The sequence below is a fragment of the Cynoglossus semilaevis genome, chromosome 2 (genome assembly GCF_000523025.1).
Source record: "Cynoglossus semilaevis isolate Cse_v1.0 chromosome 2, Cse_v1.0, whole genome shotgun sequence".
In the NCBI taxonomy this organism is placed as follows: Eukaryota; Metazoa; Chordata; class Actinopteri; order Pleuronectiformes; family Cynoglossidae; genus Cynoglossus; species Cynoglossus semilaevis.
In genome coordinates, this window is record NC_024308.1 from 11,332,452 (window position 1) to 11,385,404 (window position 52,953).

Sequence of the window (52,953 nt, forward strand, 5' to 3'; positions counted from 1 at the left end):
CACTGCAGCCGTAAACGGCAGCACCGTGCCAATCTGCACTGTGTGTGTGTGTGTGTGTGTGTGTGTGTGTAGAGAATCCTCAAGGTGTAAAAATGCCACATGGTGAGTTTGGTCACTGTGACGAGACTGTACAGCACCACTTCTAGAGCTGCAGTGATTCTGCGATTCTTCAGATTGACTTCCTGTCAACATCAGATTGACTTCCTGTGTCACTGCATTATATCAGAATATTGGTAAACCACAGTTGATCTTCCACCGATCGACACTTTATGCACAGAGATCCAGACTCAGAGCGTGCAGCAGTCTGCTTCAGCAGTAGAGGAGTTTCAGGTGATACTGTTGGATACTGCTAACAGTTTTTCTGCTTCAGCTGAGCTTGTTCTGGAATCTTCTACACATTCCCTAAATGCACTGGAGCAGATTTTGTTTTTACCTGTGTGCAAAACTAGGATGAATTTGCATAAATAAAATACCATGGAGTTTGTACTGAACATCAGCCCTCGGCTACTTCACTGATTTTGCAGCCCTTCAATCAAAGACCTTTCTTCACCCGTTGCTCAAACATAAGCTGTGACTTCACAGTGCGTCTAAACTTTGAGGTTTCCTCACTCACTGCTGCTCATTCACAGCCTGCGTCAGGCTGCGTCCACTCTGATCCTAATGAATTCTAACTCTCAGTGTGTGTGAGTGCAGCCGTGGCCTGCAGGCATCGTCGTCCTGCAGCTGAGTAAAAACCTCTGAATGTCAAACAGACGACGGAGCGCTGATTACGTTTCTAACGACAGATGCAGCTTCGTGCTGAGGTCAAACGTGAGCGGACAGGATTAAAACCTCAGCCTCCGACTGTTAGCTACAGCGTTGTTACACAGACGTGTCCACTGTCGTCTGCAGCAGAGGTGAAGGAACAAACACAGTCAGGAGGTTTTTAGGTCATATTCAAATGACTCTGAGTCTGACGACCAGGAAATGCATGTAAATAAGATTATAATTAAAGGACGTCGCTGGATGACAAATAGAGCAGGAGGTTTTTGTTCACGTCCCAGTGTTCTGTACATGTCGACTGTTGTTTACGGACTGTGTAGAACCTCTGTCCTCATTAGGACATGGAGGAGGACAGAGGTCTGCTGGACAAGGTAGCAGTCTTCACGAAGTTTATCTGAGAAAGAATGAAAGTTTAAACGTTTAAACGTTCAAAATAAAAGTTTTTTTTTCATTTTGGGTTCACTTATTTAAATGTAATTATATCTGTGCTTTTTCGACCATGTCAGAAAATCATTCTGCTGCATTTTAACCTCAGTAAAAACCACAAAAGCTCCAATGTATTTATTTTCTACCTTTTACACAGTGGTTTGATTTGATTGGTTGTTTGATTCTCTCTACATCTGTTTAAGTTTTTAAAGTCTGTGAACTCTGTGCTACAGTCTGTCCGTTTACATATGTGAACGTCTCCAGCAGCAGAAGGAAGTAAAAAAAAAAGAAAAAAACTTTGATGTGTACACATGCAAATTAGTCTAGAAATGTCAAATTAGCATAGATTTGGGTCGACCCGAGCGCCGGCCTCCCTCGCAGCTACATGCAGCCGTGATGTCTGACAGCTCGGCCCTGGTCCAGACGGCCTGCTTTACATATTAGAGCAGTCTCCCATCACTGTGGGTTACCACCATCGTCCTGTGGCCGTGGAGACTGATGGTGGGTGACAGGGCGGACAGAATGACTGATGGACTGATGGACGGACTGATGTTGGAGGGGTGGGGAGTAGGGGGCTTAGCTCTGGGGCTATCTGGTTCACAGAGCAGACTATAAAAACACTTGATTATGTTAATGAGCTCCTTCATTTCATCAATTACAGCCTGAGCGTTCTTCAAAAAACACTGCGGCTCCGTGACCTGGAGCTGAGCAGGAAGCAGCCTCGTCCTCCAGCCTGACCACAGGCTCGTTGTTTAACCTTTTTTACAACATCGTTTACACTGAACTCCTTCACTCTGTCCTCACATTGTCCAAACGTTTTGATTGAAAACACCCCCGCATGAACACTTAGTTACAACACAGGGATTTCTCCAGCCTCTCTCTTAGTTGTTAAATAATAACAATAATACAATTATAATTAAAATCTGTTTGACTTCACATTTACACTTGTTGTTGCGTAAACCTTTAATTATGATTTCATTAATTTTTCTATATTTATTTTTTGGGGAATATTTTCTTCATTTTCCCCCACACTCAGTTCATAACTCTTGATTTTCTTCAGGCAGTAAATAAAAAAAAAAAAAAAAAAATTCTAATTCTACTCCATCCATCAGTAATTTAGTTTAGATTTATTCCCAGAATAAAAACAAATATTAAAGTTACGCTGGAAAAACTTGCAAAAACAAATACGTTCTCAGAACGTTTTCAGTGACGTTTAGATTCTCAGTTATTCTGTATTATGTTATTATTTAAATATTTTTTCTTTAGCTTGTGGAAACTTCTGACTGGATACGTCATGATTACTCTATATCTCAATTACTTGCGATATTAAGCACTCGAGTTAATGTACCGTAACGTTTCCTGAATACCGTCAGGAATTAATATGCCGGAACTGTAGATAAGCGGAACTCAAACGGAACGAAAACAAAGTTACACAACATTCGCAAGTTGCCGCGTTTGTTTCCGAGTTTTCGGTCCGTGCAAGTTGCAGCAGAGAGCCGTGGCCAAGAGGAGAAAAAGGCAGAAGAAGAGTTATTCCCTGTGGAATTATTTTGACGACAGAAAGAACGACCAGGTGTCGTCGTGGATAACGACTTGACAGCGTTTGAAGCATAAAAACTGCAGTGAAAGGAGGAAATACGACATTTTATATCAACTGCGGACAACCAACCGACTTTGTTCGCCAAAGTAAAGGTAACTACACCGGAACTGGATTAAATTACATCAACGTTTTCTTAACCTAACATTGAATTGATAGGAAATGAAATGTTAGCATGTCATTCAAAATGAATTGTGTACGAGAACGATAGTTAAAGATACAAATACAAATATCGGGTCACATGATTAGTAGTGTAAATATAATTCGCGTCATTGACTTTACAGAAAGATCGAGTCCTGTAGCCTTCACATTTTTGTTTTTTGTTTTTTGTTTAAGTACAATATGGATTATGGAAATGTTAATTTTTCTTGGTTACTTGACTTTGTTTATAGACATATATATAAAAAATATATAGTTATATGTAGTTATATATAGAGTTGTATATATTTGTATATAGTTATGTTGCATCAACAGATGGAAAATAAAGGTTTGTTTGTGTGATTCTACACATTCATAGTGTTGTAAAATAAATTAAGGTATAATAATCATGATAATCCTAATATTTCGTGATGTTCCTAGTCCTGACCTATAGTTCCACCACCTCTGTGTGACCTCTGCTGGATGAGAATGTCAGTGACAGAAATTCATGTTTCCCTGCAAGGAATGACTCAAAGATAAACATAATTAGTAAAACAGAGGTAATTTATGTAATGAACTAAGAAGAACCAACAGTGACTCCAGAGTCAGAGTCAAAACTGTGAAAGAAACAATGAGTTTCCTGTCAGTCAGTCCGACAGGTGTTTACTGCTGCTGATTAGATCTTCGATGAAGGACAGTGACCTCTGGACTCACCTCAGTTCATGCAAGCTGATGGAAACACGGTCATATTTATTCAGTTATGTTGACGGACCATTTTAATAAACGTTCACAAACTGAAGGTGGAATTAGAAACGAATATGGAGTGAACCTCCAGGAGAGATGACATCATAGACTGTAGGGAGTGGTGGAGTGGTTAAAGTGGAGAAGTTTGCAGTTGTTGTTCATTTTGATGTTGCCCACTTTTAAAACATCTTAATCAAACTTATCAAAACACTTGGTGTTTCTTTTTGTACATGTTCTCCAACACCTTGGAGACAAGCCAGACCAGATAAAGTTCTTCAAACTATAGCTCCTGAGGTCCCAGATCCTGGGGCAGTGAAGTGAGCATAGATGACTCTTCTCACCTGAGGCCACTCCACGCAGCTACTGTTCAGGGCCAGCACATCTATTATACATAGATGAGGCCTAGGTGGGTGTGTGGGTGTGGGTTAGGGACCAGATGTTGCCAGAGAGTCTGGTGGCTGTTGTCACTTGAATGGACAACTGAAGCTTAAACGGCCCAGAAACACCTCTCATTTATTCATTCAACATTTTTAATTGATCTGAGGCAGAGGTGGATCGCATGCAAACACTGGCACACACACACAGACACACACCAATAAATGATGCACACATGCAGATCTAAAACCTGTGAACACATTCAAAGCTTCTGAACAGACTCATGCAACGTTAGAGTCTAATTTTGAACTAAACAAATTCTTGATATTTAAACTTTGAGTGAAGCTTTTAAATCCACCCATTCCCTTAACCTATTGCAATTTAGATAGATATATTACTTACTATATGTATACATAGTATATTTAAAGCCCACCAGCTCACACACCAACCCAAACTGTCAAACTTGAACATGTTGTTGAGCCACGCTACCTGCTGCCAACTGTCAGCAGCACACGGCTGCCAACCAGCTAGCTGGAATCTATTCTGGTGTGTGTCTGAGTGTGTGACAGTCCCGCACCAGTGACTGAGGGTCATCCATCTTCCCACCATCCTTTATTCTTCAGAACCTGCTGGAGAACATCAGCTGTCCTCAGTAAAAGACTGTGTTATGTGCTTTGGTCTCAGTGTCACTATCCTCTCATAATGGACACATCAGTCAGACGAAGTTGGACACCAGGGCTGTGACCTGCCGTCTGGAGCTGAACACACACACACACACACACCAGGAGACAGAAGACGCCCCTCTTCACACAATGATGTTGTTTAATGTGAATCACAAACCTGCAGGGGTGCTGATGTGTGGACAGTTTCATCCTTAAGTCTCTTTGTTCCTTAATTTGCAAGAAAAAGACTTCCAGACACAAAGTGTCGTCTTCAGGTCAGTGATTAGCTGAATATAATAGACAATTGTAGAACCGTAGACTTCACACAGACCAACAAAAATTGAGTCAGAATGTGTTCACGGGATGACTGGGCCATAACTGGTATTTATCTCCTCATTAAAAACCAGTTCACTGCTGTCTTTATTTTTTATTTCAGCAGGTTGTTTTGTTACATATTCCTCTTAATATTATGCTTTTATCAATGTATTAATGAAGTGCTGTTGCCTAACAGCAAGATGACGATCACCAGTTCATCCCCAGTAGAGCGTCCAAGGGTCTTGCACAATATTTGGTCTATTTATTCGTTTTTTTTAAAATATTTTTTTAGTCACGAGAAACACCCATGGCGCACCACCAAACAAAATTGTCACAGAAATATACGTAATTTAATATAACGATGCTCTAGTTTGAATTTACTCACAGTTTAGTCAGTGTAAAACCTGGGCCTGTTTAGTTGAATGCAACACTGATGAACTCACAGTAAATGATGAAAGACATGAGAATCAACAGTCCTGTAGCAATAACATGCAGTAAATAAATAACTGTTTTCAGACCAAAAGTGCTTATCATTATATCCAGGGGTGTTTGTGGCTCTTCTGTCATTATCTTCTTGTGTGGTTTGTCCGTTCATATTCACACCAGGACATCAAAGATGCTGCTGATCATCTCAAGGGGCCCCCTGTGGCCCCCTGCTGTGGGCAACTTGGACTAGGACAGCTCATTTGGTCACGGATCCAAATGTTCCCATTAATGGCAGGGAAAGATACATGTTGGGCTGCGTTCCCAAAAGAGGATCCTGGTCCCTGAACATCGGCCAAAACTCAATCAGGCTTGGACCGGTGGTGAGGGTGGTGGGTTCTGTTGGCAGGAGACAGTCTCACGTTGTGAAAATGATTGGACCATGGCAGTGTGAGTGTGAATTATTGAAGAATTAGTCATGATGAGAGTGATGACGCTGGCCAAGTGTTTCCCCGTCTGGCAGTGAAGAGACAGAGCAGATGCTTGTGTCCAGCCTGGACCCTTTGTCTGAGTGTGATGGTCCTGGACTTCAATATGGACCATGAAGGTGATGGTGCTGTCTCATCAGTGTCAAGCTGACAAAATGGCATAGTGTTTTGAAAATTAAGTAAATAAGGTGGAGATTTCGTGGCTGTTGGCTGAGTGGAGATAGTGGAGATATTGTCCAAAGGATTGGTAAAATAGATCATAAAGTAGGCCTGGACTGGTCAAGTAATGGACAATTCTGGTCTGGGTGGAATTTAGTGGACCCAGCTAGAATCTTCGCCTTAGGTACTGCAACACCAGGTTTCAGATTGATGCAGTTTCTCACCAGAGCCGTGTGGTCTGCTCTGAACAAACTCCAGTTCCTTTTCTCTATTGGTCTGCTTTGTTTTGGTCGGTGTGAAGTCATGGTGCGGACACCTGCTCTGTTTCATAACAACTTCTATGGCCTTTAAGAGTTAAGACTGTGAGTGTGTGACCTGAACTACACAATAATGAAGTTCCTCCTCTGGATCTTTTTAGGAAGAATAGAGGAAAATAGTTTGAACTGAAACCAGAGTTGAAGATTGTAGAGACCTTGACCTGAGACACAAGCTTTTTGAAAGTTCTAGAGTGTCTCAGTAAACCCAACAAACCTCTGTATCTGAACACGTCTCACATCTACTCCCGTCCTTTTCCTGCTGCTCCGACCTATGTCTGTCTCAGTGATGGAAACAAACAAACTGTTTAGACCAGAACACACTCAGGCTAATGACTGTAATTAAAGCACTCATTAATGGCTGAGTGTTTTCTGGTGACACGGAGGAAAAGTCCCTGATGTTATTAACTGTACTATTAATCTACACTAATCAGTGCTGTCGCCTGACAGAACCCCCTTCCTCACCCTGCCTTTCCCAGCTTCTCCTCCTCCTCCCTGAACGGCCCCTCTGTCACAGCACTTAGCGCCGGGTGCTAATCACGGACTGCCTTCTTACTGTCGTCCCCAGCGAGCAGGTGGTGCTAGTCACAGGCGATGACGGATGACTCTCACATGCACATCCAACCCTGCGGGTGGGATTTGGCCCAGCTCCTCTGCATTAAAGTGTTCAAATATGTTCAGTCTACATTCAGTTTTACATGTGAGGAAAGTATCTGACCTGGAGCTGGAATAAAGTGGTGTGTGGCACAGACCTGCGGGGCACGCACTGATTTGACAACAAGCCCCGGTGGCTGGGTTCCAGACTGAATTTAAATATTTTAAAGCAGGTCTGAGCCACTGCCTGCAGACTAGAATTGTTTAACATTAATGCACGACATTTTTCTGCTGCGTTTCAGTCATGTGTGAAGCTCAGGTTTAATCAGTCGTTTTTTAACAATTACAGTGATGACTGTAAATACAAACATCAGTAATTTGGATCATGAAAACAGAAATCCTGCTGTGAGACAGACTTATCTCTACAGGGTCAGTTTTGACTGTTCATTGACAGGGTTCTTCATTAAACCTCCGTCTGTACCTCCATCTGCCTTCATTCTTCTTCCATTTTCTGTCTCCACCCTCCTCAACTCCTCATCTGGTTGTAGTTGAATTTATTGGCACTAAAATCCCTTCATTACAGAAGTGAACATTATTCATTCTCTTCCTTAAGTGCCACCACAGATCACACTTTTCTCTTGATTTAAAATATTTTGTTTCTGAACACGTCATGTTTTTACAGCCTAAAATAAAAAGTAAATAAAACTACACTAAGTTCTGTCACCAAATCAACCTATCATTCACTTTCAGCACCCTGGACAGTTCTTTTGTCATTTGCTCTTCGACTGGTAATTTATTCCACAATAGAAAAGTAAAGTCGTTACCACAGTGCTGAAAACCATTGATTTTTAGATCTGCTGCTTCCCCTACTGTATGCCCTTTTATTTAGCGCCCCCTCTTACCCCCACCACTTTTATTCTTTAGCTTTTGAATGTTGTCATTGGTTGCTACTGCTCTGGTTTTATGTTTTTTATGTTTGAATGATATTATTGATTTGTCTATATTTTTAGTTGTTGTGCGAATCTTTGGTCAGACTGACAGTTTTCAGTGCTTTATCCATAGAGATGACATGGTCTGTCGGTAGGATTTATTTTTTTGAGTGATAAAGTGTGAACTATAGCCTTCCAGAAAATCATCCAGAGTCCACCTCCTCACAGCCAGCTCCTGGTCGGCCTCCATCAGTACCACTCTGTCCACTGACCTCAGGAAACAGGAATCTAAGGACGGAGCCAAGCTTTGTTTTCAGTCTGCTGAAGCTCTACCTCACTGTGAGCCGCAGCCACTGCCTTAGTGTCTCTGCTGCTGGGAGAAGGTTGGTCTGTGTTGGATGATGAACTGTGGAGCAGTGTCAGACTAATGATGTGTCTGCACTAACAAGGTTGTAGGTTGTTCATGTGCAGGTTAAAGATCAGTGATGGAAATAATCATCCTCAGTGCTGATGTGCTCTTCCTCCAGATGTTTGTTTGGTTTTGTTGGAGATGTTGTGGTGTCCAGCTCTGTAGATTAGCAGGATAATTCTCCTTCTCAGGAGAACCCAGTAGAATGGCTGCCAGACTGTTCTGCTCATCTGCTCATCTGTCCTCACTGGGAGTGGAGGACACTGAGGGACGTGGTGTGACATCAGGCTGCAGATGGATAGGCAGTGCACCGCTGTAGTGTACTGCATTGACATCACACGATTGGCCCAATAATCGTTTTATTTAGATTGTCTTGTTTTCATTCACTGAAATGGAATCTGATCACTTCTGCTTCTTTCCGAGAACAATCATGGGTGGCTTATCATTTTCAATCATTTCTTGCGTCAGTGCTAATCAACATGTCATGTGTTTTGACAAGGACATCAAGTTGACATGAAATGCTTAAACAGATTCTTCTCTATGTCATTTTATCCAAGGTTTTTACAAAAATATCTCACCAGTGACTATAACGTCCAGCCCTGGACAAAACCCTGGGGTTCTCCAAATTTGGTTAGTTTAGCAGCAGCAGTACAGCAGGTTGTAGCCTGGAGTCAAACATCTGGTGGGGGACTGGGGATGTGGGGGTGGTCCACATATGTTTGCACTGTGCTGTCTTTACAGAAAAGCAACATTCTGATGTATCTCTAGCAGAATATAAGGTGGAGCCTTCAGAAAATTCAATAATTCCCTGGATGTTTGAGGAAATTCATTTATTGTTGTCTACATATGAAAGACAAACAGATTCACATGCTGTGTTCAACAGAATACAAAAAGGATCCAGTTTAAAGGTAAAAAGTCAATAAAACATAGTGGACCTTGTGTATAGTGTCCATTTGAATGGCCCAGTTGTTGATTACATGTAATGTCCACTTTCACCAGATGCATCTGGTCTTACCTTGTCTTTTCTGAAGATGTTATGAGCATAAAGGAGGAGTTAATTGTGAATCAAAAACAAAAATCAATTTCTGCTCACTTTAGCTGCGTAAATAAGTGAATTTTTGGCAAACATCACGGAGAATTCTTCTCTGCAGTTTGAACATTTCTGTTGTTCTGTCCTTGTCTTCTTCTTGCTGTTCCTTCTATGGACACGTGACCTATACTGCTCAACACTGTCCCTATGATATCCTTTGGTACTGCTCAGTTTCTTATGTTGCTGTAGACTGCGGTGTAAGGTAATATTGATACATTGAAATAGCAGGGAGTTTTGTTATACGATACTATATCAATATCCTCCATCAGTGTATGCATTTTTTATTCCCAGTCAAATATTCCTGGTGTTGGTTCATTTTATTTGTCTTTTCTTTCTTCTCTAGTGATTTCAAATGTAGATCCCTCTGTTCCAATGTTAGTAACCTGATGTTCAGATAAGTTACTATGATGACACTTTAACTTTACATTGTTGAAAAAAAAAACCCTCAATATATCGTTGTGCCTTTAGTATTGCAATAAATCATAATATGTTGTATCGTTGCCCCGTATCATCATATATACAGTAGCTCCAGTTTCTTGACACAGTCCTACTGTAGACATGCACACGCTCTCTATAAATGTAACAAGTTTTGCACAGAAACTGCCATTGAGTGGGAACAGCAGTCTGAAGTAAGTGGACTCGTGTCATTGCCCAGCCCCGAGGATGATGTGGACTCATCCACAGAACACCAGAGGAAGAGGAGATTTGTCCATCCAGCTGTTTACACCCGTTAACCAGATGATGTGATTCCTGGTGGCAGGAGAGGTTCAGACAAACGAAGCCTCTCTGTGGGACAATCACATTCATTATGTTAAACAGCATTTAAAGCCGGGGGGTGGGGTGTGCAGTTCTAACTCCAGAAGAGATTATGTGGACGGAGCTGCTGGTGTTCAGAGATCACAGCCTGCAGTCACGCGTGGCGTTGACACGATATGGTCAGAATTCACGATAAACTCAAGGGTGGAGCTAAAACAGCAGCATCTGGGCGAAGGACAGTGTTGTGACATGTTCCAGCTGTGGGGAAATTAACATACTGGTGGAATTGCAACATGAGATAAAGAAGATAAAGAAAATCAAACGGAAAGAAGTGAAAACATATGAAGAGATCAAGGTGCCGCCCCCCAGGCCAAAACTGTGGAAACCTTTTTTGTAGTTAATAAATAAATGAATCAAGTTTCCTGGATTTTCTCAGGTCCATACAGTCAACCAGCACAACGTTTCCATGATCACAGTTAACAGACATAACCAGAGATCACCTTCGATCTGTCCTCTCTGCCCCTGTCCCCCTCCTTCCTTCCTCACTCCCTGTCTCCTACAGTCTTGTCTCCATTTTTCCTCCCAGCGTCTCATTTTTCTTTCACCTCTTTATCTGACTGGCACAGCTCCGAGCCTCATGTTGGGAACTCCTATTGTGACCATTTTCAATTAATGTCTTCATTCATCAGCAGGGACCAGATGAATTTTGGAAGGACCGGCAACCTCAGAGAAGGAGCAGGGACCAGATGAATTTTGGAAGGATCGGCAACCTCAGAGAAGGAGGAGGAGAGTCTATTCTGCCTTAAAAAAAAAAAAAAAAACCTTTTAAATCTGCTTCCTCAAATATTCCAAACAATTATATGATCATTTTTTTCAATACCAAGAAAACAAAATTTAAAAATGTTGTTTTCTTTATAGATTGTGTTTTCCTGGATGGATAATAGATGAAGACTTCAGATCTTTGGCACACAGATCATGATTTGGAACAGAACAGTGTCTCACTGTCTCTGTTCTGGAAATATTGCCCCAAAGTAGGGGACAGAACCCTTCTAGGGTGTGCAAAGCTATTGTTCTGAAGTTTTTTTTTTTGTTGAGTGCGAACAGCAGTATTGTAGGAGCAAAAGTGTTGACGTTGGGGGAGGGTGTATCTACAAAAGGGGGGAGGGGGGCGCTACAGAAACATTTGAGAACCATGATATGACACTGTAATGCATTGTGATCAGTGTAACTCTGAAGAGGTAATGAATGAAGAGGCAGCAAAATGTATAGGATGAACCAAAATGTTTATGTTCTATAAGTTCAATAATATCAAACATGTGGAAGGTCTGAGAGTAAATATGCTAATGCTAGAACTAACGTACTGTTGTACAGGAACAGTTTCCATGTCGACAATTGGGATCAGGTTTCAAAGAAGGTCGTCGTGGAGCTGGACGACCTACTTCAGCTGTGGACAACAGGCTGCCAGCTTCAGCCGTATCAGCAGATAAAAGCCTTCCAGGCCTGGAGCAGCCGCCGCCGCTGCCTCCACAGGAGCATTTCAAAGAAAGGAGGAAGAAAAGTGAGCTTTCAGGTGGTTCACTCAGGGGAGAGCAGGTATTTAGTGAACTTCATCTCCACTCTCTAATCTGTTGGACCAACAAAGGAGGCATTATATCAGGAGGGGGGAAACATTAGATCCAGCTTTCACTGAATTCCCCTGCTCTTAGCTGTATCTACACACGCACACGCAGACTAAAGCTACCATGTCAGATTACCTACGGAAGAACCTTTCTTTTTGTATCAAATATGGCTTTTGTTAAAAAAGTGTCATTAAGGGATGCTTCGTGACAATTTTAATGGTTGGAATAAAAAATAAATCTTGCATCAAGGTGTAAGGATTAGGCTGCGTTACCTCAAAAAGTCACTGGTCATACCATGACACTACCCATTTGATTACAGTAAGTGGCAGTATGCGCCAAAAAATGTTGCTTGTGACTCTCTATTAAACCAATACGACCACGACGAAGTGACATTCAGGGTCAGAGTTCTTATAAACAGAGGATCATGGTATTGATCTTAATTTCTCTGGAGCTCAAAAAAAAATTAAACTGCAGATCGTATCATGAGTTGAGTGTAGTTACAATAACCCACCACTACATTGTACATACAGCAAACACACAGAAATATTTGAAACTTTTGAAAATTTGCATCTGTTAAACAGGAGCAGTGTGACGAGTACTAAACAGTACTTATATTCCAGGGAACGCAGAAAACCAGATATCCTCGAGCACCCAGGTAGAAAAAAAGTCAGTAACATGTTCTTCTAAAAACATAACTAATGTTTAATGATGGTGGTGAGGACTTTCAACCCTGCAGAGGTTCAGGAGGTGAGGAGCTCCAACCTTCTGAGTGTCAGCCAGAGAGGCTACAGCCTCAGAGATGAGACACTTTAGAAGGTCTTGATCAATATTGACCAACGGGAGCAGTCTGTGATGTTTCAGTACTGTAGCTTTTAAGTAAAAAAAGAAAAAAAGAGAGAGCTTTTGAAGTACCTGGTGGAGATGGCTCAGATTTCGGGGATGAAGGTCTGAACTGGTGCTTTTGAAATTACTTCACTGTGGAGTCAGGAGTTTGATGGTTTTTTTAAGGAGCTGTCAGTGAGGCTGGTGCTTCCAGAGGTGATCTGAGTGTGCTGGTAGAAGGATGGAGATTAGAGTTAGGATTATATATCGATATGCTTCTAATCACAAAATAGCATTATATTAATATATATTTTCTGTGTTAAAATAGTTTAACTGGGTCAGAAGGTCATAGCTATTTCTTCTCTTCCTTTCTTTTATTTCATATATTGGACAATATTTTTTGTTCAATTTGTTTTATACAGTTACACTTTTTTATAAATATATGCTTAAACGTATAATTGATAGTTTGTTTGATTTTTTTTAAGGGGAAAATGCAGGTAATATAAAATATAAATAAAATAAAAATGAAAAAAATATTACTTTTGATCCATATTGCTCTGCCCTAATTCAGATGTAGATGAAGCTGATGGACGGGGATCAGAGCTGAAATGAGTGGAGCTGCTGGGGGGAGGGCTCCTGGCTATCACAGGACGTGAGAATGACGGGCTTGGCCGCCGCGCACTGCTCCTTCTTGTGATGGGTTGTGATGTGCCAGGACAGACATCAGCCCAGCCTGTGTGTCTCCGTCTGTCCACTCGCACGTCGACACAAATCGTCCAATATCTTGATTCAGGTGAAGCGCAGTGGCACCGCTGGCAGCGGCATGGTTTGGCTGCAGCTCCAGTGTCTTCAGGCTTCGTTCAGAGGGAACTGTGACACTGCCGTGCCTAGTTCTAGGTTCTGCAGCAGGAAAACCAACAAACAAATCACTTCCAAACTTCAGAGTTCTGTGCCAACGTGACCGTCAGCCCTCAGCCAGCACAACTGATGAGTGCTTTCTGATAATCCATTAAGACACGGCTAAAGGTCACAGGGTATAAATAGCCTTCAAGGACTCTGCGTGGAGTGCTGTGAGGGAAACAAAACTGATGAGGACACATGCACACGTGGAGCTCCTCATTAATCTGCACACAAAGGTGTTTGTCTGCTGTTTAACATCTTTGTCAGGTGACAGTTCCTGCCCCCGTGTCAAGACAAACAGACACAAACTTCTGCTCGAGTCTCTAACCTCAGTTTAACAAACTTTATTTCCACTAATTAAGTTATTGATCTGATATTTTTAAAAAGTGAAACAAAAACTCTGTTCTCTCCTCTGTAATCAGTGGCAGCTCTCACTGTAAACATGTCTGCCCCCCCCTAGTGGCAACACTACAGTATATGAAGGCAAATCAAAATAGTGTGTACATTAAAACGCATGTTAACAGTCAATGACACAGCCACAGTACTTCATTCTCAAGTTATGTTAATAAGTCTCACAAAAATATTATGAATGCATCTGATTGGACCCTTTTGGACTGAACCTTCCTTGGACAGTGTGGCATACTGGATAACAGAGAGAGATCTGATTTCTAACCAGAAGATGAAGGATTCAAGGTGCTCTGTGTTTGCTTCATTGACACAGTCAGGAACTTAGTGGTTAAAGGTTGGATTGCTGGTTTGAATCCCTGTTGTGTCAGACGCCCCAACTGCCCCAGTCAAATGCAGCCAACTGCTGCTGTTTCACAGACCAAATCATTCTGCTTCCACTTCTAATCATCTGATAGTTAATGGATAGTGACTGACAGATAATGACAACAACATGTCGACTGTTCCACATGCCACTAACGGGACAAAATCTGGAGGTGGATCTTGATGAAAAAAAAAATAAGAAAAACGATGGACAAATATGTGGGACTGTGATCTGAAAAGGATCAAGCAGCTTGTGCTTCTGTTGTCAAATTTCACTGTGTTTGTGACGAACAGAAAACAAAACCCAACAAGGTTGGAACACAGTGATGGAGCAGAGGAAATGAGCTGAGCTTCAAAACCAGACCCAAGCTCTTTGTCGTCCTGGCCAAACGTCTTGGCTCTGAATGAGACAGATGGTCCAAATGGCTAATGTACAAAACTCCAGACGCACACACACACACATCAGTGTCGACACTGTCACTGTACAAGCAGCTGCTCCACTACAACCTACATACACTTCTTGCGTGTGTGTGTGTGTAGACTGAGAATATCCTGACCTCAGTGGTTATTCCACTGAGCTTCAGCAGTGACTGACTTCAGCCACAGAGCATCGAATAAGAGAAGCTCATCCATCATTTATCCAAAAATTCACTCCCTTTGGTCAGACCTGTTACCTGCTGTAAAGTACAGGGTGGAAGAGCATTCAATACACTTGTCTTACCTTATACTTTTTGTCTCTTTGTGTTGGAAATCTGCCACTTATTCTTGATGTCTCTTCCCTTCATGTTGTCCCAGACCTTTGTAATGGGTACAGATCTGGACCACAGGCAGGGATTTGATCTTGTCCTGCGGGAGGACGTAGCTTTAGCACGATAATATAATATCACTCTGTTTTTTTGTTTTTGTTTTATCTCTGACATGTGGAGTAAGGATAAACCAAACTGACCACAGATCATGTTTTTGTCTTTCAATCACTGTCAGATGAGCCTGGACCAGACAAGTGGGAGACCAACACAGCAGCAGCAGCAGTAACAGTTTTCCTGCTGGAAAACAATGAAGTCATTATTGCACTGATTTGTTTCCTTTGCTCATTAAACTCCTGGGTGCTGGGAGGTTCTGCGGTGTGTTTCTAATAACCAGAGCACGTGTCCAGCAGGCTGCAGCCAGGTCTCCGTTGAAACCAACATCAGTTCTGACTTTTAGCTCCCTGCAAGATCCTTCTGACGAAGTGAAACTGAAAAAAATATTTGTCAGCTTTTTTGCAGACTTGAATAGGTCAAAGTAGTTTATGACTAGAGAGAGTCTTTGGTGGCTCACATTCTGGCTACCAGTTACCAGATGTAGGCCACAGAAGGCTAGCGTGATCTTATTTAATCTAACTAATATATAGTATTTCAAGAATGTGTTAATGGTGGAAGATTCTTCTTCATTCGTTTATTTTGTTCAAGTGTGGCCAAGATGTGGGTCACATTGAGTGTGACTGTGTGGACTGGAGCAGTGGTTCTGCTCTAATCTGGTTCACTTTCAGAGTCAGATGGTCCTGATTCATCCTGAGCTCTTGAGAATAATCAGTTCCTCTTGTGGATTCCAAACACACTTGGCCTATTTACACTTTTCACTAAGAGCCATATATACGTTGACAGCAGCAGAGAAACGGAGAGGATGGTTTTTATTTCTCTGTGTGCTTCTCCTCTGCAGGATCAACCACCTGGAACACAAAGGCATCTGACTGCAATCAGGCTGAGGACAAAACAGAAAAGAGCTCTTGTTTGGAACGCAGGCTTCCTGGTTTTCGTCAGATGCTCCATTTAAGAGATTCTCTCATGTTCTTCAAGTCCACATGCCGCAACTGCAGAACATTAAGAACTGAAAATACCAGCGGAGGGGAACATGCGCTGCTGCTGATGGAACGGTGTGCATGAAACAAAAGAACAACACAGTCCTGGTACCGTTCACCACGGAAGGAAAGGAGCATATCAGTTGAGTTTTGAATATTTTAATTTCCGAATTCAACAATATGTCAGGAGAGTAGGAATTATCAGTTACTACTGTCTCCCAGTGAGTGGTGATAAAAACTAGGTCACATCAAATAATGCTTGGAAGAAATTACATGATAGTCCACATTAGAGGGCACACATCTGTCTAGTATTTAAATGTCTAGTCTGTCTAATATTAAAACTTTTTAAAAACTATTATGAAATATGTTTGGCCACAGAAACTGTTCTGGGGAATAAAATTAGGCATTTTAATTTTTATGACCCACATTTGAAGGATTTTTCTCTACAATATGTAGCTCATGGGTGAAGTGGCTGNNNGTAGCTCATGGGTGAAGTGGCTGATGTGGCAACTGTGGACAGCTGGTAATGCCCCTTCATCGGGTCACTCTGGCTTCACTGAGCTCAGGTAGGAAGACCCAGCTGGTGGCAGCATGGATGGATGGTGGGTGGGTGAACGCAGCTTTGGGTGGCAACGTGCAGCTTCAATGGCCCAGGGCCACCATCGAGCTCCTTAAAGAGAAAGAAAAGGAAAACCAGATGTCCACAATCAGATCTCCTCTCCCTCCACGTCTCTCTCTCTCTTTCTTTGGTCAGTGAAAGGAAGGAAGTCAAATGCACATATTTAGGTGATTTATTAGATTTAGAAAATAAATCAGAGAAATATGTCGTGGTTTGTTCTGCGGTGTCCTGCAGCAGGTTAACCTGGAAGAAGAACAAGGCATGATTCTGTCAACAGGAGTTTGGGTCACGACTTTATTAAATAATAATAACAATGTTGTTGTTTAAACTTTTATCCCTGAATATTACAAAGTAAATATAAAATAGTCAAATGTTTTTAAAGTAAGTTTTTTTATTATTATTTTACTTAATTGTTAGTATAAATGCTTTTTTTTTTTTTTTTAAAAAAGTCACTGGCTCTTTTTCTAATCATAAAGAGCAAGTATCACCGAAGTCTGTTTTATTGAATACCCATAGAAGAAAACACTACACTGCCGCCTACTGGGAGCTGACTCCCAGCACCTGCAGCAGAGTCGACTGTTTGTAATCTCAGTATAGCACAAAAAGTTGGCCCAGTCTGTGACACAATACGCAACCTATTTGGATCAGAACATTAATAAATTACAACCCTATTGGCTCATGTCTGTTACCCAGAAAGTGGGCCACATGTGAGTGGAGCTTGGCCTATATCAGCTGTATGTCCATACAGTTTGAGACGAGATTTGTGGCCTAGATTCTGGGACCCACTGTGTGGGATGCCAAAAGCCTGTCATATAGTACACTGCTTTATGAGGACCTACTGAAATACACTGCGGCGTTAAATGACGCATTTACAGAGCAGGTCATTTAAAGACAAAACAATAATAATATAAATAAATAATGAAAGAAACGTCAGTGACTTTCTCCGTAGGCTCCTCATCACTGTCACTTGTTCACTTCCTGCGGTGGCCTGACAAAATGCACCGTACCAACCGCCCTAACCGGGATTCGAACTTGCCCAAGAGGTGAACCCTGGGGTTCCACACCAATGACAGAGACATTGCCTCTGGGCCAAAGCGCCACACGGTCAAACGTGAGCAGTTGAAATAATTTCTCCTGGATTTTTAATCTTTTTTTTTTTTTAAATAAATGGAAATGACGTGAAATGGAGGTTTCACACTGAACACAGTTTGCAGCTGAAGCACAGAGAGACGCCGTCGACGGAGGACATTTTGGTAAAATTCTGAAACACGTCATAGTATTGTGAAATGTAGAGATAAAACGTTTGACACACTTTTGTTGACAGTGTTAGTAAATTAATGTAAAAACAAGATAAACGTTATAACCGCCGTCGCAAACAACTGTCAGTAATAACATTGAAAAACGACATTAAACGAGTGGCACCATTTAATACAGAACTAATTTAAAATGACCAAAGATTAACATTTCTTACTCGTAAAGTGATATATTTTTTAATACTAACTAACTGTTAATATTGAGTTTCACTGAGCAGAGCTGATATTGAATTAAATAAACATGTTTATTAATAGTTGTCCAAAATGGTGGGCGTTTGTGGCGTTTTTTTCAATCATTCGTCTGAAAAGAACATTCGAAAAGTAGTCCGAAAAGTAACAGCAAATGTCACTGCCATTTCATTTATGTTAATGTAGGTTGTTAGATTTTTTTTAAAAAAAGATTAGTTAATTTAGATGTTAATTCTATTTGCAAAAGTTCCTTAAGGAAAGTCGCGTTTTAGAAAACATTCGCTGATTTAAAATGTGTAGAAATACAAAATATAGCATTTTATTTATATAATATCAACAACAATTTACATGTTTTCATTCGGCGTCAGTTGTTTTTATAGTTGTGTGTCTGTTACAGCGTCCATGACGGTGGCACCATGTTCTGTTGTAGTTTATCAGTGGTCCATGGCAGTTCATCAGCGATAACTTCGTTCTTTGGTTCTTGGTAATATTAAAGGTTTACTAGTTTACTACTAAATCAGTTTACTAGCAATATCTATTTTTATTCATTTCAAAACTAAACCAGAAACTGAGGACTGAACTGAACTTTGTTCGCTCCGAGTTGCCATCGTTCAAACTGCTCGGTTGGCCATTAGGGTTAAATAACGTTTTTTTAAAATTATAAATCTATTTTAAACGTTAATTTAGACCAGTGATTCCCAACCAGTGTGCCGTGAGAGATCATCAGGTGTACCATGGATCTAGCCAGATTCACTCAATTAGTCTGACAACCATTATTTAATGTGCTTACAGAAAGAAAAGTTTTCATTTGTAGATGTACCGTGATAGAGCAATTAAATACTATTCCACAAGGTGGCAGAAGAAGACTCTTTAAACAAAGACTGATTATAGAAGAATGGAGAAGCGCTCCATTCGTCTTTCTTCAATTCCTGCAAATACCTCAATGTTGTGTCCATCTAAACAGGCCCTGTTTCACACTGAGTAAAATAATTGTTAGTAAATAAAAAAGATCATTATATGTTATGACATGTTTTTCTATCAATCATATTTAGGAACAGTTGTCACAAACTAATCACAATTTCTAGTTTTTCAGTAATACACTCCTCCCCTTTTTTTCTCTTTACCTTTCCTCACCTCTTGACCGGCTGTACTGCACCCTCCTCTGCCCCCCACTCCCGTCAGACAACCTGAACATCCCCTCTCTATCTCCGGCTCGATCACATTCCTACGTTTGGCCTCCACAATGGCAGAACTGTTTGATGGTGGTTCTGCCCTGGTTCAGGTATTCCCCTCTCTGATTAGGAACCTGAGCCTCACAGACCTCCCCTCTCCCCTAACCCCCAGCACCTCCCCCTGAACCCATCATCACCCTGTTAAAAATGCCCTCAGGCTGTCTCTGCACCCTTACCTCCAGGGCAAACACAGTGAAATGATCTTACAAGGTTAAAGCACATGTTTATTGACGTGAGAACATGGTGAGATCACTCTGCCGCTGTTGACACTGCCGCTGTTGACACTGCCGCTGTTGCCACTGCTGTTGCCGCTGCCGCTGTTGCCGCTGCTGCTTAGGAGGAGCTTCCCTGCTCTTTTAATTTTACTCTGACCTAAAGAAACAGAAAAGATGTGGAAGAATTCCTGAAGTCAGGTTTTGATAAAAAATTGTTTTTCTTATTCTTATCATCAAAAGTAAAAAAAATAAAATCCAGGCTTCGGTCTGCAGTCACAGTTCCTTGTAGAAAACTACAGAAACCACACATTTCATTTAGCTTTGCCGTAAATGCCGACTTATTTGTAATAGTGTTATTATTATAAGTAGTCATTATAACTTGCTGTAAAATAAGTTACACTGTAGCATTGATAAAATATTTACATTCTGTTTAATAAAGGTAGAAGTGAATACTGCACAGTAAAGTAAGCAACTCTTTTTAAATATTTTGTAAGTAAATTATTATCGTTATTGTAGCTAGGTTTTATTATTAACATATTTTTGAAAAAATAATATATGCTTTATCATTCATTTACTGTTCATTTGTAAATATATTAGCCTACAGTGCTTTTAATAGGAATAATGTTGTTATTCGTCTCCTTGAAACCATTGGCTGTCTTTAGCTAATCTGTTAGGGGACTTTATGAACCACTTCCTTCCTAATCTAAAATATGTATTTAATTATTTGTTAGTTAAATATTACCAAACATATTTGATCACTTTTCATTCACTTATTAATTCATTTTGGACACTTTTATAACCTTTGTCAAGTTTATTACTTTTTTACTCTTAGTAGATAGTCGAGTGTTTTCTCTGCTCTTCTTGTTACACAGTTGTTTTGTTAAAATCTGTCCCAAACTGTAACTTACTTTACATCACACTTCCACACTGAGATAAATGTGTAAATATATGGTGCATTTTTATAAATGTAGTTTATATGTAGTTCTGTAGTTGGACAGAAGAATAAATAAACCTGTGAGCCACTTTCAAAATGTTATTTTCAAATAATAAAAAAATTCCTGGATGATTTATAAGATTCTTTTCCGACACATCTTCAACAGGATGTGGAAATCCACTGTTGCTGCAAAGAAGAGTGCTGGAAACTCACCGATGGAACAGCGTGACATTCTTCAGGCGTCCAGTGGTGTCCGGCTGGCGTCTGGTCTTCAAGGAGTATGAACGACGACGGCGGCGGCAACACGGCTCTGCTCTCTACCCTCCCTGCATCTCGCACGGCTTCCTTTAAGATGCTTCAGTCTTGAGGTATTTATGTCAACACACACAGGGATTCAGGCTCTTCTGCAGAGAGGTGGAGGAGAATCAGAATGGAGGAGTTAAGGAGGGAGAATGAATGAATGAATGGATGGATGGAAAACCAAAACAAAACATGGCATGATAGGCTGTAAGCAGTTCCATGTGTCCAGAGAACTGACCGCCCTGCACTGCTCCACTCCTCTGCCCCCCAAACACTCCCTTTCTCTCTCTCACTCTCACTCACTCTCTCTCACTCTCCTGTTACCCCGTCTACCTGCCTCCGTTCTATTAAGTGACCATAAAAGTTGTTTGGAGTTTGTTGAGTTCATATGCTGCTGCTGCTGCTGACGATGGAGAAAATGGGCCATGATTTAACCAGTAGAGAGCTGTATGAGCGTGTGTATGTGTTTTTTTGGGGGGGAGACCAACCCGAGGTGCGCAGTGAAGCAGAAAAAGGCTCATCATTTTTGCTTGGTCGTGTGTGTGCAAGGAAGGGAGGGAGGGAGTGTGTGTGAGTGAGTAAGTGAGGGGGTGTGTTTTTTTCTCCCTTTGAGCAGATGACTGCCTCTCACCTTGCCACGGGGTCTGCATGAGATTGGTTCACTGTCGACTGTTTTTTTTTTTTTTTTTTTTACCCATGATTCCATATGGTACAGAGCGGGCTACATGTTGCCCAACATGCCAGTGCAAGTGTTTCCTCAATTAGACGTCATCTTATCTGCTGTGAGCGCGTCCTCATCAGATGAAGCTTGCTGACAGCAGCGTCATGGCAGTGAAGACCTCAGAGAGCTCCATCAAATGGCAGCTGTGCTACAACATCACCAACCGGACCTGGTGGATGGTGAGTTGGACAGAAACATTTGATTTCTCTTTCTTTTTAAAAACCCCCAAAATGTTCTCTGTTTGACGACCCCATCGTTTTCTCTCTGCTGCTCATGGTCTTAATATCGCGACCCTCTCCCCTCGAAAAAATAAGCTTTTGGAGTTTTAATCCACTTTTAATCCACTTTGAATTTGTGTCTTCCTGCCGCACCCGTCTTTTCTCCGTGGTCCATTTAGTGGACGGATCCCAGCTCAGTTCTGAGACTCCTCTTCTCTTCCACTTGTTCTCCTCTTTTTTTTCTTCTATCAGAGAACTTGTGTAACGGGACAGTTTTCTGACTTTCTGAGTTCTAACACATCAGAAACAGTCGCCGGCGCTGTTGCGACAATTACATCGCACCAGGATACGACCCCCCCTTTGCCCCTCTCGTCCTCCTTTTTAACTTTCCTCCGTCTCTCACACATCTCAACAGCAGTAGCGATGCTGTCCCGGGACGAGCTGCAGTGCCAGGCAGCTTAGCGAAGTGTGTTGCGGTCAGCGGGGCTGCTCGACCTTTGGTCACCTCCCAACCCCCCACCCCACCCCACACTGGTGTTTGTATGTTTGTGTGGTGGCTGTGAAAATGAAGAGAAGGGGTGGGGGGGTGATTTGAAGACCAAAGTGACTAACGGGGGAGTGTATGGTGATGGGTGTTCAGAGATGAAGGGGAGGTCGAGTTAGGGTCTTTGTGTTGTGTGTGAGTTGGTGGCTCTCAATAGTCTTTTGTGACCAGGGCTGGTCCAAATGAGCCCAGAGATGAAAAGGCTTCCACGTAGTGGAGTTCATTAGAGGACAGGCTGACCGCGGTCAGCAGCGGCAGCAGCAGCAGAGTCAGGGTGGACTTTTGTGGGACGCAGGTTCATTCCGTCTCCTTCAGTCTGATTTAGAATTGAGAAAAAAATAAGGAGCAGAGACAATGACTGCTTTATCCTCACCGTAACAGGACCGTGAACTTGGTGAATTCCACCCAATCACCTACCCCCCGCCCCCGCTCACTTAAGACACACACACTTCACTGTCCAGCTCACCAGCAGCAGTGGAAAGCCCGGTGTGTATTAGTGTGTGTGAGTGCCGTGACTTTGATCTTTTAAATTTTAATTCTGTTAATGTCAGTGATGTAGTCTTTTTTTAACCTCACTTCACATTTGTCTTTGTGTATTTCCATATTCCTTACTTTTATCATTTCCTTTTATTTAAAATAAGTTAAATGTTAAAGTTTTATTTTTATTTTCCAGTTTTGATATTTGTAAACATCAAGGCTACTAAGAACCTTTGATTATATTTTTCTCTCTTCTGTTTAAGTGTGGGCTCTTTATTTTAAAGTCTCTCTCTCTCTCACACACACACACACACATATTAATGTTGTATTTTTTTCTAAAAGTAAAATGGCCAAAATAAAAAACTAAACAAAAAACACCTTAAAAAAAAGAAGGGGAAAAAATCTTAATTTTGATACATTTTTTTTAGTGACATCTTTAATTTGTTTTGGATGTTAAATAAAAGTAACAAATACATTTTCTGGAGGCCATATGAAAACAAAATAATAAAATAAAAAAAAAAAATTTTATTTTCATTAGGATATTTGGTATCAAACATGTGTTTTTATATTGTTTCCTTTTTTTCAGTTTTTCTATTTTCTGCTAAATAGTTCATAATCCTGTGTTTAATTGGCGTGAGCGTCACTTTCACAGTCACAGACGCAGAGAAGGTTAAAGCACCCGACAGCAGAAAGAGGATTATCAGATTAAAATTTACTAAAGCAGCTTTAATCTGTACTGATTCTGTAACAGTAACCCATAATTAATTTACTTTAATATTAGGTTTGAATGTTTTTTAAATCCTGGGGAGAGAAGATTCTCACGATGTTTTTGATTGAGTTCTCATTTTTATTACAATAGAATGGATAAAATCTGTAACAGCTTTGATGGGATTTTTATATAAAAATTATAATTTTAAGATATAGTTCAAATAATATAACATTTAAAATTGAATAAATATTTTGGCCTTAAAAAAGTAACAATTTATTTTATTCCTTTTGGAAATAGAACTTTTTTTTCCTCTATCTAAAAAAAGTTCCAAAATAGGAACTGTGAAATTAAAATTATTATGGAAAAAATAATCTATAATACAGACAACAACATATTTTTTTCAAAAATATTGTTCACCATTTTTGAAAACCCAACCATTTTTACAGCAGAATTTTCTGGAGGACATTATTAAAATACCATCAGGTATACAATACAATAACGTCAATTTTCATTTAAGTAAATATTGTAAGATATATTGTAAATTAATAATATAAATGATGTTATAAATAAATATTGTAAATATAAACTGTAAGTTCACTAAAAACATATATATATATAAAATATTTCTGTCATTTTTATGAATTAGTTCATGAATGAATTAGTTAAATTGTCTTTAAATCTTTATACTCGTTTTCTCCGGACGGGGAGTGATTAAAAAACCTTGTTTATAAAGAAATCATTTTACATTTAAAGATTCTGGTCAGAGCTCAGGGATTAGTTTGTGTTAACAGTGAATGAATGAATGGAAGAGGCTGCGGAGGCCTGACATGAACAGCTGTGTGAATTAAATTAGAGTGTGTGTGTCCGTGTGTGTGTGTGTTGACGTAGTTGGTATTCATCCGCTGCAGGAGTTGACAGGACTGCTGTGAGACGACAAGTGACGGCCCCATAATCCATTATCAGTACACAAACTACTATTTTACCCCCGTAGAACAAATACTCCCCCATTCCCCGCTCCCCCTCTCCCCCCCACACACACACACACACACACACACACACAGACAAAGTAAATGGGACGCTTGCTGTAAGTTTACTTTCCAAACCTGCAGACTTTCTTTGGTCCTGCAGCAGAATATTTACGACACTACATTTTCACAGGACATTTTTGGGCAAATAGAATAAAAAAGAAAAGTTTTCTCTTTTTTTTAAATTTATTTTTCTTTTCAAAAATCTGCACAAAAATCGTGTAGATATTTTTTTATTCCAATATTATCTTGACTAATTAATTATTAATTTTGTCATTTTTTTAACCAAATTCATGTTTTTCATCATGTCTTTACAACATGTGTAAATAAGAGAAGGCAACAAAAACATTTATTTTTTTTGGTGAAAATGTTGATTTGAGCCAAAAATACAGAGTATTTAACAAAATAACTAAAAATCAGTCGTAGTTGTGAAAGTGAGTGTGAATAAGAGTGTGAATGAGTGTAGGTGATCCTGCTGTGAATGGACTGGAGGACTGTCCTGGGTGTCAGTCCTGTTTCCTGGACAAATCCATTTGACACGTTTGTCTTCACGTCTGTTTGAACCCAGCGTTTGTTCTAGTTTGTTCCTGTGTCTGATCTCCACCATCTTTTCCTCTTAGAGACGCGTTTGAAGTTGACTCTCGGTTGTTAGAGTGAATAATCCATTCTTCAGTCATAGAACTTTGGAGGAAGAAAAATTGAAAATGATCTACAAACGTACAAAAGATAAAAGAGCAAAAGCTGTCGTTAAAATGATATTCTATGAAGAAAAATTAAAGTGATGCAGATTCTCTTCACTCGTTCCTTCATCTGATTCTGCCCTTCATGGAGCTCCACACAATTTCAATAGGAGACATACGTGGACTGCAGGCAGGTCGGTCACCATCCCTTTACCCCCCGCCCCCCCCCATCCCCCCCTCTCCTTGTGTCTTCACAGTCTTTGTTTGAATCAGTATTTCAGATTCAAACAAAGAATTTGATGAAATGAGCAGTGATTCAGTCAGAGGATGGAAGTGAGTCATATTATCACACCACAGGGGTGTGTGTCTGTGTGTGTGTGTCATTTTGTGCTGAAGATGTTTCCAATTTGGAAACAACCGTGAGCAGAGTAGAGATGATTAGAAAGGAGGAAATTGGGGGATTAGAACTGTCTGCTTGAACTTCCTGAACAAGGCTCGCTCTCCCACCTCTCCCCATCTCTCTCTCTCTCCCTCCCTCCTGTCCTCTCCGTGGTCCCCCTGTGGTGAAGTAAGTGTGAGGACAGGTCGACTCCTCCAGCTCCTGGTGGTTGTCAGGCTGTTACCAGCAAACGAACATGATTCACTCACCCCTTCACCATCTTCCTCCCCCTCCCGTGTCCCCTTCCTTCTTACTTTTCTTATATTTTAGTGAAAAATATTGTATTTCACCATCCATCTGTATTTTATATATTAGATTTTTATTTTATATATTAGATAAGATATTTTTGTATTTGACTTTTAATAATTTATGTTTTTATTCATATCTTATTTATATTTTTTCCACCTTGTCTTTCAAAAGACTTTTTTTAGATTTTTGCTCATCACAGCTTTGTCTTTGTTCTTTCACTTCTTTTTAATATTTAATTTAATAAAAGTCATTAAGAAAATATTTATGAGTACAACATATGTGTACTGTGTGTGTATGCAGCAGGTTGACCTGATCACGGGCTGTGAACTGTTGGTTTCATTTAGTTTTTCTCTTCCATTCCAAACATGTCTTCACCTCTTGTAGCTTCTTTATTTGTTCCTCTCCTCCAATGAGGGAGCGTCAGCTCCAGGCTGTAATATCCGCTGTTGTGCTGGTAAAGACTTACTGAGAAGAGAAGAGTGGGGGGGGCTGAGGCAGGGAAACTGGACTGACCTCAGAGAGGACACAGAGCTTTGACTCTTTTACTTCATTCACTTCTTATATTTTAAAATCAATCAACATCTGTGTGTGGACATGTGGACACATGGACATCAGTGATGTCATTGCTCAGTCAGCCTCCACTCGGTCGTTTCGAGTCCTTCTTCAGCTAAGTGTTTTCTAGCGTTCAACACTGATGCTGCTGATAAACCACTGACTACATTGTCCACGGTCTAAAGTCCTCGGAATTCAGGCTGCTGTGGCATCTGCAGTGGGAGTATTGTTCCGGAGTGAACCTGGGACAATAGGGGTTTGAGAAAATATCCATACACGTTTTCACCGTTCTCAGACAGAGAAAATGTTTTTGTCCCGTCCACTACATGTGTCAATCTTTCTTTTTCATTTTTATTTACTCAGTCATGTTACCATTGTCTCGCTTTAGAATGACTGTTTAGCCTACGTGCTAACAGCACGTAGGCTAAACACTCCCTCTGCTGGAGGACCAGATATATCAACGTTGTCTGCTCAGTTAAACCTCTGTTAAAATGTGACATCATTAATAAGTGCTCAACCAGAGAGTGAACATCTCGTTTGTCGACTGAATAGAACAAGTATCTAACCATTATATCCATGCTCCGTGTGAAGGAGCTCCAGGCGGAGGAGCAGCTCCTCATTCTTTTCCTTCCTCCTCTTGTTTTTATTTTTAATCTTCTTTTTGTCTTTTTTTCTTCTTCGTCTCTTGCACCTGTCCTCCTTTTTCTATTCTCCTCACCCAACTCCACTTGTTTGTCCCTGTCCTTTTCACCCCCCATCATCATCATCATCCAGTCTTTGTCCCCCTTTTTTCTGCTCCTCCTCCTCCTCGTGCTCCATGTCTGTTCCTCCCTGGAGAAACATGGCTACCTGCCAAGACAGCTGCTGCGTCTTTGGGCCTTTTGGTGGTTGTTTGGTTGTGTAGTGGACGTCCTGCCGGGAGGAGAAACAATAGGACAATGATGAAGACGATGAAGATAATGATGGGGGTGATGATACCCTGATGGATCTCCTCCAGCTCCTAAATACTTCTACTTAAAGGCTTGTCTTTCGCATCATTGACGTTAAATTAATGTCATGGAAAATAAGCTCCGCCTCCTGGGGAAACTATGACAGGGTGAAGTTCAGTTGGTGAAAACTTCACCTCCACTCACAAGGTCATTCAGCCTTTCATCTTTTCTTCTCATCTGACCTTTGGCCTCAGTCCTGATGCGGTCGTTTTACGTGAACTGTTTCACAGCGACTGTTTGCAAAGAGCTGAAACACAGCAGCTTCTTGTTGTTTTGGTAAAAGCAGTGTGCTGACATTGTGTTCTGGAGGAGAACTCATGTAGAACCCATGTATTGGTACCATTAATAAGGGAGGCAGTAGAGCGCCAACTACTGGATTATAACGTTACTATATCAAACATTTCCTTGGACTTTATGGTATAAATGTTTACATTTCTAGCTCAGTTTGTATTTGTGAAATACATTGTGTTTCTCTGGTCAGTGTGTGTACAGGTGTATGGAGTGAATTACAGTAGAGAAAAAACTGAACCTACAGGATCTGTTTGGAACAAAGTCGTCTTTGTTTCTCTGCTGCTGCTGCTGCAGCTCAGGATCAAACCATGTTGGATTTCACTTGTATTTGTTTCCAGGTTTTATCTCAGTCTCTGGACCTGATGAAATGCCCTGATGTCAAAATTGCTTGCTCCAGATAGGGCTATAACAAAATATCAATACACTGAAATATTGTGATATTTCCCTGATACCGTATTAATATCCTTCATCAGTGTATTGATTTTTTTATCACCAATTCCCAGTCAAATATTCCTGGCATTTTACGAACATTTTACAAACATTTATAGACATCAGTCAGTGGTTGTTCGTATCTACGAATATTTGTAAGTCGGATGTTCGTATCTCGGGGGAACTGTTATACATCAATGAAACTTTGTAGTGGATAAGATACAAATATTCCACATGAAGTAGTACAGAACCAGATACAGTCCAACTTGAAGGATACTCATTAAACAGCTTTCATTAGCACTGTTGAAAAAATAAAGCAGAATGATCAGACCAGCGGACAGGAAGTCATAACAGGCCCTACAAACTAGTCCAAGTGGACACCAGTTCTTCAGAATAAGTTTGATTAGCTGACGTTTAATTTGTGAATATAACACTTAAACTTTCACTTAAATGTGTGATAGGATGTAGTTAAAGGTGTGAGTTCGTCTGCAGCGTTACAGAATCTCATTGTTGTAAAAAATAAAAAACATGGAAACAGAATCCTGAAACACCATCTGGTATTCATGAGGTTTCTGGGTGTGTGTGTGTGTGTGTGCCACAGTTCTTGGTCTGCAGCCATTCGGTGTTTGGCTGCCAGCAGAGGTGTCAGTCTTCAGTTAAAGCGAGGTGGGGAGTGTTGGCTGTTTGCTCGATTGGCAGAAATGGATTGTTGCCTTTTTTTTTCTTCCCATTTGCCGTGAACATCACCTGTTCTGTCAAACCGCCATCGTCTGGCTGGGAAACAGCGCCAGAGTTTCAGCAAACATCCTTCACAAAAATCTCAGAAAGATCTCCACGTCTGCCATCAGCTGCTGACTTCAGTCAGTCAGATTTTAAAACTACTAGAAGATATTGATAAGAACGAGGCTGGGAGTCCAGGTTTTGTTTAGTAAACAAATATACAACTGATTTGGACAATCTTTCTTTACTGCTGTCTTTTTGTGCCTTGTGGCAAAATTGGACAAATTCTGCTTAATTTTGTCATTCCTGTGGAATTAAAATTGGACTCAAAGTTCAGATTATTCCTGTAGGACTGGGATCGACAACATCTCCAACTCATATCATACATTAAACCCTGAACAGATAAGCTCATGTCCAAAGGCATTTATGTGTGAATATCAGAAATAGTTCCAACGAAGTCGTTTTTTGTACTTTTTAAGCACAATTAATATAATACTGTTCCTAGACTATAGTCTTCCATAAAAAGCAGCTTCTCCTGAGATCTCTGACAGATTTGATTTGTACTATTTCTGATTACAGTACATCACATTTCATTCCCACACAGAAACCAAATAATTCATTCTGTGAATCAGTTCTGCCGGCTGGACAAAATGATTTTTAAATATTTTCCTGGTCGTTTTCATAATTGTCTGTGTTAGTTTGACTGTAGCTGCCTGACACGACAACATGAAACAGTGCTTTCACCCCATTATACAGTACCTGCAAAGATTAGTGCAGGTTTGCTCTGACACCACAGAGGATTTTTATCTCATTAATTCATTTCTTTTTGACACATCTGATCACAGCAGCTGTTCAACACCAAGAACAGAAAACTGTGTGTGTGTGTGTGGGGGGGGGGTCATTGTTAACCTGGTAATGCTTTAACTGCAATTGAAGTGATTTAACAATTAAATAAATGGAACTGGGAAATAAAACAATGAAAGCCACTTAGCAGTTTGTTATGATGAAAAGTGGAGGGATTAAAGGGAGCGTCCAGATGTTTGCATGTCATCAGCACCACGGTTAGAGAACCCTACGCCCCCTCCAACACCACCGGCAGCAACACTAAAGAGACACAACGTGTTAGAAAGTAGAAAAATAACTCGAGAATAGACGCAGTCTTTAAAATAAAATGAGATACAGTCGAATACAATATGACAAAATAAGAAACTACATTATAAAATAAGAAAAAACAGTGTAGGATCTGGAAATGTCATAACATCAGGAGAAAAAAAGGAAGTTGAGAAAAAAAACGGGAATTTAATTTTAATGAAGAAAAACAATAAGATTCTTCTTGAATATAAGACCTGGCCCATACAGTGGGCTGGGTCACATCATGAAGGGTCTCTGTCATACAACTATGTTAAATCACTACGAGGATTAGAACTGTGGTCAGGCCCAACTGAACAAAGGAACAAGAACAGAACTGTCAGATGACCTGGCAGGAGCAGAACTCCAGGGTTCTTCTTTAAGAATCAGTTTGTGTTTTTTTTTTTGTGTGTCTACGTGAGCATCGAACCCTACTTCACTTCATCGACTCACTTTTAAACTTTGATAAAGGCAGTCGAGTGTGTGTGCGTGTGTGTGTGTGTGGAACATGATCTGAGGAGTGATTGTGTGAAGGCTCCAGCTCTGCTCTACGTCTACATATGTGAAGACATATTAATTAGCACGGAATTATTTTTAGATGAGCGAGCTGCGGAAACGGGAGTCGTGGTGGCACCATATGTTTGGACATGGCAGAATTTAACAGCATCCAAAAACAAAAAAACACCAACCAAGTGAAGGAGCGTTTGTCAGCAGCCACCTCCAAGGACTCTTTCATTAGCGGCAAACGTGGAGCGGGCACCTCTTTAGCAGCGTGAATACAAACTCCCAGGTTTGTCCGTGCGTCAGAACACCCTCCTCCCTCTCTCCCTCTCCCCCTCCACAATCATACAAAAATTGCACACAGCAGCCCCCGCCCCCTCCCCCATCTAATTAAGTTGATTCAGAGCTGTGCCTGTGTACACACAGAACCCCATTACTTACAGCTGTCCACTCTTGGCACCCTGCGACCTCACTGAGCGTGTCGCTGTGTTCTGCTGACCCCTCCAACAGGGGGAGCCACCGACCCCACCGGCCCCTTGCATCTTTCCTACTGTCCCAACCCGCTTGGGAGCTGAGGACGAACAGCTGGCGGGGGCATCATGGGAGACCTCACGCACATCCACACGAGTGAGGGAAATGTGTTCTTCCCATTACTTTAATCTGCAGAGGTGCATTGTGGGGTCTGAGGACCTCCAAGGGTCCTTCACAGACGTTCCTGGGGCTTCTGCTGAGGGGGCTGACCTTCCACCTCAGACAGACTCGACTTGTAGTAGAACTTCCTAAACAAGGTGACATAATATTTTTTTAATACATGACCGTCCGTGTGTTTGTGAGTCGGATGTCGTCAAAGCACTGATTTAAACAAAGGGTGAGGAGGTTTCCTCAGGGTGGAGGTGATCCAAAACATGGAATAATATAGGCCAGACTATTCCAAGCATTACAGTCCTAAAAATGTTGTAGCATGTTTCGTAGAATTTCCCTCAATGCTGTGTTAGAACTGTTGCTCCATAAGTTTGGACGGTAGCTCTGCTCTTGTCTTCTTTGTAGGACAAAAAATACATAAAATGAATCAACGCTGTGAATTTTTGACCTTTAAATATTAATAAAAGAATCGATACAGCTGTAGAATAGTGATACGGTATCGTGAAGTAAATCTATTCAATATTCTATTTTCTTCTTCCATCTTAAGGTGTGTGGTGTCCTTAGTCCAGTTTGTGTTGCGTTATTTTGCTCTCATTTCTCTTCCTGCTCCAGTTGAAATCAACACAACTCAATATTGCTTTTTTATTTACACCATCTTAAAATCTCTCTCCGTCTGAGCCTCCGTCTCCTTCCTTCTTCAGTTCTGTCTGGAGCTGCACTGCACAGACGTCACAACAACAATGTCAAACACAGGCTCTGCTCCATTTCTCCCCCTTTCGCCTCTTTTCTTGTGAAGCAGGAGGTTCTCCCCTCTCCACCCCCCCCCAACTCTCCTTGCTCCCAGCCAGCCAGGCGGCATGGGGGGCAGTGGGGGCACTGAGCAGGCGGCTGCTGCCTGATGGCGGTCAGGTCGGACTCCTGCTCGCCTACAGATGTGATGCCAGATTTTGCCAGGGGTCACCTTGGAGGAGCTGATGGCAGAATGTCCAACCTCACCTCCCTTCCCCTCACCTCCCATACCACCCAGCGGCTACAGCTGGCCCCCTGCTTAATCCAGCGCAGTGATGGGGTACGGGGGGGAGACAGGGGCTCATGGTTTTTTACACACTGTGTTTCTCACTGTGTTGATGAGGAGAGAGGATGTGTGTGCTGGGTGTACTGGGTGTACTGGGGGTACTGGGGGTACTGGGGGTACTGGGGGTACTGGGGGTACTGGGGGTACTGGGGGTACTGGGGGTACTGGGGGTACTGGGGGTACTGGGGGTACTGGGGGTACTGGGGGTACTTGCCTTTTAGGGTCACAGCTTTTTAAGAGTCCTGTAAAAACAAATGACTGTAAACAGTGTTGATGTTAAAGGATGATTTAAAAATAAAGTAAATCTATCCAGACAATAAAAAAGCCTTTCTTAGAGAGTTAAACAGGAGAATCATTCTTGTCTAAATTTTATAAAATATAATACATACAAGCCAAAAACAACTTCCTGTATAAAATAGCTAAAAGATAGCTAAAGTTAGAGCCTAAAATAAGATATTCCAAAAAAAGTCATAAAACCATGAGAACCAAACATCAGATCAATGGGAAGTATTTTTTTTTGGCAAAAAGTTTCTCATGTACCAGAGCACTGGAAATTCCCCCAACCCTTAAACTACACACACACTTCGGCACAGTGTGGTGGACTCCAGGTGAAGGCCTGTCCAAGCAGCATCCCTCCTCCCTGCTAATCAGCTGTACGGCTGTAGGTTCCTAATTGTTTCCATCTCTGTCCTGATCCCCTGCATTCACCACGCTGAGGGCTTTAACAGGCTCATTCTGGATTCAGTACAAAGACGTCAGAGGGGGGTCTGACTCTGAGGATGTGAAAAAACTAAAAATCCGCTTTAGATTTAGGGCCGGAGCTCCAGCCATTAACTGATCAACTGGAGGTTAGATCACATTTCTGCTGCCAACCGTGTCTTTGTGTGGAAGTGGAGCCGATACGCTGTTGGTACGAATGAATCACATTATATTCACTGACATCAGCCGATGGATGAACACAACCTCAAAATGAAAGACACTGAACTCCTCATGGGAATATTCTAGAAATTCAATTGCAAATAAATCTAAATTTCATTGGGTTCATGCTTTCCTTATTTTCTTACTCCCCTAATATTTGTAAAACTTTAAACTTTGATTGAAATATTTAGTTGTTTAAATAATGTCAGTAACTTATTTCTCAGTAAAGTTTAAACTTTTGGTTGGCTTCCCTTCAGCCCCAGCTCTTACAGTAGCTTAGAGCAGGTTGTTATGTTGACAAAAGCCAAGTGAAAGTCATGACACCAAGGTGGACCATCACCAACACTAAAACAAAACACAGGACACTGAAAACTCCAACCATCTCCAAAACAAGATGCTCCTTGATGTACCATCACACCAAAACAGCCGTACTTTGAGAACCCTCCAGTGAAACTAGGACGTCCTCTTCTGCCTGTACGTCAGCAACACGTTCAGTGTCTAAACTCGGTACCGTTGTTTAATTAATCAGAGGAAAGTGAGGCTCCACCGTTGGCCCTGTTTCCAGTATGACCGTTTTACCGTCGCACTTCAGTGGTTGAGCAGGTAGAGCTGCAGGTGAGCCAGGCATCGGACAGGATGGGCTGTAATCAGAGAGGACTGTGGGAGCTCGCTGCTGCTGATGGTCGACTGGGAGCATTAATGAAGCAGATTAGGTGTCCGAGTCCGAGTCCGCCCTGCAGCGGCCAGGCAAACTGCCTCACCCGTCTCACCATACGCTCAATGCAATTTCAAAGTCAAGTGCAATACATGCAGCTTCAGCAGTGTTCCCCCAAATGTCTCACTTTCGAGGACAACCCCCCAGCCCCCTACCTTGGACAGGCTCCTGCTCCCCCGCTCTGTCAGTCAGACCCATTAAAGGTCTTCCCAGGGTGAATGGAGAGTTCTGTTAAAGAGGCCGAGGACAATGAAAGGGGAGCAGAGGATTTAGTTAATCCAAAGAACCAGCAGAAAACAGACCAGGCTCAGACCCAGCTGGAGATCACAAACCTGGTTCAGCTCTGGCCACTGGACTCAGAGTGGTGTCGGTTTCTGTGAAACCAGCAGGCTTGTGTCCAAACATTGTTCAACTTGTGTCTCATTCTCCTGCAGAACATGTTAAGATGGAACAGCAGTCGACTGTGGATCAAAACCCGGGACTAGAACCTGGTACCTGTCAGGGCAGCGTCTAAGATCACTCTTGATTTTGACTCCTTGTTGTTGTCAGTCTTCATGGCCAGATGTCGGTTTACTGTTGTTGATACTTTATGGTACGGAATATAAGTTTGGAACTTAAAGGAATATAAGCCCCCCATTAACCCCTCCCACCCTCTTATTCTGCCTGTGGCTTATTGGTTCAGAGGATTGGACTTCTTATCAGAGAATCGCAGGTTTGAATCCCACCCAGGTTGTGCTGTGTTGAGTCCAAACAAAAAATCTTCTCAGGTTCCTGCTGCAGGTTCCTGCTGTAGGCCTTTATCTGGACCCAGATGATGTCATTGGTGTGTTGTGTGATCTTATCTGCTCAGACACTAGTGCAGCGTATTCTTTATGTAATTTTCCACTCTTCTCCAGAGGAGACCAGGTCCAGCGCTCTAATCAAATACCCCACGTCCTCTGTGTTTGCCCTGTCAGGTGCATTGATCATTTGACTGACAGGTGATGATGGCTGCTGAGGAGGGGGCCTCCAAACAGACCAGCTGGATCCTCTCACCTCACCTTTAACATCTGGCACTGTGTCAGACTAACAGAGGAGTTTTCCTGGTCCCAGCTGATGATGTCATCAGCTTTAACCCTTCTTTCTCCTCACGTCTTTTCTCAAAACCTATTTCAATAAGCCAGTATATACATATATATTCATATATTTGTGTGTGTGTGTGTATATATATATTTTACACATAACATTTGGAGCTACATTACTTTGAAATGCTCCTAACTATCTAAGAAAATGCGAAATTCCTTTGCTATGCTACGCCCTCTCTACAGTAGTGGGCCCCGCCTTCAGCTTTGGAAACCACTCTTCTAAGTGATCCAGCCTATAATCACTGTTTATCATGGAGCTCATTTTACTGGCTGATCAGATCACATGATCACATACCGTTATATTATAAGCTAACGAACAAATAGACAGCGCTGTGCCCTGAACTAGTATGACTACAAGTACTACTACTTTCTGCCTTCTACGTTTTATAGTTTTTAAAGCATTTCTCATAAGAAAAGCTGTGTGTGAACAGAGCTGCTCTCTCTCCCTCTCTCACTCGCCCTCTCCGTCTCCCTCTCTCTCGTCCTTTGCCAGATGCTCTTTTTCTCTTCACTCTTGGCTTTTCTGATATTTTAGACTTCATGCCTCCCACCTTGTTCTCCCCATCCTCCTCCTCGCTCTTTCCTCCTCCCCTTCCCAGCCCCCCCCTGAACCGGGTGTCAGGTAGACGCAGTAAAAGCAATGCAATGGATACTTCCTCACCTGCTCCTTCCAGGGGACTCCTGCTGAGAGCAAGCTGTTGTTCTCCAGGCCTTTATCCCCCAGCCCCCCCGTGAATGCACCTGTCTGTACTGTATATATGTAGTCTCTCTCACACACACACACACACACACACAGACACAGCTAACTTGCTGCTGACCCTGTGCTGTCCTGGCATCTCAATTATTGATAAAGCCTAAAGAATATTTGCGTCAGGTTTTGTCTCAGGTTGGTCTTCGTGCAGACCAGGGACGTAATCATACTCTCAACTCAACGACACGATACGATTCATGGATTTGTATCAGATTCACGATGCATCGTTACATCCCTAGTCCTGACTCTGGATTATTGTCCTTGTGATGTCTGTAGTTTACAGTAGTATTAAGAAATAGTGACCATATGATTGGACATGTCATGTGATTGACATGTGGTACATCCAATAGGAGTCTTATTGATGCCTTAATGAATTGAACCCTCTGCTATAGTACTACAATGGTCTGTTTTTAGGAATTTTGGGATACGAACAGGGAGAGGCAGAAACATCCCGAGACTAGAAGGAGGAGGTGAAGAAGGAGGAGGTGGTGGGTGGGTAGGAGGGTGCGTGGGATGGGGTGCAGGGCAGGTTTCATTGTTTGGTATCTCTGCAGGACTGTAGCTAATAAAACTAAACTGGGCCCGAGGGAAAGCGGCTGAACTTCCTGTAGCGGTGGTATTTATTTATTCGGAGGGTCCGTTTCAGGTCTCCAGAGTGGGCCGTAAACAAAGAGCTCTCCTCCTCCTCCTCCTACTTCTCCTTCACATCCAGATCTCCTGTTTGACTCTGATTTATTTATAATTCCCTGAAACCACTCTGCGTTGCAACTCGATCGCGGCCGCGCTCGTGAAAACGTAGCTTTTCCTTGGTGGAGAGGAAGTTTTCTCCTGTTCCTCCCTTTAATTCCAGCCTCTGGCCACGCACGCAAATAAATACCTTTCTACTTCAACATACATGGGCTAATTAATTTAGCCCATCTGTTTCCCTCTCTGCATCACTGCCATGATATACACAGCTTACCTCCACTGCTGTTTGGCTCATGTTGCACTGATAACTGCAGCGTGGTGAAGAGTTCTGAAGCTTTTCTAATGGAGAAGAAAATAGAAAAAAAAAAGAAAAGAAAATAAAGCATTGAAAAGAGTCTGACAACAAGTGGTCTCCAAAGATGCAGGGTCTTAGTTGCAGAGCCAGTCTTTTTTGTCGGGGATAGACAGACCGCCTTTCAGATAAAAATAGTTTTCACCTTCACCTCAACTTCATGCTGTTCTGTATGAGATTCTCAGATGGAGGCTGAGTGATTAGGTCTGAAACTCATGTCTTGATTTTTTTTTTTAATATTGAATCCCAGAATATTCTGTATCAACATTTTGATCCAATTAATCGTAACGAGAGAAAGTAATTACAGATAACACAGGGGTTTTATATAAATGGAAATTGAGGGATTAAATAAGAAACAAGCCGATATTAAATGAGAAAATATTAAATAATGTTGACAAATCACTGACTTCAGACACAGACAGAACTGCAGTGGCTCAGGGCCGACTTTTTTATCAACTGAAGTCCCTCCTCTTCTGGTAATTAGTAACATTTTGTTACTTCACTGTGTTGCCCTGAGAGGGGGGAGTAAAAGATGGAGAGAAAGAAACACCCAGAATTGGTGGTTTTTGAATATAATTTTGTTAAAGTGTTACATATATATTGATTAAACTCTAACCCCCAACCCTAATTATAAACAGCAGGAAAATGTAGATTTGTTTTTCAATTTAGTTGGTCTGATGGTTTTGACTTGTGGAATAACAAAGAACGTCATGTTTTCCCATGGAACTGTATCTTGGTGAGAAGCCTGTCCAATCCCATCTGTGTTTAATGGACTGGATAAAAGTACTACGTTCTGATTCAGTTCAAATGAGTCTTTCAGTCTTTAATGAATAGTTAGAACTGACTGAACTTGGCTGTTGATCTTAGATGGTTGTGGATAACGGTGTAGAAAAAAGCAGATAATTATAAAGAGTGTAAGAAAATATCAGAACACTGAAATATCTCGATAATTCGTTTCACTATTCCGTATCAATCTCCTCCATCAGCTTTTTGATTCTTTATTACCAATTCCCAGTCAAATATTCCTGGTTTTGGTTCATTTTATTTAGTGATTCCAAATGTAGATTCCTCTGTTTCAGTGTTAGTAACCTTTGGGTTTTATTTTGATCATTCTTTTCATCACAAGGCGGAAATATGACTTTTTTTTTTATTTAAAAAATTAAAAACATTATGATGAAAAAGTGCTCACAGACCAGAGGTTTGTTGGGCGTCAGCTCCTGTTCCTGTCTGATTCAGAAACATCTGAGTGACACTGAAGGGTTCTCCGTCTCTCTGGAGAACCAGGCAGTTGTTGCTGTCGCTCCAACATCTGGACGGATCACTAAGGACTGTTCTTGTTCTGCTTCCCTCCTGGAGGCCTGTGCTGTGCTTGTCATATTTAAGGGAAAAGTTTGGAAGGAACTTAGTTTAACCCTATAGGAGGAAAGTTATGGAAACTGCCTTCAGGGGCCGCCGAAGCAAAGGAAGAAGTCGGAGTAAACAGGAAATGACATCTGACTTTATTCTGACGGAAATAAGAAAAGACAAAACTCTTCTGTCTGAGAAACTTCTTCACTAGCAACACCACCCTCCTTAGGTCATGTGTTTACTCCACCCTGCAGCTACAACCCCCACTGTCACATGTCCAACCTTCTCCAAACCTACACCTCAGACCCCCACCACTCCAGGTTCTCCACCCGCTGGTAGAGTTGAGCATAAAGTCTGACTTTAATAATAAAGTCTCTGAAGATACATCTAAAAATGTGAAAATCAAGCGCTTCTTTTTCATAGCTTAGCCATCTGTTCAAACGGCAGGACGTTGGTTCTATGCTCGGCCGGCCTGTGTCGCTTCACGTTAAAGCTCTGATTTCTTGGTCATGATGATTTTCATCTTCAGTCATTGTGTTCTCACTGGTCTGTGTGAGAGTCCACCTGTTTGGATCGACTTGTCAGCTGGAGTTTCTATGTTGCCCAGATTTTTTTAAAATGTTGCTAGGATTTCATTATGACAACATTTATATTTGAAAAAAAACTCAAACCTTTAAAACAGTGTGGAGTTGATTCAGTGTCTACATCCCATGGTGAAGGGTTCAACTCCCTGCCACATGTTGGAGACAGAGCTGCCTCATTGTTGTGTTTCTCTGGTGGACGCCTGGAGCAGACAAACAGACAGATTCTCCTCCACCTGGTGTAGCCAGGTGTGTGTGTGTGTGTGTGTGTGTGTGTGTGTGTGTGCATTTGTCCCAAGCTGTGGTTCAGTACAAGTTGCGGTGTGTGGACTCCCAGCAGTCCGCTCCTCTGTCTCTGGCAGCTGTTCCAACCACAGGCTCCTGTATAAATATTCATGACGTTCTTATTCCCAGGATCCTCCGTTCTTCTGCAGCTGGACACACACACTCACTCACACACACGCACAAACACAGAGGCCTTTTCTTAATAGTCAACTGTCGCCCAAACAAAAATTTCCTTTAAAGCTGACACTGGAAAAAAGTTCCTTAACGGCACTAACGGAGTGATACTTTTATGATACCCCTCCATCCCTCCCTCTTTTCCTCCCCTCTCTCTCCTGGTGAATTATACCTATCTTCCATCTTCCTCCCAGTCTCATTGCTCTACTTCGGCCATTACTGACCGGATGATAGGGCCAGGAGGGAGCACGGTGAGGGGATGGGGTGGGGTGGGGTGGAGGGGGAGTCTGCTGCCCAAAGAGACAGAATGACAACATGTGCTTCTTGTTAAGTTCTGCGGAAATAAGCACTGACCTGCTCACTCAGTAGGGCACATCCATTTACTGTTACAGAGCTACAGACCATGGAGAGGGGGGAGGAGGGTGGGGTTAGAGGGAGACAGAGAGGTGGAGGGAGGGTGACAAGGACCGAGGTGGAGGTGATGTAAGAAAATCAGGACGTGATCAAGGTGGACCAGGGTGGGGGCAGCAGATATGTCACTGAGCACAGAGAGCTCTATGATTGGTTAGGTCGTCTTTGTCTTTTACTCTCAGTCTATTGGGTGGTTCAGCTGTCACTCATTCAGACATGGTTGTTCCATTTTTACAGGCCACACTTTGATGTTGATTTAATCTGGGTCTGGATTATTTTAGAGACTGTATGGAGATGTGATGACCGTGGTCTGTGCTGTGGTGGACGTTAGGGTTAGGTGGTCTCTACTTCAGTTGTGCATTAGTTTGAATGAGGAGCTGCTGGTGACCCCTTCATGTACTTCTGTGAAAACTGAAGCTCAGAGTGGCAAGTGAACAGAGTGGTCCAGATCTGGTGACAAACATGTTTGGACCACTGCCCGAGTGTCTCTGCAGGAGCATGAATCATCCTCCAACTCACATCCATCCGGTTCTCCCAGGGTGTGTGTGTGTGTGTGTGTGTGTGAATGATGGCGTCCCCGTGTCCCACTTCTTCCTCAGCATCCTTCATCGCCCTCGCTCCCTGCTGTCGCCCCCTCCCTGTTCATTACTCTCCTTCACACACAGGTCACACACCCCGGTCAATACACACAAACACTCATACACACACCTCCACCAACTGTCTTTAGAGCAACCAGTCCAACTACAGTGAGTCAGTTTGTGTGTGTGTGTGAGTGACGGTGTTGTAGTGTGTGGTTGTTGGTGAATGTGGTCTCTCCTGGTGGTGGGTTGGTGTAATCTCCTCTCTGTAACCTTGTATCTCTTTGTGGTGGTTGTGTTTGTCTGCAGTCATTGTGAACTGTGCTCTTTTGTTTGCACTGTTGTGTGTCACTAAGCTGTGCTCCATGAAACATGAACGCAGTTTGTGGCTCACACAGGTCACAGAGGTCAACGTGGCTCCTCTCTGTTCAGCCACACTGAACACAAACTAAAACATGAAGTTACTTTAAAAACATTGTCAAAGAAAACTATAAGAGATAGAGTTAGAGCAAAAGAGCTGGAAGTTAGCCGCCAAGTTAACAAAAAGGCTAAGAAAAACAGATTAATAAAATGAAAAAGAACAGCACTTGAAAAACATTAAGATTAATGTTTGATGAAGATCCGTGATCCTCTTGCTCATCAGTGCTGTTCTCAGGTTCTTCAGTTTGAACCTCAGAAAACTGACCATAAATCAGGAGCTCAGATACCTCTGGTTTTTAGACGCGTTTTAGAACAAAAAGGGAAGTTTTACCCGCTGCTGTCGTTACCGTCAAACCACCAGCAGAGGGAGACATTACACTACACATGGCCCTACTGTCCTCATTCTGTGATGGTGTCTATGCGCTGTTTTTACAGAAATTCTTATTGTTGTTTAACATGAAGAGAAGCGGAAGCGTAATGGTGTTTTTTCTGCTGGTTTGAAGCTCAGTCAGTGAGTTCTGTTCGTTTGATTCAGTCAAAACTGATACACAAGGCCAAAGGTGTGATAATAGAAAAAGAAGAATCTCCTTTATTATTTGATCGTATGAAAACAGGCCTGAACCACTCGGCCCTCGTCTTCCGTGTCCTAAAAAATAGAGACCTCAGGGATTATTAGTTAATACTTTAACATATTTATAAGACACACGTATTGTTTACTTTTTACTAAATTGATTAAAATATGAATGTTCAAGTTTCATTGAAAAAATAACACGAAAGCAAACTTTAAAAATGGATAATTAGCAGTTAATAAGCGATATATGTTAGCCAAAAAAATTTGATATATAATTCTAAACTAAAAGGTAAGTAAGCGTTAGTCAAAAATAGCTACAAAAAATAAAAACAAACTCAACAAAGTTAATCCAAAATAAATACAAACAGACTCAAAAATGAAACTGATAATTTAGAGAATTTGGTCTAGTTTAGTCAGTAACTTTTCTCAGTTGGAACAGGAGACAAAGAATTAAGTTGTGGGTCATACTAAAGGACGGCAGCTGGACTGTGGATCTGCTGTAATCATCTCAAGGCCAGGTTCTAAGTCCCAGCACATGAAGACTGTTTTTATTTTACACACGTGAAGTTCTTGTTCTCTCTAATTACACACCACCGGCCGCTCGAAATGAAGACGTTAGTGAAGACAGAGAGAGAGAACATCAAGAGGATTTGCTCTCTCTCAGCTCCGGCCCCTCTGTGGCCCCCGACTGCAGCACATGTTGTGGGAAGATAGCAGAGCAGCGGCGCTTCACAAAGACGGGCCCTGAGCCCAGCTCAGAGTCTCTGGTAGTCCGCCACCAACCTCCACCGTCTTGGCACTGTCACCTCACGTTAGTCACACCGCAGGAGACAGGGGGGCTGAGAGCGGGGGCCCTCACTCTGCTGCTGGGAGCCACAAAGGAGCCCCGTCTTCACACACACAGACACTTGTCAAGAGACAGACGGATGTGAAGTGTTAGAGGAGGCCACAGATCAGAGGCTGCGTCACAGAGGAAGTGACAGCAGAGGTGATGATGGTGGCAGCAGAGGCCGCGCAGTCAGAAAGGTCAGAAGGTCAAACGCGCAGAAGAGTTTTGGAGGTGAAGTGCGGGACAACGTCTTTTCAAACGGCCGCTCGTTCTTCACCAGTAACACACTGAGCTAGAGACACGTGTCAAAGAAATGTTACAAGAAAAAGGTTTCTAGATAAAAAACAAGGGAAAAATGTTTTTTTAAAAAGTGATAAAAAACATTTGATTTAATGGAGAGTTGGCTTCTAATATTTGTGTTAATACATTTAATAACATTTAAATTAATTGTATTTCTTGATATTTTTAATATTGTATATCAAAATAATTAAATTTATTTAAAAATGAAAAATAAAACGTCTAAATAATCTAATTCTAATGTAATCATTTATTATAATAATAAATTATTTATACAAAAATAACTATTTATTTTTTATCATAACAAATTTGAAAACATGTTTTTTTATATTTAACTATCAATAAATAAATATGTAAATACAATCTTATACAAAATTTTTATACTAATATTGTCATAAAATGACAATAAAGTACCATTTTACCAAAGTTTTAATTGTTGTTTTTATTGTATAAAAAAAGTTTAGTTTAAAACGTTAACCCTAACCCAAACTGTATATTTTAATATTTACATTTTTTTAATGGAAAAGTGAAAAAAGAAAACTATGCCTTTTTCTAGAAAAAAAGAAATTCTGATACAAAGACTCGCGGAGGCCGTGGCTCCACACTGCCCCACCAGTTGGTTTATTGTACTACACATGACATAAATGATGATTAATTATTTAGTCCAGATCTGATCTGTTTTATTTCCTTTTTAATCAACCCTCTCTGTTTAAGCCTCAGTTTGTTTTTGTAAATGATATATTTATGCCTAAATTCTGACTGGCTGCTCAGTCGACCAATAAGAAATCAGCAGCTCTTTGACATCACTCATGTTTCTGTAATTAATGCAGTGATCCCGTTGGTTCTCGTCCTGCTGCACACCTGCCAGAGGCCGTGTGAGTGTGTGTGTGTGTGTGTGTGTGAGTGTGAGTGTGAGTGTGAGTGTGTGTATGTATTTGCACGTGTATCTCCAGCTGCATGTGCAGACTCTCAGCTCTGATGTGAACAGCTGGCTGGTTTCTTCTGTTGTTTTCATTTGGTATTCTGAAGGAGGCTGCACATCTGTGTGTGTGTGTGTGTGTGTGTGTGTGTGTGTGTTAGAGCATTTCCTGCCTTGTTACCTTCCAGTGTTGTTGTGTTCAGGTGATTTCACTCCATTATAAACACAATGAGCCCATTTAAGCAGCTGTCACAGTTTAACACTGTACCTGCTGTGTGTGTGTGTGTGTGTGTGTAGTTTCTCAGAATACTTTCTCCAAACCCTGTGTGTTCTGGAGTGTTCATCACTTACTCTGGTCATATTCAGCAGGGAATTCTATAACGGTGGAACCTGACTGGTTCTTGTTCTGGTTCTTGTTCTGGTTCTGGTTCTGGTTGTGATCAAGATCAGTTCTTCTGAGGTGATGCTGCTCTTGGTAGCTCATTTGTCTTGGTAGCTCGTTTGTCTTGGTAGCTTGTTTGTCTTGGTAGCTCGTTTGTCTTGCCTGCTAATAGCAAAATGTCACTTCCTTCTTTTTATTTGACTGTAAGGAGGAATTAAACCTGATTTTGTAGTAGGGGCGCCCTCTGCTGGGTCATATGTTACTCACACTCTGAGGCACACTCTGAGGCACACACTAATATGACACAGTGTGGACCTACATCATCAGGAATGGTCAGGACGGTGGGTTATTTTGAACAAGAAATTATAGATACCAAAAAGATGAAGATGTGAATCATTCAAACTCATTGACATGTAGGAGAATATTAGAGTTATTTTACATCACTGTTAAACGCTTGATATCAAATATTTATTGTTGGAGTGTCGACTTTGCTCCATCCGTGAGATCCAGAGTGTTCCGTCCAGATTTCCAGCATCTAAACCCAACACGATGCTCCGTTTGCTCCCTGTACTGAGGAGCAGACTGGTTTCCTGGCAGGGAGACGACAGAAGGAGGTCTGGAGGGCGTGTGGGTGGAGGCTGGGAGATATGTGTTATTATTATTTTTTTTTAGGGTGGGCAGCATATGCCCAGCCCTACTAACAGCTTGCCTACGCACCCCCCACTCCCCCTCCCCTCCAACACCCCTCCCGTCCACCAATCATTTCACTGCCTGCAGGCTTCCTTATTCCTGCTCAAAGAAGGAAGAACAGTTTTTGGGAGCTCAGTCAGGTTGGGTCCTGGTGAAACCTGGTGTGCGTGGGCAAAAATCTGCTGCTGAGGCATTAATAATCTGTGTGTGTGTGTGTGTGTGAGAGAGAGCGAGAGAGAGAGAGAGAGAGTGGTTCAGATGTGAAAGACAAAAGAGGGAAGGCAGCAGAAGAAGAAGAATGTGAGGAGCCTGTTTCTTCTGAGGGTTGACCTCTGACCTCTGGCTGCTTCCCCTTCAGCATTTACTGATATTTTTGTGAGATGGAATAAAGTGAGAGATGTAACTTTGGTTCCTCAGCTGGATCCAAAAAAATTGATTTCATTGACTCTGTTTCTCTCCCCCTCTCCTTCCCTCTCTCTGAGGGAGACTGGATGTGAGAGGACAGGGTCTGGACCGGTCCAGTCCAGGTTCCCTTGGTCGACCTCTGGGTCAGACTGAGGCTTCATTTCCTGTCCATGACTTTAGTTCACATCAGTTCAGTATGTTCTGTTTCAGGTTTTTCTCCTCGTTGTTGTTCAGGTAACGCTGTTCGTTCAGGTGTAAGAAGGAAGTACTCACAGAGTACTTGGTACTCACAGAGTACTTGGTACTCACAGAGGATACATCTTGGTATCATGTCTAAATGGAGAAGTCTGAGGCAGGTGTGTACTTCTACTGCACTACACTAGTAAAAGTATTTTTCAGCTGCTTCTTTGATCAACCACACACCACTGCCCTGGTGGGGGTGAGAATCGAACCGTCAACCCTACTGTCACTAGGCAAACATAATGTTAATTATTATAATTCACAGTTTGAAGGTCAGTTACAGTACCTCCTACCCAGAATGCAACTCTGCTCTGTTCACTGTCACTGAAGAACATAGGCCTTAAAGGAAACTGGACTTGGTTTCTTTACTGGAACGCTGAGAGAACCTGTCGTTGCCTTGACCTTACAGAGTCGGGCCCTGTGGTGCAAGAGGAGGGGCGGGGGCATCATTGACTTGAGGCCCCAGGAAATTTCCTGGCCTGTTGTAAGGCCCCCCCACCCCCCCCAGGTTAGAAACCAACGTCGTGTTTCCGGTCGTATCATGTCTGAACAGCAGGTTGTCAGAGTGACCTTGTATTGTGTGTGTGTGTGTGTGTATGTGTTTGTGTTTGTGTGTGTACTGGGGCTGTCAGTGACACCTGACTACACAGTGAGACTGGTGTGTGTGTCTGTTTAGTTTTATACTATTTCTTTCTTTTTATTGTTTTTATTAGAGTTATTGATGAGAACACACACACACACACACACGTGCATCAGCAGCTGTGTTTGCATCATTTGACAGAAACAGTGTCTTTGTTCTGTTTGTCTTGGAGGAATGTCTGTGACGAGTGACAACAGTAGAAACACTGTGTACCTCTCTCTCTCCCTCCCTTCCTCTCTCTCTTCCTCCCTCCCTCCCTCTCTCCCCCTCTCTCTCTATCTCTGAATGCCATCTTGAAATAATCATGGTGGTGCTGGTCCAAAGAATATTCTGTGATGGCATATGTGTGGCACACACACACACACACACAGGCTCATCAGTGAAAGTCGGTCACAGGGTGGGTGTGTGACTGGGGGGGTCCGGCCTCTCCCCATGCTCTGCCAGACCATCTGTTCATCCTGCCTCACTGTCACTGCACAACTGCCTTCCTCTTCCTGTTTCATCCTCTTCTTCTTCTGTTGTACCCTCTCTCCCTCTCTCCCTCTCCCTCTTCCTCCCTCCCTCTCTCCCTCCTTCACACACACACACACACACACACACACACCAGTTTAGTATCATCTCTGTTACTAAGAAGTGATTTCCTGGCGCAGATGCTCGTTGGTCTTTTCTGTGTTTTCAGAAGCCAGAGTAGAGTCTAGGTTCTGGTTCTGATCCAGGTTCTGAACAGTGTCCTTAGTCAAGTGAGACCACAGTGCTGTCAGGTCTGGTTGTATATCATGGCTCCCATTAGGAGGAAAATGGATGATAAAACACCACAGTGGAGGATGTAGTAGGGTTTTAATGTCAAAGACATGATGAGTTCACTGATTCAGAACTTTTCATCCGAATTTCAGTCATGGCTCAGTTTGTCTTTCCTGTTGGTTTTGATGAAGTTCCTCTATGATTGGTTCCCGAGGATGAAGTCTAATGATGAAGTAATGATTCTATTATTATAGATGAGTGATGATAATAATGACATGAGAAGAAAATATTCTTCTCACCTGCTGGACATCATAATGTACTAATGTACTCACAGTTTTTTTTTCTACTCTCTGTCGTCAATAGTTTGGGATTTTTACTCCCTTGCTCGCTCTCTCTCTGGTAGTGCGAGCTTGGTGCAGACTTGGTTTCAGGCCTGGTGCTCTTGGCTGATCTCCAGCCTGGCAGCAGCTCAGTGGGAGCAGGTGGAGTCCCCCCTCTCCCCAAACCTCAAACTCCACCCTCCCCACTTCATCCCCAATATCTCAAAGTACACACGCACACTCTCTCTCTCACACACACACACACACACTTTGTGGTCCCTCAGTATATTTTAGCCGTGGAACATCAGCTCGTCTCCATGGTAATGTCCGTGTTTGGTATTTGGGTTTTTGCTCACGTCTGACTAGTGACCTGGTGCTGTGGGTTTACAGGATGGAAGGACTGGTTCAGGTGTCGGGTCAACGCTGCGCGCACAGACACACACACACACACACACACACACATCTGTGATGGCTTGCTGTCAGTCTAACAGAGATGCTGTGGTAGAGGTCAAAATTAAAATCTAAATTAAAAAAAAAATCCTAAAACGTTAGTTGTTAAACACTGGAAAAAAAAAAAACAGAAAAAAAATTATATTACACACATGCACAGAGCCTGCTCATGTGCACAAACACACAAATACATATATGAAAATAGTATATTACAGATAAATATAGTTTAAAATATTTAAGGTTTGAATAACATTTTACCAGGAAAACAAACAAACCTTTAAGCTACAATAGAAAATATAAATATTAATAATTAAATATTAAATCTCCCAAAATATTCTTTTATGTGAAATGTTATATTTTAATTAGTTTTATTATTTTTAATAAATCCAACACTATTAAAAACAAACCACCGAACATGGAGCTCAGTAGAACGTCCTGTAGCATTATACCGCAGCCTCTAGATGGCGCCTCAGGCTGGTTTACTGCCCTGCTCTGGACTCTTGAATACGACGAACATGAAAAATCTGCACCGCAGGAAAAAACCCACGAGTGTAGGTTAGTTAAAATTCACTAAGTCAGTGGATTAACAGGAAAAATATGTTTTCTTTCAAAAAGAAACTGCTTTGATTTTGAAGTATTACTGCAGTACAGTTAGTACAGCATACTGAAGTCAGTGTAAATGTATTTATGTAATACTTTTTGTAATAAATTAGGATCAGGGTTTAAGAAATGTCTTTGAACCTTCAGTCTTTAAAACCTAAACACAAATGTTTTAAACAAATGTCTTTGGTCCGTGGAGGTACTGCAGTAGTCTGAGTATTCTGCTTCATGGGACACGTTTCTTTAATCTGCCCATGTACAGAATGAAAACATTAAAACATGGTTTTAACATGGAAGCCAGGCCACATCACAATTTTTTAAACATACAGAAACATAAAAAAGCACTGCTCAAAAAAGAAAGTTTTCAACCAAACATTTTTTATCACAAATGAGCAAAACTGAAAAATCTAAAATACAGAAATCACCAGGGAACTCCTGTAGGAAGACCTGGTCCTGGATTAGGATCAGGGATTAGAGGAGGAGTTAGGAAAACATCACTGAGTGTTGGTGAGCGTCCTGCTGGAGGCTCTGTCAGAGGCTGAGGCTGCATTTCTGTCACTGGTCTTGTGGATGTAGGGGAACTTGAAAGGACGTCTTTTCTTGGCTGTGGTTCAGCCTTCTGCTCAACGGCGCCCCCCCCTCCCCCCCAACACACACTAAAGTCGTAGAACCCTCAGTACTTACTGTAGGTCTGTGTACTTCAAAGGACTCTGAAATTATATTTTGTAAAATCTTTCAAAACTAAAAGTAACAGCAATCGAGTCGTGATGTATTTTGTTGAGAACCACGGGTTTGAACCACCTTCAATTGTACATCGTCAGCACGCGGGGCATCAAACATGAGTGAAAATCCTTGGTGGAAGTTTTTCCCGTCATGTCGTTGGTGAGTGATCCATGATTTCACATAAAGATTAGTGATCATATCGGAAAAGCCCAATTTAATTGCAGTAATCTAATTACCTTCTCTTTGCCTTGACCTTCACTGCCGAGACGTTGTTTAGCCAGCTAATGCGCCGCAGCCGCAGCTCAGATGTATTTGAGAGAAGTAAATCTGCAGATTGTCTTGTTAAATCACGCCGGCTGTCCTTCTATTAACATAAAAGCTTCTGTTCATTAACCTCGGACGACTCGCTGCTCTGAGCCTGCAGACGAGGACGGCGGAGAAGCTGCAGAAAGAGAGAGAGAGAGAGAGAGAGAGAGAGAGGAGAAGGATCAGCTCAGGTCAACGCCAGTGTGTACGGATTTATTCAGACAAACCTGAGCTTCACAGGACCAACGTGTCACATGGCGAGGAGAAAGTTTCCCTCTTTCTTGTCCCGTAAAAGTTTGTGGTCCACCTGGTGGTCTGTCGGCAGAGGAGCACCTTACATAACTTACTTTTCTCTTTCAAACTGTGTGTTGTATCATATGCTAGTACGTCCATAACCCGTCTGAGCTACCTTTTAGTCATGTTTACGTATGTTTACCTGCTTTCATTTTAGCTAAATTGTGCTAGCATTGTGGTGTCTTTGGCTGAACTTTATGTTTTAGTTTTCATGTCTGAACCGGGACTGTCGTAGCTAACGTTAGCTCTGGTGTGTGTACCAGAACTGTTGTTTGTCACAGATGTCACATACTGACCCGTCTTGTTCGTCTTTTTGGCGGGCAAACAAACTTCAGGTGCATTACTGCCACCTACAGGGCTGTGGTGTGTACATCAGTATAACTGAGATGTGTTACTCTGGTGGAAATTAATGAAACAAAATGAACTTATTATTACGTCTTGTCCAGTGATTTTTCTACAGTAGGTGTAGAAGTAGGTGAGTACTGTACAGTACAGCACAGTACAGTACAGTACAGCACAGTACAGTACAGTACAGCACTTGTAGCATCTGCTCACAGTGTTGTGTGATGCTACAGATTCAGCTCTCATCCCAGAGAATATAAATAATGTAAATTTGACATTAAACAACTTTTGGTTCAGCTGTGGTCGAACGTAGAATCACTTCATCTCCACCTGTTTTTAACAGTCAGGGAAACTTGATGCTGATCCTGATCCTGGATCTGCTCTGTCCACTGCAGAGGTTTCACTGCTCTGTCTCTGTCTCATATACACACTCTCTCTCTCTCTCACACACACACACACACACACACACACACTCACACCACCTCTCTATAGGTGGATGGAAACAGTTGTTAGGTCATTAACCCATGTTTAACCAACTCTAACCCCTTAAACCAAAACTCTCTCTCCTTTAATGGTCGGTTTAAACAAAAACGGTCCTCACATCCCAATAAAGACACACACACACACACACACACTGGCGGAGCCTAACTTGCATCGACAGCACTCTTCACTTTCTCTCCCCTTCACACCTGCATGCGCAGCACTCACTGAAAACTCTACGCACTGAACACAGACACGTGTAACGGTCATAAATTAACAGAGAGCTCTCCCCCTCTCTCCCTCTCCCCCTCCCCCCGTCCTCCTCTCCTCCCTATACTGTACCCGCTCCTGACTGATCCATAGAACAGTCATGGAACTGAGATGTTTGACCCGGTTCAGCCTTCAACCCAGCTGAACTGCTGTGTGCTGCCCCTCCCCCCGTGGAGGGGTGAGGGGTGAGGGGTGAGGGCGGGGGGGACATGTGTGACTTGTGTCGACTTTGAACAACAAACCAGTCCAGCTCCTGTTGGAGCCTCCGTCTTCTCTCGGTCTACACAGAAGCTCTTTTGTACCTCTGAGCTCATCGCTGCTGTGCATTGTGGGTAATTTTACAGCTCCACTGTTTTGTCTTCTCCGCAAAGTCAGACCACAGCAGAGAGTGTGACAGCAGTCTGCTGCTTGGTCACAACCAGCCGTGCTCCACCCGTGTTTCCCAGGTGACCTACCTACATCAAGTCCAGAAGGTCAGACTAGAGAGGTCAAAGGTCAAGTGACTCAGAGATGACACGTTCTTTGAGCCTTTGTGACACTTTCTGACACTGTGACTCAGTTCAGGTTATAAACTTTAGTTTTACCTCCTGTTACTAATATATATGTACATATATATATATATATTTATGAATATAGTGTTGATGTTAGCACATTGAACAGGTCTGTCTGGTTTGTTATGTTCTTTAAAGACCAGTAACGTTCCTATAAGAATGTTAGAGTTCCCACTGCAGACATTTATTCTAATTTATCACTGAGATTAAACTCAGAAACGACAGGTTTTCTCCTGGACGATAAAGAGGGAGAAGGGCCGAAGTGACCGGGATCAGAATCAAGATCAGGATGCAGCTGGTTCTGGGTGAACTGGTCACAGAGTTGATGATGGTTCAGAGGGAGCTGGTGTCTGACGTGTGTGGTATAATGAACAGTGTCTGCTACCAAAGATGGTTCAATACCAGGTCTGTGTGTCTCTGCTGCTGGGCTTGGACTTTGATCCGGTCCAGTTGGTCACTGTGCTGAGTTCTGTCTCAGATGTCGGTGTTTTATGTCCCGCAGTGTGCTTACTGTTTGACTGTACAGGAGGACAACAGTGCCCCTGCAGTCCCTGCTGTGGTACTTCCAGTCTAATATCCACTCCTGTAGCTTCTTAGCACTGATTTATTTTCCTCTCGTCTCATCTTTCATGATCCTGTGGGGACAGTCCAGAGTGTCTGTGGTTTTACTGAGGCTTGATTGAATTTTACTTCTACTCCTGTAGCATCTCCACAGACCAATATTCTCTTATGTCCCTGTAAAGGATTTGCTGCTGTGTGTGTGTGTGTGTGTGAGTGAGGCGTCCAGGATGTCAGCCGTACCTTATAAATACCCCGTAAAGAAGGTCGACACATTACAACGCTCCGAGGTCCTACAGTGAAGACCTTTGTTTATCTTCATGCACATTCATCCAAACAGTTCCATAAACAACCTACAGAAAACTTAGCTGAATTATTGGACTCGTTAGGAAATGGGAGAAAAATAAGAAGCTACGTCACTGCTACAGACCCAGAGGTGGCTGAACATGTGGCAAAGATGGCTCAATATTAGGCAACAGAATAATTAGCAATTGCTAATTGCTAAAATAATCATGTCATATTCCAAATGATCTAAAAATATATTAATAAACAGTATGTAATACTGTTTATTAATTTTTGCTAATTTGGTAGTTAAACGTATGACTGAAAAGCTAGAAACCAGTCAATATTAGCAATGAAGAAGAACTTTGTCCATTGGTGAATTGGCTAAAACAATTATAAAATAGGTCAAAAATAAAGGTAAAATGAAAGTATGTGTGCAACACTTAGCCAGTAGGTAGTTAGTAGTAGTTAGCGTAAACCTCACTAAAAGTTGTTTCATAAAAGAAAACAGTGAATTAATCCAGAACTAGTAATAATTAGGCAAATAAAACAATCTACGTTTTAGATTACAAAGTAGCTAAACTTACTGTTAACATCATCTGTAAAATAAGAAAATCTGAATTATTAACGTAGTCAAATAGACTGAAAGTAAAGTAAACCAGTTAATGTTAGTTAATGAAAACTAAGAGAAAACTTATTGGAAAACGTTAAAAAAAATAAACAAGTCTGGTCACTTTAGTCTCTCACAGTCCACTGTGGCGGGATCCCGGAGTATTGTGGAACGCGCACATGCACTCTGACATGAACGCGCACAGCAGTGGCATCAGCGGCTTCTGCTGCGCACAGAGGATCAATGTTTTTTTTTCTTTCTCTCTTTTCTGATCGATACAGCAGAGCGTGTGATCAGTTTCGGCTCTGCAGGGTCAGTGCACGGCCACTCACGCGCGCGTGCACTTGCAAACACTCTCTCTCTCACACACACACACGTCTACATGCACGCGCATGCACGGCGACGCAGTGAGTCTAGTGGCGGACGCGGAGAGTGGATGTCCCGGCGCTGGGGCAGCAGCAGCAGCAGACACAGGCAGGACAGAGGAGCGGAGAGGAGGTGGCGCTCGACTCACTGTCCGGGACAACACACACCGACTCACTCACACACTCTCTGTGTCTCTCTCCCACTCTCTCTCTCCGCCGTCTCCTCCTGTTGGAGATAAATTAACGGAAAGCAGCTGTCGGTTGTTTCAGAGGCGAGGCGGCCGTCTGGCAGCTCAGGGATCCCGCTTCTTCACCCCTTCTTCGCCTCCTCCTCCTCCTCCTTTATCCTCCTCCTTTCTTTTTTTTCTTTTTTTGTTTTCTTCCTCGCTCGCTCTGCTCTTTCTCCGGGACTCTTCTGGCAGTTCCT

The 52,953-nt window shown here is 42.1% G+C and overlaps 1 long non-coding RNA gene across 1 annotated transcript; it reads left to right on the forward strand.

Annotated features, from left to right (window-relative positions):
* The first annotated feature begins 2,583 nt into the window (after positions 1-2,583).
* Positions 2,584-22,890, forward strand: LOC107988152 (uncharacterized). The gene is made up of 5 exons (XR_001759818.2): positions 2,584-2,880; positions 11,553-11,774; positions 15,989-16,269; positions 20,796-20,997; positions 21,645-22,890. It is a non-coding gene; the product is annotated as an uncharacterized LOC107988152 (long non-coding RNA).
* The last annotated feature ends 30,063 nt before the right edge of the window (positions 22,891-52,953 follow it).